The sequence below is a fragment of the Saccopteryx leptura genome, chromosome 1, assembly GCF_036850995.1.
Source record: "Saccopteryx leptura isolate mSacLep1 chromosome 1, mSacLep1_pri_phased_curated, whole genome shotgun sequence".
Classification (NCBI taxonomy): domain Eukaryota; kingdom Metazoa; phylum Chordata; class Mammalia; order Chiroptera; family Emballonuridae; genus Saccopteryx; species Saccopteryx leptura.
The window spans coordinates 244,185,764-244,256,335 of record NC_089503.1 but is presented as its reverse complement, the minus strand read 5'-3'; the positions used below and the strand labels follow the sequence as shown (position 1 = coordinate 244,256,335).

Here is a 70,572-nt window from a genome sequence, read left to right as displayed (position 1 = left end):
CAGCCAAGTCTAGCAGAGGGTGGACTCCAGCACTGGCACATGTATACAGCATCCTTTAGATACCAGGGGCATGTTGTCTGGAGAGTTGACTGGGAATAGCCTGAAAATGAGGACCCTGCAGAGAGGTCTGGCAGTACAGGTGCACACACATACAAATGTGGTATTAGTTACTTAATGCTGCTGCTGCTGTATTAGTCTGCCCTTGCTGTCATAACAAAACACCACTGACAGGGCAAACTAAACAACAGTTTACAGTCTCCAGAGCTGGGGGCTAGAAGTACAAGATCAAGGTGTTGGTGGGACTGACTCCTCCTGAGGTTCTACTCTCTTGGGTGTGTAGACAGCCGTCCTTTCATGGTCGACCTATGCATTTCTGTGTCCTTATCTCTTCTTATAAGGACACCGGTTTCATTGAATTAGGGCCCACTAGTGACTTCATTTTAACTTCATCACCTCTTTAAAGACACTATATCCAAATAAAGTCACATTTCTAGATCTTGGGGGTTAGGACTCTAATATATGGATTTTTTTTCTTTAACATGTGACAAAAAGAGAGAGGAACAGGCAGGAAGCAAGAGATGAGAAGCCTTAATTCTTTGTTGTGGCACCTTAGTTGTTCATTGATTGCATCTCCTATGTGCCTTGATGAGGGAGGCAGACTGTAGCTGAGCCAGTGATCCCTTGCTCAAGCCAGTGTGACCTTGGGCCTCAAGCCAGCAGAGACCATGGAGTCGTGTTTATGATCCCATGCTCAAGCCAGTGACCCCACACTCAAACCGATGAGCCTACACTCAAGCCAGTGACCTCAGGGTTTCAAACCTGGGTCCTCAGCATCCCAGGCTGATGCTCTATCCACTGCATCACCCCCTGGTCAGGTTCCAACATATGGATTTTTGAGGAGACACAAGTCAATCTGTAGTGGCTGCTGAAACAAATTACCATAGACTGGGTGATTAAAACAACCTAATCTAGCCATGGCTGGATAGTTTCTTTGTTTAGAAATTCATCTCCGATCAAGGCACATACTGGAACAGATCAATATTCCTTTCTCTCTCTCTTCCCCTCCCTTTCTCACTAAAATCAATAAATAAAAAATTTTAAAATAAAACAACCTAATTTATTTTCTCTTGGTTCTGGGGAAAAAGTGTTGTAGGGCCCTGTTCCATTCAAAGACTCCAGGGGGAGGGGGGTTCTTATTGCCTTTTCCAGCTTCAGATGACTCCCAGTGTCCCTGGGCTTGTGGCTGATCATCCCAGTCTCTGCCTCTGTCTTCATGTTGCTTCTCTTCTTCTGTGCCTCCCTCTTATAAGGACACTTGCCCTTATGGCATTTAGCACCTATTTAGAAAAATCCATGGTCATCTTTTATCTCTAAATCTTTAACTTAATCACACCCCCACATTCCTTTTTTTGCCAAATAAGAAAACACTCACATGTCCAGGGATTGGGATGTGGCTATACCTTGGGGCCGCCTACCATACCACACAGTGGAATATTACTCAGCCATGTAAAGAAGTGAAGCACTGACACTTGCTACGACATGGATGGACCTTGAATATATGATTCTCAGGGAGAGAAGCTAGACACAAAAGGCCACATTGTGTGTGATATGATTCCATTTATGTGAAATGTCCAAAACAGGCAAATCCACAGAGACAGGAAGCAAGTTCATGTTTGTCAGGGACTAGGGAGGGTGACTGCTGATGTGGATGAGGTTTTATTTTGGGTGATGTGAATGTCCTAATTTGATTGTAATGATCATTGTGACCCCTGACCTATGGCAGCACAATGAATGAAGTGTCAACTGGGAACACTGAGGTTGCTGGTTCAAAACCCTGGGTTTGCCTGGTCAAGGGACATATGGGAATTGATGCTTCCTGCTTCTCCCCTTTTTCTTCTCTCTCCCTCCCTCTGTCTCTCTCTCTCTCTCTCTCCTCTCTAAAATAAAGTCTAGCCTGACCAGGCAGTGGCGCAATGGATAGAGCATCAGACTGAAACACGGAGGTTCAAAACCCCGAGGTCTCCAGCTTGAGCGCAGGTCATCTGGTTTGAGTAAGGTCATCAGTTTGAACCCAAGGTCGCTGGCTTGAGCAAGGGGTCACTTGGTCTGCTGTAGCCCCCCGTCCCCCAGTCAAGGCACATATGAGAAAGCAGTCAATGAGCAACTAAGGTGCCACAACTGATGCTTCTCATCTCTCTCCCTTCCTGCCTGCCTGTCCCTACCTGTCCCTCTCTTTGTCTTTTTCTGTCTCTGATACACACAAATAAATAAATAAATAAATAAAGTCTAAGAAAAATGATAGTTGTGACTTTGTGAACATACTGTGAAGGCAGTGAATTGCACACTTTATTTTTAAATTTTTATTTATTGATTTTACAGAGAGAAAGAAACACTGATATGTTGTTCCACTTACTTATGCATTCATTGGTTGACTCTTGTATGTGCTCTGACCAGGGATTGAACCTGCAACCTTGGCATATCAGAAAAATGTTCTGATCAACTGAGCTACGCTGCCAGGGCTTGAATTGTACACTATAAATAGGTAAATTGTGTGGTATGTGAATTATAACAGCATGAGCCTACTTAACACTTGTCCAAGTTTCAATAGAATTAGTTTCAAGTGTTTGACAGAAAAAAATTAAAAAGGGCAGCCAATATCTGTTTTTAGAAAATATATCTCGTAACCAGTTTTCCTCAGTTTCCGGAAAACATACACACACACACACACACACACACACACACACACGTGCGCGCGCGCTTACACACACACTGTTGAAAACTTTCCTGTTTTTGACAAGACTCCTACTTTGGTTCCTGTCAAAGGTTCTTGCAGAAACAGAGAAATCAATGTTACACCTCCTCTTTGTAGAAAATATTCTATAAATCTAATTAATAAATAGGTTTGTCAGTTACCTTTAAAGTTTACAACATAACTATTTTTTTTAAGATTTTATTTATTTTAGAGAGTGGAGTGAGAGAGAGAAAGAGAGAGTGAGGGGAAGGCGGGGGGGGAGAGTGAGAAGCATCACTCATAAGTAGTTACTTTTTTTTTTAATACTTTTTTATTTTTTATTTATTCATTTTAGAGAGGAGAGGGAGAGATAGAGAGAGAGAGAGAGAGAGAGAGAGAAAGAGAGAGAGAGAGGAGAGACAGAGAGAGAGAAGGGGGAAGAGCTGGAAGCATCAATTCCCATATGTGCCTTGACCAGGCAAGCCCAGGGTTTCGAACCGGCGACCTCAGCATTTCCAGGTCGACGCTTTATCCACTGCGCCAGCACAGGTCAGGCCATAACTATTTTTTTAGAATGTAATAGTTAGGCCTGACCAGGCGGTGGCGTAGTAGTTAGAACGTCAGACTGGGATGCGGACCCCGAGGTTGCCAGCTTGAGCGCAGGGCTCATCTGGTTTGAGCAAAGCTCACCAGCTTGGACCCAAGGTTGCTGGCTCGAGCAAGGGGTTACTTGGTCTGCTGAAGGCCCGCAGTCAAGGCACATATGAGAAAGCAATCAATGAACAACTAAGGTGACACAATGAAAAACTGATGATTGATGCTTCTCATCTCTGTTCCTGTCTGTCTATCCCTCTCTCTGACTCTCTTTCTGTCTCTGTAAAAAAAAAAGTAATAGTTGGGATGTATTTACACTAAATTATTAATTATGAACCTAATGTATCTAATTTGTATATAATATATATAGTAATTTATAGGGAATTTGTGCTCCTTATGTATCTAATATGTAGCTGATAATTTTTATATAATATGTACCTAATAATTTAGTCCTGTATTTTATCTGGCAAACCTTAATCTATGAAGCTGTTGCTAATGACATTAGACTTGGGGTTACATATGAGGAACTGCCATAAGTCACTGCCATGTTGTTACAGGTTGAATGTGTCTCCTCTCAAATTATGCTGAAGTCCTAGCCCCCAGGAACCTATAAATATGACCTTATTATTATTATTATTATTATTATTTACAGAGACAGAGAGAGGGACAGACTGATAAGAACAGAGAGAGATGAGAAGCATCAATCATCAGTTTTTCATTGTGACACCTTAGTTGTTCATTGATTGCTTTCGCATATGTGCCCTGACCGTGGACCTTCAACATACTGAGTAACCCCTTGCTCAAGCCGGTGACCTTGGGTCCAAGCTTTGCTCAAACCAGATGAGCCTGCGCTCAAGCTGGTGACCTAGGGGTCTCGAACCTGGGTCCTCCGCATCCCAGTCCAATGCTCTATTCACTGTGCCACTGCCTGGTCAGGCTAAATATGACCTTATTTGAATGTAGGATTTAATTTAAATTATTTATTTATTTATTTATTTATTTATTTAAGAGAGAGGCAGGTAGAGAGAGACAGAGAGACAGGAACATTGAGCTATTCCTGTATGTGCCCTGACCGGGGATAGAACTGGCAACCTCTGCACCTCGGGACAAGGCTCCAACCAACCAAATAGGACTTAATTTTTTTTTATTTGATTGATTTTTTAGAGAGACAGAGAAGAAGGAAGAGAGAAGGGAAGCATTCATTTGTTGTTCCACTTAGTTGTGCATTCATTGGTTGCTTCTCATGTGTGTCCTCACCAGTAATTGAACCTGCAACCTTTCGTTTCAGGATGACGCTCTAACCGACAGAGCTAACTGGCCAGGGCCTGGATGTAGTTTTGTCAATGTAATTAGTTAAGATGAGGTCATATCCTGCAGTGGAGTGACCCTAATGAAATGACTGGTGTTCTCATAAAATAAGGAAAATTTGGACACGGACATGCAGGGATAAGACAGTTGTACAAAGACAAATCAGAGATTGGAGTGATATGGCCACAAGCAAGGGACACCAACGGACCTTGGAGCCATCAGAGGTTGGAAGAGGCAGGAAGTATACCATTCCCTTGAGCTGGGGAGGGAGCAAAACCCTGTCATATCTTGAGTTTGAACTTCTGGCCCCAGAACTAGGTGCCAATAAACTTATGTGTAGTATGTTATTATAGCAGCCCTAGGACAGTCACACAGAGGTCATCTGTGTTCTGTGCAGAACCTCGGGCCAGGAACTCCAAGCTGTCACCGTTAGTTAGCACAGGGGTCGGGAACCTATGGCTCGCGAGCCAGATGTGGCTCTTTTGATGGCTGCATCTGGCTCGCAGACAAATCTTTAATAAAAAAAAATAATAATGTTAAAAATATAAAACATTCTCATGTATTACAATCCATTCATTTCTACTGTTCATGTTCATGGTTGTGGGTGGCTGGAGCCAATCACAGCTGTCCTCCGGGACAACACCAAATTTTTATTGGATAATGCCTAACATACACAGGGCATTATCATAGTATGGCTCTCACGGAATTACATCTTTATTATATGTGGCTTAAGTGTCTGTTTGTCACCGATAGCTTATTGGTTGCTTGCGTAACTGTACTAGCCAATGGGGTGAAGTTGCCACAGCATTCAAATAGTCCCGCCTTCTGGCATGCCACCTCACAAATTGAGGTTAAAGATTGGAGCAATTATTATGCTGTTAAGAAATCTTAACACCAGAAGGGGTCTTTGCAATGATACAAGACTAGAGGTTCTCCAATTGAAAAATAATGTCATAATAGCTAAGTCTTTGACTGGCTCCTCTAAAGGTGAAATACATGTCATTCCAAGAATTGATTTGGTTCCATCTCAAACAGGGTTGCCGTTTCAATTGAGACGTAGACAATTTCCTGTAAAACTTGCCTTTGCTATGACCATCAATAAGTCTCAGGGCCAAACACTTAAGCGTGTTGGCATTTTTTACCTGAGCCTGCATTTGGACACAGTCAACTTTACGTTGCCTGTTCAAGAGTTCATGAAAGAATGGACGTAAAATTAAAAATAATTGATGGTCCTCTGCAAGGTGAGCTTAAAAATGATGGAAAGATCTACACAAGAAATGTTGTGTACAAAGAGATCTTTTATTTTTAAGTTTTTTTTTAAATGTATTCATTTTTAGAGAGGAGAGAGAGAGGGAGAGAGAGAGAGAGAGAGGGAGAGACAGGAGAGAGAGACAGAGAGAGAGAAGGGGGGAGGAGCTGGAAGCATCAACTCCCATATGTGCCTTGACCAGGCAAGCTCAGGGTTTCAAACCGGTGACCTCAGCATTTCCAGGTCGACGCTTTATCCACTGCGCCACCACAGGTCAGGCCAAAGAGATCTTTGACATGTGAATTAACATTTTATTATTTAAATCACCTTTATTTATTGAGCTAGCAGTGGCTCTTAAGAAATGTACCGCCAGTGGTTTCCTTCATTGCACTCTACTTTAAGCAATTAAGCAAGTAGAAAGGGGAAACCCTGTGGGGCAGTAAGCAAAGGGGCGTCCTCGCCGCCTGCCCTGGGTAATTCAGTTTGAATTAGCAGATCCTTTGCACAAATCATTTTAATTACAATTTATAATATCTATAACAGCAGTCATTTCGTATGACCGCCAGGCTTTCTAGTTTTAAAATATGTGGCGTTCGGACCTGGCCGGTTGGCTCAGTGGTAGAGCGTCGGCCTGGCGTGTGGGAGTCCCAGGTTCGATTCCCGCCCAGGGCACACAGGAGAAGCACCCATCTGCTTCTCCACCCCTCCCCCTCTCCTTCCTCTCTGTCTCTCTCTTCCCCTCCCGCAGCCAAGGCTCCATTGGAGCAGTGTTTGCCCGGGCGCTGAAGATGGCTCTGTGGCCTCTACCTCAGGCGCTAGAATGGCTCTGATTGTGGCAGAGCGATGCTCCAAGATGGGCAGAGCATCGCCCCCTGGTGGGCATGCCGGGTGGATCCCGGTCGGGCGCATGCGGGAGTCTGTCTGACTGCCTCCCCGTTTCCAACTTCAGAGAAATACACACACACAAAAATATATATGTGTGGCGTTCATGGTTCTCTCAGCCAAAAAGGTTCCTGATCCCTGCGTTAGCATATCATCTGAGACATGTTTGTCCATGTCAGGACAGCCATTGGGGATGGTACCAACTTGTGAGCACCAGCATAATGACCTCAGATAAGCAAATGGCTAATAACAGAGGTGTGTGGTTATGTCTATGATCCCATGTTCAAGCCAGTGACCCTGCACTCAAGCTGGTGACCTCAGGGCTCTGAACCCAGGTCCTCCACATCCCAGTCCAACATTCTATCTATTGCACCACCGCCTGGTCAGGCTGAAGTTTTGTTTTAATTAGAAGTTTGGTTCTTGGGTTTCTTGTGAATTGCAGGCATTTTCTGATAATCATGTTAATTTTCATCCGTTTGGTCAACACTGTCCGTCCACTGGATGCTGGCTGAAAACCTGGGTGCTTGGCTTCTCCTGGCTGGTGGGTTCAGGGCTGTGCAGGCTTGTTCTCTGCTTTGGCTGAGTGTGTCCAGCTCAGGGAGGGTTTGGCTGGGCCTGCTTCATGGCACAGAGGTGTTGAATGGAATGTTGATCGTCCCTGATTCCCACCTGTCTGCCTTTGCCCCCTTGGTTGTCTGTCTCTATCTTCTCAGCTCCCACCTCTAACAGCCTCTTTCCCTCTCCTCCCAAACAGCAGCTATGTTGACTGTAGGCCCTTTCATCTTGTGTCATCAGGGCCTCCCTTAACGTCCCCTTGTACTAATTAGTGTATTTTCCTAAACAAGCTCTAAAATGCTTCTCTAAAATGAGTTGTGGTGCCAGCTAGTCAAATTAATTTTTTCCATTCTCTATGATACAGTAATGAACAGCATACTATCTCTCTTCAGCGGGGTGGTCAGTATCTAGGAGAAGACAAGTGTATAGACAAATAATTACGTTACAGTGAAATTAGGCTGACTTTCTCAGGCAAAGCTGACCCCACCAGTCAGTGCCAAGAGGAAAGGAAATGCATGCTGGCCATGGTACTTTGGTCACATTGCATCTGTCCAAGCAAGTGGAAATAAAGTTACCACATATCACCCCTCCAGGAGAGAAAACCAAACAGTTTGGAACAGCACCAGTGGCCACCATGATTTCAGTGCAGACTGGCCAGAGGCTCAGAGGAAAGGTTTCACAAAAGTGCAAAAACTTAAGTTGGCTGACCAGTGGTGGCGCAGTGGATAGAGTGTTGACCTGGGACACTAATTCCCAAGTTCAAAACCCTGAGGTCGCCAGCTTGAGCACAGGCTCACCAGCTTGAGTGTGGGGTCGCCAGACTGAGTATGGGATCATCAACATGATCCCATGGTTGCTGGCTTGAGCCCAAATGTCGTTGGCTTGAGCAAAGGGTCACTGGCTTGACTGGAGCTCCCTCTCCCCCCAGCCCTTCGTCAAGGCACATATGAGAAGCAATCAATGAACAACTAAAGTGCCACAACTACGAATTGATGTTTCTCATCTCTCTCCCTTTCTGTTTTTGTCTCTCTCTTGCAGGCTAAAAACAAAACAAAACAAACACTTCCGTTGGGCCATGGAGAGCAAGGGGGCAGGCAAAGCACAAAATGGAAACTGAGGAAGGTGGGGGGCAGGAAACTGGTAATCCTGGCATGGTGGATAAAGGAGCTCCTATGTATTTGTGTCCTTCTGCGGGGCCAAGGCCTATGCTCAGCATCTCCAGGTTGATGATCCATGTATCAGCAGAGCTGTATCACCTCTGAGGCTAGGCTAGGGCCTCTCAGAAGATCACACATTGTTGGCAGAATTCCCTGCCTGTCAGTTGATGCCTCATGGCAATCTATTTCTTCACGGCCCACAGGAGAGCCTCTGTGACCTCAGGAGGAGCCCAGTCACTCTTCTAAATGGCTCCCCTGATTAGAACAGGCCCATTTTTTATTAATTAAAGGTCAACTCATTAGGGACTTTATTTTCATCTGGAAATCCCTTTGCTATTGCCATATAATATCATAATAATCAGGGCTGTGACCCCCATCACATCACAGGTTCTACCTATAGTGAACCGAGGGTGAGAGGAGTGAGTCAATGAAGTCCTAACCACACCTTTATTGTTGGATGTTCAGATGACTCCTCAGTTTTGTTTTGCTTTTTTTAGAGAGAAAAAGAGAGACAGATAGACAGAAACAGGAAGGGATAGAGATGAGAAGCATCAACTTGTAATTGCATCACTTTTAGTAGTAGTTTGTCGATTGCTTCTCATATGTGCCTTGACAGGAGGGAGGCTCCAGCTGAGCCAGTGACCCCTTGCTCAAGTCACTGCCTTTGGGCTCAAGCCATCAACCACGGGCTTATGTAGGTCATCCCATACTCAAGCTGGTGACCCCAAGCTCACGCTGATGAGCCTGCACTCAAGCCGGTCACCCTGGGTTTTCAAACCTGAGATCTTAGCATCCTAGGTCGACGCTCTATCCACTGCGCCACCACCGGTCAGGCCTGAGTTTTTCCACAATATAAGTCATGATGCAACCCTAGCCGGATAGCTCTGTTGGTTAGAACTCATCCCGAAGCACAGTGGTTGCTGGTTTGATTCCTTGGTCAGGGCACATATAGGAACAGAATGATGTTTCTCTCTCTCTCTCTCTCTCTCTCTCTCTCTCTCTCGCTCTTCTTCCCTTCCTCTGTCATTAAAATCAATCAATAAATTTTTTTTTAAATCATTAGTCCTGGCAGGCTGGCTGGCTGACTGGCTGACTGGCTCAGTGGTAAAGTGTTGGCCCAGCACGTGGAAGTCCTGGGTTTGATTCCTTGTCAGGGCACACAGGAGAAGCGACCATCTGCTTCTCCACTCCTCCCTCTCCTCCCTTCCTCTCTCTCTCTCTCTCTCTCTCTCTTCCTCTCCCACAGCCATGACTAGAATGCTTCAAGCAAGTTGGTCTCGAGCATGGAGGATGGTTCCATGGCCTTGCCTCAGGTGCTAAAATAGCTCAGTTGCTGAGCAACAGGGAAGTGGTCTCAGATGGGTAGAGCATCACCTGGTAGTGGCTTGTTGGGTGGATCCTGGTCGAGGTGCATGTGGGATTTGTCTCTCTGCCTCTCACTTAATTAAAAAAAACACAATCATGATGCAGAAAACCTGTTTCACAGACATTTTTGGTCACATTTATCTGTGTATCCTTATGATAAATCACTGCAAGTAGAAATGGCAGGGCTGGGGGGTATGAAACATTTTGAAGGCATTTGACAGATATGTTGCTTTTTTTTATATAAATAAATTATTATTTTAATGGGGTGACATCAATAAATCAGTGTACATATATCAAAGAAAACATTTCCAGGTTATCTTGTCATTTAGTTCTGTTGCATACCCATCACCCAAAGAGAGATCATCCTCCGTCACCCTCTATCCAGTTTTCTTTGTACCCCTCCCCCTCCCCCTCTCCCTCCTTCCCTCCCCCACCCCCCCGTAACCACCGCACTCCTGTCCATGTCTCTTAGTCTTGTTTTTATGTCCCACCAATGTATGGAATCCTGCAGTTCTTGTTTTTTTCTGATTCACTTATTTCACTCCGCATAATGTTATCAAGATTCCACCATTCTGCTGTAAGTGATCCGATGTCATCATTTCTTCTAGCTGAATAGTATACCATGGTGTATATGTGCCCCATCTTCTTTATCCAGTCTTCTATTTTTTTTTTACAGTGATTAAAAGCCTTTAAGCAAACGCTTGGCCAATACAGCAAGCATCCATAAAAGAGTAGTGTCCTTAACATGTTCACCAAGTCCAAGTTGGCCCCATCACCATGCCAAATCCCTGAAAAATACAACCCAACCACAGTTCAGTCTGTTAGGAGCTGTCACAGGGAGCAGGAGTCCAGGAAAAGTCCACATCCAGGAAAAGTCCGCATGGCACTGGAGTTGGCACCATTCTATACTTTGCAGCTCATGTCCAAGTCCCAATGACCGCTGCTTCTAGCTGGTAATGATTCAGGTAGACTGGAAAAGCCATTTGCAGCATGCGTGGATATGGAGCTTCTGTTCTCCTCTGCCTGGAGAGATGAGACCAGGTTGCTTTTCCCTGGAGCTCTGCAACTGTGGTATGGTAAAGAGAACCTTGGGATACACTAAGCTGGGTGGCAAAGGTAGATTCATAATAAAAATTGGCAAAAGGGGGAAAGAGAGCTCTAAATTAGGAGTAGGTCCCAGCCTGAGATATGAGTGGGGCATTGAGGTAGGAGGGATAAAGGAAACACTATATATTAAGCAAAGCAGCAGAAAATAGGACTATCAACACCCACAACAGAGATCTTCGAGGGAAGAACAAAAAACCTGACTATTCAGGCCCTGGCCGGTTGGCTCAGTAGTAGAGCGTCGGCCTGGCATGCAGGGGTCCTGGGTTCAATTCCCGGCCAGGGCACACAGGGGAAGCGCCCATCTGCTTCTCCACCCCTCCGCCTCTCCTTCCTCTCTGTCTCTCTCTTCCCCTCCCGCAGCCAAGGCTCCATTGGAGCAAAGATGGCCCGGGTGCTGGGGATGGCTCCTTGGCCTCTGCCCCAGGCGCTAGAGTGGCTCTGGTCGGGACAGAGCGATGCCCCAAAGGGGCAGAGCGTAGCCCCCTGGTGGGCGTGCCGGGTGGATCCCAGTTGGGCGCATGCGGGAGTCTGTCTGACTGTCTCTCCCCATTTCTAGCTTCAGAAAAATACAAAAAAAAAAAAAGAAAAAAAACCCTGACTATTCAGGCAAAACATAGTTAAGTGGGCCTTGTGCAAATGAGATCAGTTTACCTGCTTCTTGGAAGAAATACCCTAGGCTCATCCACAGTGTTGTAGATGGGGCTGACGGCCCTGGGCACCTTCAGCCTTCAGTGGCAAACCCCAGCTTTCTGGGCAAGGTTAGGTCATAGGTGGCTGGAGCAGGGCTGGAAGAGACTGAACCTTCCCTTAGAGGAGCGAGGGGGAAGCCTACCTTCCAGTGTCCCTGTTTCCTCACAGCAGAGGCTTGTAAGCCTGGCAGGCTTTAGCTCAATGACCTTCCTTTCCACTATTGAAGCAGGATCCAGATGGCATCCTATGAGACCCCTTTGGGGCATTGGAGCCTTTAAAGGTGTATTCTAAAAGCTGGTAGTTCCCCTGATCTCTATTGGGCTTTTTCTGCCTCTAGGTATCTTAAAAGCCATGCTCAGAAGATCTCGCTGAGGGGTTTGAGGATCCCCATCCGCCTATATAAATCTTTTCCATATATCTGGAGCTATTTGGAAAAAGACAAAACAGTGTTATTAGCTGGATCTAATAAAGAAGGTAGTAGTTTGCAGGCGAAAAAGATTTGGTGTCTCCTGTTCATCAGCATTCAAAAGAAATGTAAAAAATTTTTTTTTTAAGTAAAAGGTATGATATGGTAGACCCATAGGAGTTCCAGGATATGACTACCCCCTTTAAAAAAAATTTTTTTTTAATTGAACTTAAAATGTTTGCTGAGTACACTTTAATAATACCTTAATTTTAAAGATCGTAAGCATGACAAAATACAGTAAATGCTTTTGCTCCCTATGCAGGAGCATTTTCAGTTTAGCCAGTTTAGGAAATCCAATAATAGAACAATGCATACAGACAATGAGCTATAACATGCTTAGCAGCCTCTCCTGTTCTGACAGAGGTTACTATAGATCCGGAATATGTATCCACTGTAATGTGGACATACGACTGTTTGCCAAATGAAGGTATATGAGTAACATTCATCTGCCAAAGTTGTCCTGGTAGGGGTCCTTGAGGGTTAACTCTAAATGAAGGGGCAGTATAGGACCCCTTGGACAGGATTTCCCAATCTGCCGTGCTGTTTCCCGAGAAAGTTGAAACTGTTTATACCGGGCTGCAGCGTTCTGGTGATGAATAGTATGAGACTGACTTGCTCGGTCTGTCATGGTTGCTCTATATAATTTTCTTTTGGGTAGCTTGATCAACAAGGGCATTCCTAGGCCCTGCCCAGTTGGCTCAGTGGTAGAGCCTTGGCCTGGTGTGCAGGATTCCCGGGTTCAATTCCCAGTCCGAGCACACAGAAGAAGCGTCCATCTATTTCTCCACCCCTCCCCCTCTCCTTCCTCTCTGTCTCTCTCTTCCCCTCCTGCAGCCAAGGCTCCACCGGAGCAAAGCCACCCCGGGCACTAAGGATGGCCCCATGGCCTCTGCCTCAGTTGCTAGAATGGCTCTGGTTGCAACAGAGTAACACCCCAGATGGGCAGAGCATTTCCGCCTGGTAGGCATGCCAGGTGGATCCCAGTCAGGCACATGCGGGAATCTGACTGCCTCCCCATTTCCATCTTCAGAAAAATTCAAAAAATAAATAAATAAAATAAAAAATAAAAAAATAAAGAAAAGAAAAGAGTGAAAAAAAAAGAAAATAAAAAAGGAGGCGTTCCCTTGTGCTAAAGCTCCAGGGAGCATGAAGTGAGCTTGAGTATGTCCTATGAAACATGGAGCTCTATGTTGACATATAAGTCTTTGAAGAAGGAGGAACTGCTTTCATCAGCATTTGTCCCTAAGACAGCAGTCTTTATAGTGGAAACACCATAAGTAAATATTTGCTGTCTGTCTATACATTAAAGGGGGAATATGGCAAATGCTGAAAAGCTATGATCTTTGTGCCCCTCCCCTCCCCCAACCTCCTCCCTCTCCTCCCCTCACCCTGTAACCCCAACCCTGTTGTCCATGTCTCTGAGTCTCATCTTTATGTCCACCTATGTATGGAATCCTATAGTTCTTAGTTTTTTCTGATTTACTTCTTTTGCTCAGTATAATGTTATCAAGGCCCATCCATGTTGTTGTAAAAGATCCTATGTCATCATTTCTTATGGCTGAGTAGTATTCCATAGTATATATATACCAAAGCTTTTTAATCCACTCATCCTCTGATGGACACTTGGGCTGTTTCCAGATCTTTGCTATTGTGAACAATGCTGCCATAAACATGGGGGTGCATTTCTTCTTTTCAAACAGTGCTATGGTGTTCTTGGGGTATATTCCTAACAGTGGTATAGCTGGGTCAAAAGGCAGTTCGATTTTTATTTTCTTGAGGAATCTCCATACTGTTTTCCACAGTGGCTGCACCAGTCTGCATTCCCACCAGCAGTGCAGGAGGGTTCCCTTTTCTCCACATCCTCGCCAGCACTTATTCAGTGTTGTTTTATTGATGAGCGCCATTCTGACTGGTGTGAGGTGATATCTCATTGTGGTTTTAATTTGCATTTCTCTAATGATTAGTGATGTTGAGCATTTTTTCATGTGCCTATTGGCCATCTGTGTGTCCTCTTTGGAGAAGTGTCTATTCATTAATTTTGCCCATTTTTGGATTGAATTGTTTGTCTTTCTGGTATTAAGTTTTACAAGTTCTTTATAAATTTTGGTTATTAACCCCTTATCAGACGCATTGTCAAATATATTCTCCCATTGTGTAGTTTGTCTTTTTATTCTGTTCTTATTGTATTTAGCTGTGCAGAAGCTTTTTAGTTTGATAAAGTCCCATTTGTTTATCCTGTCTTTTGTTTCACTTGCCTGTGGAGACAAATTGGCAAATATTGATATATTGCTGCGAGAGATGTCAGAGAGATTACTGCCTATGTTTTCTTCTAAGATGCTTATGGTTTCACGGCTTATATTTAAGTCTTTTATCCATTTTGAGTTTATTTTTGTGAGTGGTGTAAGTTGGTGGTCTAGTTTCATTTTTTTACAGGTAGCTGTCCAATTTTCCCAACACCATTTGTTGAAGAGGCTGTCTTTACTCCATTGTATTTCCTTACCTCCTTTGTCAAATATCAGTTGTCCATAGAGCTGTGGGTTTATTTCTGGGTTCTCTGTTCTGTTCCATTGATCTATGTGCTTGTTCTTATGCCAATACCATGCTGTTTTGAGTACAATGGCCTTATAATATAACTTGATATCCGGAAGTGTGATACCTCCCGCTTTATTCTTCCTTTTCAAGATTGCTGAGGCTATTCGTGTTCTCTTTTGGTTCCATATAAATTTTTGGAATATGTGTTCTATATCTTTGAAGTAAGTCATTGGTATTTTAATCAGTATTGCATTGAATTTATAAATTGCTTTGGGTAATATAGACATTTTAATGATGTTTATTCTTCTTAACCATGAGCATGGTATATTCCTCCACTTATTCGTATCTTCCCTGATTTCTTTTATCAATGTTTTATAATTTTCCGAGTACAAGTCTTTAATCTCCTTGGTTAGATTTATTCCTAGGTACTTTATTTTTTTGGTTGCAATGGTAAAGGGGATTGATTCCTTGATTTCTCTTTCTGACAGTTCATTATTAGTGTATAAAAATGCCTCTTATTTCTGACTATTGATTTTATATCCTGTCACCTTGCTGAATTCATTTATCAGGTCTAGTAGTTTTTTGACTGAGATTATACAATATCATGTCATCTGCAAATAATGATAGTTTTACTTCTTCTTTTCCAATTTGGATGCCTTTTATTTCTTTTTCTTGTCTGATTGCTGTGGCTAGGACTTCTAGAACAATGTTGAATAGGAGTGGTGAAAGGGGGCACCCCTGCCTTGTTCCTGATCTTAAGGGGATTGCTTTTAATTTTTGCCCATTGAGTATGATGTTGGCTGTGGGTTTGTCATAGATGGCCTTTATCATGTTGAGGTATGTTCCCTGTATTCCCACTTTGCTGAGAGTTTTGATCAGGAATGGGTGCTGGATTTTATCAAATGCTTTTTCTGCATCTATTGAAATTATCATGTGGTTTTTCTCCTTCCTTTTGTTTATGTGATGAATCACATTGATTGATTTGCAAATATTGTACCAGCCTTGCCTCCCAAGAATAAATCCCACTTGATCATGGTGTATGATTTTTTTCATATATTGCTGGATCCAGTTTGCTAATATTTTGTTGAGGATTTTTGCATCTAAGTTCATCAGGGATATTGGCCTATAATTTTCTTTTTTTGTGTTGTCTTTGCCTGGTTTCGGAATCAGAATTATGCTCGCCTCATAAAAGGAGTTTGGAAGTCTTCCTTCCTCTTGAATTTTTTGAAATAGCTTGAGAAGGATAGGAGTTAGTTCTTCTTTGAATATTTGGTAGAATTCACTTGTGAAGCCATCAGGCCCAGGACTTTTCTTTTTTGGGAGTTTTTTGATAGCTGTTTCAATCTCATTTTTTGTAATTGGTCTGTTTAGGTTTTCTGATTCTTCCAGATTGATTTTTGGAAGATGATATGATTCAAGGAATTTGTCCATTTCATCTAGGTTGTCTAGTTTTTTGGCATACAGTTCTTCATAGTATTTTCTTACAATATTTTGTATTTCTGTTGTGTCAGTTGTTATTTCTCCACTCTCATTTCTTTTTTTTTTTTTTTTTTTTTACTTTTATTAATTTTTAGAGAGGAGAGAGAGAGAGAGAGAGAGAGAGAGAGAGAGAGAGAGAGAGAAGGGGGCGGGAGGAGCATCAACTCCCATATGTGCCTTGACCAGGCAAGCCCAGGGTTTTGAACCGGCGACCTCAGCGTTCCAGGTCGACGCTTTATCCACTGCGCCACCACAGGTTAGGCTTCCACTCTCATTTCTAATTTTATTTATTTGAGTCCTCTCTCTTTTCTTCTTGGTGAGTCTCATTAAAGGTTCATTGATCTTGTTTACCTTTTCAAAGAACCAGCTCCTGGTTTCATTGATCCTCTGTATTGTTTCTTTAGCCTCTATGTCATTTATTTCTGCTCTGATCTTTATTATTTCCTTCCTTCTACTAGCTCTGGGCTTTACTTGCTGTTCTTTTTCTAGTTCTTTTAGATGCAGGGTTAAGTTTTTTATTTGAGCTTTTTCTAGCTTCTTGAGGTATGCTTGTAATGCTATAAACTTCCCTCTCAGGACTGCTTTTGCTGTGTCCCATAAATTTTGAGTTGATGTATGCTCATTATCATTTGTTTCTAGGAATTTTTTAATTTCTTCTTTGATCTCAATGTTAACCCATTCATTATTTAATACATGCTATTTAGTTTCCAAGTGTTTGAATGTTTTTCAATTTTTCTATTGTGGTTGATTTTTTTTTTAAATAATTTTATTTTTTTAATGGGGTGGCATTAATAAATCAGGATACATATATTCAAAGATAACAAGTCCAGGTTATCTTGTCGTTCAATTATGTTGCATACCCATCACCCAAAGTCAGATTGTCCTCTGTCACCTTCTATCTAGTTTTCTTTGTGCCCCTCCCCCTCCCCCTTTCCCTCTCCCTTTTCCCCCTCCCCCCCGTAACCACCACACTCTTATCAATGTCTCTTAGTTTCACTTTTATGTCCCACTTACATATGGAATAATGCAGTTCCTGGTTTTTTCTGATTTACTTATTTCACTTTGTATCATGTTATCAAGATCCCATGTGGTTGATTTCTAGTTTAATGCCATTGTGATCAGAGAAAGTGCTTGATATGATTTCAATCTTCTTAAATTTGTTGAGACCGCTTTTGTGCCCTAACATGTGGTCTATTCTAGAGAATGTACCATGAGTGCTTGAAAAGAATGTATATTCTGCTGTTTTAGGGTGAAGGGTTCTAAAGATATCTATTAAATCGAGTTGATCTAATATGTCCTTTAAGTCTGTTGTTTCTTTGTTAATTTTCTTTCTTGGGGATCTATCTAATGATGTTAATGGGGTCTCGAAACCCCCTACTATTATAGTATTGCTGTTGATCTTGCCCTTTAAGTCCATCAATGTCTGCTTTATATATTTAGGTGCTCCTATATTAGGTGTGTAGATATTTATAATGGTTATATCTTCCTTTTGGATTGCTCCCTTTATCATTATGTAGTGACCTTCTTTATCTCTAACTATGGTCTTTGTTTTAAAGTCCATTTTGTCTGATATAAGTATTGCTACCCCAGCTTTTTTTTCATTTCCATTTGTGTGAAATATTTTTTTCCATCCTTTTATCTTCAGTCTGTGTGCATCTTTTGATTTAAGGTGTGTCTCCTGTAGACAGCATATGTATGGGTCCTGTTTTCTTATCCACACAGCTGCCCTATGTCTCTTGATCAGATCATTTAATCCATTAACATTTAAGGTTATTACCGATATGTAATTGTTTATTGCCATTTTTTTCTTTAAAACTGTTTTCCTCTTTTGCTATATTCTTTTTTTCCTTTGATCTGTTTACAACAGGTCCCTTAGCATTTCTTGCAGCCTTGGTTTGGTTGCAGTGAATTCCTTGAGTTGTTTTTTTTTGTCTGTAAAGCTTTTTATTTTTCCTTCAATTTTAAATGATAGCCTTGCTGGATAAAGTAGTCTTGGTTGTAGGTTCTTGTTCTGCATTACTTTGAATATTTCTTGCCATTCCCTTCTGGCCTCAAGTGTTTCTGTTGAGAAGTCAGAAGTCGGCCCTGGCCGGTTGGCTCAATGGTAGAGTGTCGGCCTGGTGTGCAGAAGTCCCGGGTTCGATTCCCAGCCAGGGCACACAGAAGAAGCGCCCATCTGCTTCTCCACCCCTCCCCCTCTCTTTCCTCTCTGTCTCTCTCTTCCCCTCCTGCAGCCAAGGCTCCATTGGAGCAAAGATGGCCCGGGCGCTGAGGATGGCTCTGTGGCCTCTGCCTCAGGCGCTAGAGTGGCTCTGGTCGCAACATAGCGACACCCCGGATGGGCAGAGCATCGCCCCCTGGTGGGCGTGCCAGGTGGATCCCGGTCGGGCGCATGCGGGAGTCTGTCTGACTGTCTCTCCCCTTTTCCAGCTTCAGAAAAAAAAAAAAGAAAAGAAAAAAAAAAGAAAAAAGATGAGAAGTCAGAAGTCAACCTTATGGGGGCTCCTTTGTAAGTGATAGTCTTTTTTTCTCTAGCAGCCTTTAATATCTTTTCTTTATCATTTAGCTTTGGTATTTTAATTATGATGTGTCTTGGTGTTGGTTTCTTTGGGTTTCTCCTTAATGGAGTTCTCTGTGCTTCCTGAACATGTGAAATGTTTTCCTGCCTTAATTGGGGGAAGTTTTCCGCTATGATATGTTTGAACAAAGTCTCTATCCCTTGTTCTTTCTCTTCTTCTTCAGGAACCCCTATGATGCGGATGTTATTTCTCTTCATGTTGTCACAGAGCTCTCTTAGAGTTTCCTCAGATTTTTTGAGTCTCTTTTCTTTTTTCTGCTCTGCTTCCGTGCCTTTATTTATCGTGTCCTCTAACTCACTGATTTGATTCTCTGCTTCATCCATCCTGCTTTTAATTCCTTCCATTGTATTCTTTATTTCAGATATTGTATTTGTCATATCTGACTGATTCTTTTTTATTATTTCAATGTCCTTTTTTATATTTGTTATCTCTTTATTTAGGTTTTCGTAATGGCCATCTATGGTTGTTCTAATATCTTTGAGCATCCTAACAATCGTTATTTTAAACCTGCATCTGGTAATTTGGTTATATCTGATTCACTTAGGTCCTTTTCTGGGGATTTCTCTTGGTTTATTTGTGTTGTATTTCTCTGCCTCCACATTTTCTCTTCGCAAGAGTGGCTGTGATCACGCGCTCGGGTTTACAAGCGTTGGTGGCCTTGGTCTTTGCCCTGCCCCCATGTGTGACGTTATGCTCAGTCCTGAGGGCACTGGCGAGCACCTTTGCTCAGCTGCGGGTCTCCGCCTGTTTCCAGGCTTTCTCCCTGCCCTTGCAGGAGGAGCCCGTTCGAGGGACGACTGCTAGCCTTGGCTCTACTGCCGAGCAGGACTGCGTGCCCAAGCTCAGCTCAGTAGCGGAACTCTGCCTCTTCTGGGCTTTTGGCTCCACCCCCATGGGAGGAGCCGGCTACCAAGTCAGACCGCAAGCCTGGTTTGCACGGGCGTGGCAAGGCTGTGCTCCTGGCCCTTGCTCAGGGGCTGGTCTCCACCCTTTCCAGGGTTCCCACCCTTCTCCCGCAGGCTGGATTACAGGCTGTGGGCAGCTGAGCTTGATCGCTTTTGCACGCCCCCTTCTCCCCAGCCGGGCAAGATTGAGCTCACACCTGAGCCCAGTGGTGGCCATCTGGCTTCCGCCCCTGCCAGCAGAACCGCGCTTTTGTCTCCCGCTGCCACCCGCCCTCCGGCGAGCCCTCAGCCGAGTGGGTGGGGGCATTGCAGCTCGGACCCTAAGACTCACTACTGTAGACCCAAAAGCTCCCTCCTTCTATGCGACTCTGCTCTGAGTGCCACGGGGGAACTTGTTTAGCTGCTCTCCTACTTCCCTTTGCTGGTATTGCTGTTTCTGGGGGAAATATTCACTTCAGCTTTGGGGAGTGACTCATCCCAGGGGTTAGGGTGACTATCTCCCAAAATGTTTCTCCCTATGCCTCCTAGATTACACTCTCTTCCTGTTACTCTGGTCCTCTCCTTTCTCCCCATCCCCAGGAGCCCCGGGTGAGTGGTTGTGAGAGAGTTCTGTGCGGTCCCTTTAAGAAGGATCCTGGGTCTGAGAAATCAGACTCTTTCTCACAAACAGTATCCTGACTTGTTTCCAGCTAAATACTGTCCTTACACCTCTTCTGGGCTCTGGGGCTGCAGGCTGGGGCTTTGTTCCTAGGGCTCAGGACCCTTCCCCCTCTGCTAAACTCACTTCCCGCCACGCAAGTCTCTCCCTGCTGCCGTTCCCTCCGGGGAGCTGGGCAGCCCTCTCCGCGTTTCCGCTTTTCCTACCGGTCTCGGTGTGGCTTCTTCAGTGTTCCTTGGTTGAAGAGTCCTCTTAGTTTAGTCCAAAGTTGGTTTTTCCAGATGCTAGTTCTTAAAATTCAGATATGTTGCTTTTCAGAAAGGTACCAATTCATTTCCTAGCTGCCCTATGTAACAAACAGCCTACCTAACCCTGTAAGAGGGCCAGGAGTGATTGATTGATTGATTACATATTCCTTTCCTCTTTGTTAATATGATAACGGGTAAAAAATGTGTAAGTTTGTTATTAAACTATGAACTAAATCAAAGATTAAAACCTACTCATCCACGCATACCTAGCAAGTCACCCTGGACCAGAACTGAATCTATATTTTCTAAAATGATTGAAGTATAACATCAAAATAGCCTCTGAACTGACTCATTCAGTGTTTCAATCTATTCAAATCCCTAATTAGGCCATACAGGGACCACCCTGGAAACTTTGACTATGCCTTGACCTTGTTAACACTGACTAAAATCGCTGGCATGAACAATGTTAGTCACAGCCCTATAGGAGTTTTACAGATGTGGATGAAAGTCCCTCTTAAACCACCTGAGTTTAACACAGGAAATTCAGAAAACAATTGACAGGTGTGACAGTCCAAAAGTCAGGTTTCTTGCCTCCTTCTTTCCTTCCAACCTCTCCTCCCCCACTCTATGCAGCCCTGGGTCCACGTTAGGACCTGAAAGGCCCTAAACCCTGAAAATATGTAAACTAAAGCCCCGCTCCCCAATTTTCATTTCCACCAGACATGATACTTCCACACTGGGCCCTTGTTGGAGCAGGATTAAAATGTCAAGAAGCAACAGAAAATATACACATATACCAAATTATTACATTGTATACCTGACACTAATATACAGAAAGCACCACTTATGAATAGTTTCAGTTACCCAAGGCTAACTGTGGTCTGAAAATACTAAATAGAAAATTCCAGAAATAAACAATTCATAAGTTTTAAATTGCACACTATTCTGAATAAGCAGGATGAACTTTCTTACTGCCTGCTCCACCCTAGTATCCCCTCCAGGTGAATCATTCTTTTGTTCTCTACACAGTCCTGCCCTTAGTCACTTAGCAGCCTTCTCAGTTGTCAGAGGGACTCAGTCACAGTACTTATATTCAAGTCACCCTTATTTACAAATACAGCCCCAAAGCCTCTCACATAACTTTTATTATAGCATATTGATATAATTGTTCAGTTTTATTTATTTATTTTTAAATTTTTATTTATTGATTTTAGAGAGAGAGGATGGGAGAGAGACACACACAGAAACATTGATCTGTTTCTGTCTGTGCCCTGACTGAGGATGCTACAGGCAACATCTGAAAATCAGAATAGTGCTCTAACCAACCAAGCTATCTAGCCAGGGCTTTTCCATTTTATTATTGTTGTTGTTAGTCTCTTACTGTACCTAATTTATAACTTAAACTTCATGTACCATTGTCTCTTGAACAAAATCAGTTTGAGCTGTACAGGTTCACTTAATCCAAGGTTTTCTTTCAATAAATACACTTGGCCCTTTGTGGGTTTCACATCCTCAGGTTTCTTCATTTTTCTGAAGCTGGAAACAGGGAGAGACAGTCAGACAGACTCCCGCATGCGCCTGACCGGGATCCACCCGGCACGCCCACCAGGGGCGGTGCTCTGCCCCCCAGGGGGCGATGCTCTGCCCATCCTGGGCGTCGCCATATTGCGACCAGAGCCACTCTAGCGCCTGAGGCAGAGGCCACAGAGCCATCCCCAGCGCCCGGGCCATCCTTGCTCCAATGGAGCCTTGGCTGCGGGAGGGGAAGAGAGAGACAGAGAGGAAAGCGCGGCGGAGGGGTGGAGAAGCAAATGGGCGCTTCTCCTATGTGCCCTGGCCGAGAATCGAACCCGGGTCCTCCGCACGCTAGGCCGACGCTCTACCGCTGAGCCAACCGGCCAGGGCCACATCCTCAGGTTTCAAATCAGCGAATTCAATCAACTGCAAATTGAAAACAGTATTTCCACATTACCAACTGCAGATATTTTATTTTCTTCTGGCTGGCCTGCCAAAAGTGTAGGGTAAAAAATATTATTTGTTATTATGAGCGTTTGCAGCTGTCCCGTCCTCCACCAGGTAAGTTCTTCTGGCTGGGCTAATACTCAAATTAACAGGGACAGATTAACAGGAGAAAATAAAATTTTATTTATTTTTTATTTTATTTTTAACATTGATTTTTAGAGAAAGGAGAGAGACAGAGAGGAGATAAAAGCAGGAAGCAGTAGTAGTTGTTTCCCTGCATGTGCCTTGACTGGGTAAGCCCAGGGTTTTGAAGCGGTGACCTCAGTGTTCCAGGTTAACACTTTATCCACTGCACCACCATAGCAAAGGCAGAAAATAAAATTTTAATACATAATATTGGGCCCTGGCCGGTTTGCTCCGTGGTAGAGCGTCGGCCTGGCATGCGGAAGTCCCGGGTTCGATTCCCGGCCAGGGCACACAGGAGAAGCACTCATCTGCTTCTCCACCCCTCCCCCTCTCCTTCCTCTATGTCTCTCTCTTCCCCTCCTGCAGCCAAGGCTCCATTGGAGCAAAAGATGGCCCGGGAGCTGGGGATGGCTCCTTGGCCTCTGCCCCAGGCGCTAGAGTGGCTCTGGTCACGACAGAGCGACGCCCCGGATGGGCAGAGCATCGCCCCCTGGTGGGCGTGCCGGGTGGATCTCGGTCGGGCGCATGCGGGAGTCTGTCTGACTGCCTCCCCGTTTCCAGCTTCAGAAAAATACAAAAAAAAAAAAAATACATAATACTGTAATACCAGTGGCCACCACCATGAACGTGCACATGCAGGTTCTCACTGGATTCAGGCAGACGGTAAAGGAACTGTGAAGACAGAAAATGGTGGGCATTTTGTTTATTAGAGAGTCTCCTAACGGCCGACAAGCAAAGAGGCAGGGCTCCGCAGCCCCTCAGCACTCTCTCTCTCCCTCTGGACTCTGCAGCTAAAACCAGCTGGGGGAGCCGACTAGGTGGTGGCGCAGTGGATAGAGTGTCAGACTGGGACACGGAGGACTCAGGTTCGAAACCCCGAGGTTGCCAGCTTGAGCGCAGGCTCACAGGCTTGAGCATGGGATCATAGACATGACCCCTGGTCGCTGGCTTGAAGCCCAAGGTCTCTGGCTTGAGCTAGGGGTCACGCACTCTGCTGTAGCCGCCCTCTCCACCCGTCAAGGCACATATGAGAAAGCAATCAAGGAACAACTAAGGAGCTGTGTTGGGCAGATAAAATGTATTATGCTCACTTTGTTAAAGATAACAGGAGGAGGCCGTCGCCCAGGTGATATTAATGTGTGTTGGGGTGGGCTAAAGGCAGGCAGAATCCTTTAGCCTGGGGCTTGGTTTTGGGATTAAGCCTTTCCTACCCTTTTTGATGTAGGGCGGTACAATCCTATCATGCCTCAGAGGGTGACTTTGTATTAGAGACTTCCCTGTTTTGTATATTGGATTAAGGGTTTGGATTTCTACACTATAAAATGGGGACGGAATGAGAGTTTGGGCTCTTGGTTCCTGAGATTAGCATGAGAGAGCAGAGAGAGTAGAGCCAGCAGCAGGAGGAGGCCACGTGGAGGAGGCCAGGAAAAGCAGCCAAGATGGCGGAGTGCTGAGTGAGATGCCAGTTTGTGTAGAGTTTGTATCTGGGAGAAGGAAGGAGATGGGGAACTGAGGAGAATAAGTCTGGTGAGCTAGAAACCTTTGATTCTAGGAAACTCAGATAAATCAGTAGCTTTGTGAGCACTGAATGTGATTGGGTTTTGGAGCCCAGTGTGTATTTTTACTTGCCCGCCGGGTGCAAACTAGGATTAAAGACTATGGCCCACCAGCTTTTGGCTCCACTGTTTCTTTACCGACTGTCCGAATCCAATGCGAACCTGCATGGACCAGGCTGCTCTGATGGTGGCTCTGGCCCTGGCTGCTGGCTTTACAAGCTGCAATGAGGAATTAATGTTTCTCATCTCTCTCCCTTCCTGGCTGTCCCTGGCTGTCCCTGTCTCTTGACTCTTTCTCTGTCTCTATAAAAACAACAGCAACAACAACAACAAACCGGCTGGGGGAAAAAAAAGACCCTTCTCCAGCCAACAGGGGCCCCTCCCAAGCAGTAAGGCAATCTGCAATTTGCAATCTGTTGCCCTGAGGGCAAGCACCAGCAGCCTTCCGTAGACTATACACACAGGGCGTGCTGCCCCAGTCCAAAAGAGCAAACCTAAAAAACACTTGTTACAAACTTATTTGCCTAACACATATGCATGGGGAATTCACATAAACATGAAAAGTCTAAAGACAGAAAGGCAGCATTTATTAATGACATTTTGGACAAAGGAGAAAAGGCAAGGACAAGGTCTTAGATTTTAGAAGTGAGAGCGATTTATAGGTAATTGAAGAAGGGCAAAACACACACAGCAGGTAAGTTCTTACTAAACAGCCAGAAACAATGGGACAGAGGTTATCTAGCAAACAGGTCCCCTTGTCTGACCAGGTGATGGCGCAGTGGATAGAGTGTTGGACTGGGACACAGAGGACCCAGGTTTGAAACCCCCGAGGTCACTGGCTTGAGCACCGAGTCGCTGGCTTGAGCGCGGATCATAGATATGATCTCATGGTCACTGGCTTGAGCAAGGGGTCACTACCTCTGCTGTAGCCTCCCCAACCTCCCTTCAAGGCACATATGAGAAAGCAGTCAATGAAGAACTAAGATGCCACAACAAAGAATTGATGCTTCTCATCTTTCCCCCTTCCTGTCTGTCTGTTCCTATCTGTCCTTCTCTCTCTGTCTCTGTAACCAAAATAAAAAAACAAAACAAGTCGCTGCCACAAACCAGTTCAGCTAGTAATTGCCCAGGTCCTGGATGAGAACGGTGCAGAATGGAGAAATAAATTCAGAGAGAAAAAGGATGAGATCAAGAGGTTTCTGCAATGCCCATAGCTTGCAAGAGCAAGTTTCCACTCCCAAACCTCTTTATTTATAGGGCAGAGTAGTCATTATTAGCAAATCAAAGAGATCTCTGATACAAAGTCACATTTTCAAAGCAACCCAAGAATTCTCCCAAGTGCGAAACCAAAACCCCGACCATACATAACATCTTAACTTCACAAAACAAAGGATAAAAAGAAAACTGCCTCCAGTCTCTCCCAGGACCTTGGGTGATAGGACTGGGTGATAGGACCAGTAGAAACACAGGTAACATGGAGGTGTGGAGAAAAACTTAGCCTTGAGCAACTTAATCAATCAAGTGAGGGGGGGAATGGGCAGCCTGTCAGCTTACTGCCAGTCCCCCACACCTCTGTCCCCCAAAACCCTAAACCGCAAGGACCCTGTCAGCTTGCAGTCTCCAACAGGTCCCCTTTGCAAATTAGACTGCTAAGGTGACCTTAGACTGCTAAGGTGACATTCTAAGATTTCCTTCCCAGAGCAGGTATTTCCCTCTGAATCTCTGGGGCAAGGGGGAGGGTCAAAGTTTCTTTCTGAGTCTTGTTTCTTAATAACTAGCTTCAAATCAATATCACAAAAGGCAGCTTCAGGGTGAAAGTTTTGGCCTCCACCAGTTCTAAGCCAGTTGGTTGAACCTACAAATGCAAAGGGCCAAAGGATTTTTCATGGCATGGGGTCTGTACACCTCACCCCAGCTGGGTCAAGGATTAACCATGTGGGAAAAGACTGTCTGTGTAGCCCTGGTGTTGAGAAAACCAATGTGTTTCAATTGTGAAACAAGAGTGTTTAGGTTTGTTCGCTCATATTTTGCATTGGCCTGGGCAGTGCCATGTGTGTATAGTCTATGAAAGGCTACAATGCTTGTCCTCATGGTGGCAAATCACAAATTTCTATTGCCTTTCTGCTTGGGAGGGCCTACTGTTTACTGGAGAAGGGGTTTCCCTCCCCTCCCCAGCCTGTTTTGCAGTAGTGCAGGGAGAGAGAGCTTGCTTGCTCTCTCCCGATGAAGAGCCCATCGGAGCTTTGGGAGCCCTGAGTGAGAGGGAAGCAGTCTTCCCTGACTGTTTGCTCGTCCGCCGTTATGAGACTTTAATAAACGGAATAACCCACCGTTTCTGGCTCCACAGTTCCTTTACCGTCTGCCCAAATCCAATGACAACCTGCATGGCCACCGCAGCGGCCACTGGCTTTAGATCTGGCCTGGGTAGTTCAGTTAGTCCTGAAGCACAGAGATGTCTGGTTCAATTCCTGGTCAGGGAACATACAGGAACAGATTGATGTTCCTGTCTCTCAAATTAATAAATAAAAAAAACACACACACAAAAACCCTATGTAGAGGTCTAGGCACTGCCAACAGTTTCAGGCCTCAGTGTGGGTCTTGGAACGCATTCCCCACAGATAAGGGGGGATGACTGTCATATTCCTTGTCTATTTTATCTCAATTTAAAAAACTAACATCAGCCTGACCAGGCGGTGGTGCAGTGGATAGAGCATTGGACTAGGATGCAGAGGACCCAGGTTCGAGACCCCAAGGTTGCCAGCTAGAGCGCAGGCTCATCTGGCTTGAGAAAAAAGCTCATCAGCTTGGACCCAAGTTCGCTGGCTCGAGCAAGGGGTTACTTGGTCTGCTGAAGGCCCGTGCTCAAGGCACATATTGTAAGGTCAGTGGATAATGGGGAAAGGTCAGACCCAGGAACTTTGGCTAGAACTGCCCACAACCAAGCACGCCAACTTCACAGGAACCCTTTGGAAAAAAGCAACCGTCTGCCAGCCAGTGAGATTTCACCACGTCATATTGGCTCAACCACCCTAGGGACCCTTTAAATATCTCCCACACGGGTCACCACTTGTGACTTCCCTGGCCTCCATCTTTCCTCAGGGCCAGGGAACCTCGCCGGGTGGGATGCGTGCTCTATACTCAATAAATTCCACACTTCATGGCTCTGGCCCCTTCCTTCCTTCTTGGCGGGGAAAAATACCTTACATTTTGGTGCCGAAACCCAGGAGGAGTTTGAAGTCTGCAAGGACCGCTCCTCTTCCCGTTCCCTCCGAGAAAGAACCAGAATCTCTGTCCTTCCACCCACTTCGGCGCACGGTGCGGTAAGTCCCCTGCCTCCAGCCACCCTTGAGTTCTTTCCTCCGAGACTCCCTGTCTGAAACCGTAGCTACATCAGGGAAGTCTTTCCATTCCGAGTGCGTGTGCTTCAGGAGACATCCCAAGCATATCCACTTTACCTTATTCGTCCATGACCAGACCTTGAGTTTTGGGACGCCGATACTCAATTCTGATCACTCCAAGGACTGAGGGCGGCCATGGGGGCACAGGAATCTCCCTCCCTAAAGAAGAAGAAACTGTTCTTCTTCTCCGCTGTGGCTAGGCCACAGAACCCACTGAATTAGCTTCCTGAAGGGACTTTTGGTGTTAACACCTTCACCAATTTAACTATCGCCAAAAAAGCTGGAAACTGATTGGAGATCTCTTACATAAATGGCTTCTAATTATTCGCGCACCCGTCCTTAATCTCTGTGACGCCTGTTCCACCGCGCAGGCCTTTTTCTGGCCAGAGAAACCTCGCTTAAAACCTCCACTCCTGATCTTTTCTTCTCCGCGAACTCCCAACTCTCTCTCCCTCCTTTCTGACCCCTGGGGGCACCCCTTCCTTGGGACTTCTCTGGTCCCTCTGTGGACCTCTTTTGTGCTCGGGTCTCTTCCCTCTGAGAGCCCCCTCCTCTCCCTTGGCAAAATCCTGGGTTTTTTTGTTTTTGTTTTTTTTGTATTTTTCTGAAGCTGGAAACGGGGGGAGACAGACAGACTCCCGCATGCGCCCGACCAGGATCCACCCGGCACGCCCACCAGGGGGCAACGCTCTGCCCACCAGGGGGTGATGCTCTGCCCCTCCGGGGCGTCGCTCTGTTATGACCAGAGCCACTCTAGCGCCTGGGGCAGAGGCCAAGGAGCCATCCTCAGCGCCCGGGCCATCTTTGCTCCAATGGAGCCTCAGCTGCGGGAGGGGAAGAGAGAGACAGAGAGGAAGGAGATGGGGAGGGGTGGAGAAGCAGATGGGCGCTTCTCCTGTGTGCGCTGGCCGGGAATCAAACCCGGGTTCTCTGCACGCCAGGCCGACGCTCTACCACTGAGCCAACCGGCCAGGGCAGTGCAAAATCCTGTTTCTTATTCACCACTACCATCTCTCTTTCTCCTCCCCTGCTGGTCAGGGGCCCTTATCTTCTCTACTGTGTTCTTAAACCCCTCCTCCGTCAGGCCATTCTCCATCTACTATTGGCTCTTAACACTGGTTTGCAGGAGCCCGACGCCCAACCCCAATTATCTTACAGGAAGTTCTGGCCCTGTCCTGCCTTTGGCTCCAGTGTTCCCTGCCAGATCTGGGTGCCAGGCTCCCCACAACCTCCCAAGCCCATATCTGGAACCTGTGAACATGGCATTTAAAGATTTTAATGGTCCCAACTAGTAGAAACAGGCCAAGGCTGTTCACCAGGCCCGCATGCAGCAGAAGGTAACGCTCCAAACCCAAACTCTTGTGGCAACCCTGAGACCAGCAGAGCCACCAGCAACTTGCTTTAAGTATGGCAAGCAGGTTCATTGGTCCAGGGTAGGGCCGCTGCCCACTGAGCCCTGCCCTGACTGCAAGCAGCCCAGTCACTGGCGGAGCAATTGCGCCTTTGGGCAACAGGCTTTTCCTCAGCGCCTCTACTTGGAGGACAAGCCGCCTGAATGGGAGGCCAATCCAGCCAGGTGAGAGCATCGCTCAAACTCCTAGGACGTGGCCTGGACTCGGAGAACCCAGGGTATGCTGCAACAGGTGGGTAAGTCCATCTCATTTCTTGCAGACACGGGGGCTACCTTCTCTGTTTTGCCATCACACTCTGGACCTCTAGTTCCATTATGGGTCTCAATTATGGTAATGGATGGGACCCCTGTTGGAATCCATGGGAGTCTGAAAGACTAGAGTAACAGGTTTATTGAAAGGAAGAGGCCCTGGCCAGTTGACTCAGTGGTAGAGCATCAGGCTGGCGTGCAGAAGTCGCGGGTTCGATTTCCGGCCAGGGCACACAGGAGAGGCGACCATCTGCTTCTCCACCCCTCCCCCTCTCCTTCCTCTCTGTCTCTCTCTTCCCCTCCCGCAGCCGAAGCTCCATTGGAGCAAAGATGGCCCAGGCGCTGGGGATGGCTCCTTGGCTTCTGCCCCAGGTGCTAGAGTGGCTCTGGTCGCAACAGAGCGACGCCATGGAGGGGCAGAGCGTCGCCCCTGGTGGGCATGCCGGGTGGATCCCGGTCGGGCGCATGAGGGAGTCTGTCTGACTGTCTCTCCCCATTTCCAGCTTCAGAAAAATACAAAAAAAAAAAAAAGAAAAGAAAGGAAGAAAGGAACCCTGCCGGGCACTTCTCCTGGGGGAAAAGAGCACTGGTTACAGACTAGGGGCGAGTTATATAGTGTTTGGGAGAGCCTGAGGGGATACTGAGGGAAAAGTCCTGGTATGTCCAGAATGCTCCTCCTTGGGGGGCTTCAAGCATGTGGGTGTTGAATCAAAAGTCCTGGTATGTCCGGAGCCCCTCCTTGGGGCGACTTGTCAGCTTTTTGGAATTCTTCTGTCTCAGGGGCGATAGTCCAGTAAGGGTGAGGTCTGACAGATAAACGGAACATCAAGAGGGCAATTTGGAATACACATATCTATCATTTCTCAACTCTGTGGTTATATATAAAAGAAAGGCAGTTATTAATTTTATAATATATGGTAAGGGGTGATGAGGAGAAAGGGGAGAAAAAATTGGAAAATTATTGCTTTTTCTGGAGAGAACTCAAGAAAAGAACCTTGCCAAGCCAAGTTCTTCATCCAGTTAAGGAGGTCGTCAATTTCCATGCTGTGAAGTCTGAACCAGGCGATGTCCTCAAAAACCTGAGGAAGTAAAAAAATTTTGCGAGGGGCCCTGGCTGGTTGGCTCAGTGGTAGAGCGTCAGCCTGGCGTGCAGAAGTCCAGGGTTCGATTCCTGGCCAAGGCACACAGGAGAAGCGCCCATCTGCTTCTCCACCCCTCCCTCTCTCCTTCCTCTCTGTCTCTTCCCCTCCCGCAGCCGAGGCTCCATTGGAGCAAAGATGGCCCGGGCGCTGGGGATGGCTCCTTGGCCTCTGCCCCAGGCGCTAGAGTGGCTCTGGTCATGACAGAGCGATGCCCCGGAGGGGCAGAGCATCGCCCTCTGGTGGGTAGAGCGTCCCCCCTGGTGGGCGTGCCGGGTGGATCCCGGTCGGGTGCATGCGAGAGTCTGTCTGACTGTCTCTCCCCGTTTCCAGTTTCAGAAAAATACAAAAAAAAAAAATTTTTGAGAGGAAATAATTATGAATTCCTTGCTGTGAGTGCTGAGTAGACAGAGTGACATGGTGATACATGGTCTCCTCGATGAGTCTCATGAGACGTGCTGGTCTGGTTCCTCTCAAATGGGAGGACATGTGGAGATTTTTAGAGACAAGGAACCTGTTGGTGTAAGTTTTTAGAAGGAATAGGAGTGTAGGAGCATTTGATTGTAGGTAATCCTAGAGATTTTTCTCATCCTGGCCTGTAGGAACTTGATAAAGAAGGGGGCAATGCCTGACCAGGCGGTGGCGCAGTGGATAGAGCATCAGACTGGGATGCCAAGGACCCAGGTTTGAGACCCCGAGGTCACCAGCTTGAGCGCGGGCTCATCTGGTTTGAGCAAAAGCTCACCAGCGTGGACTCAAAGTCGCTGGCTCGAGCAAAGAGCAAAGGGTTACTCGGTCTGCTGAAGGCCCGCGGTCAAGGCACATATGAGAAAGCAATCAATGAACAACTAAGGTGTCACAACAAAAAACTAATGATTGATGCTTCTCATCTCTCTGTTCCTGTCTGTCTGTCCCTGTCTATCCCTCTCTCTGTCTCTGTAAAAATAAATAAATAAATAAATAAATAAATAAATAAATAAATTAGTAAAATTATAAAAATAAAAAAAAAGAAGGGGGCAAGTATTTGGAGATCAGGAATGCAGAGATAAGGAGGGTTGTATAGCTGGGGGTGAAAGTTCTTCCATGGTAAAGTTAGAGATATATTTTTCCTGGCAGCCCTGGAGAGAGCAGTTAGCTTGAGCTAAAAGAAATGTTTAATGTCCATTTGTAGGCTCTTCTTCGGCCAAGAAGACCCATCGGTTTTGTCCTCTTACTATGTAAAGGATAAAAGCCTAAGAAGCATTAAGAGGTGTTGCTGTTCATTCTCCTAGTTCTTCAGGGATATGGGAGAGCTTTAGGGTTAGGGGACCTATAGGGGTTGAAAGATAGGATTTAGGAGGTTTGCTGATATAGGGTTTCAGATTTTTTTGTTTCGCGAGGGCAAGTTTCAAGGTTGGTGTGTAGGTTAGGTAGATTTTTCCAATTTTCTGATTGGCGAAGGTCTGCATGCGGTTCTGTAAGAAACTAGTGAACAAACGTAAGAGGCAGAGTCTAAAAATTAGAAAAATAAATAGGAGAGTGAGTGGACTAATGAAAGGCAACTGTCAAGATACCCAGGTTGTGCGAAACCACTGACTCCATGTTTATGAATCCGCTGGGCTTCAGAGAGAGGGAGAGAGAGTAGGAATAAGACAGGGCAGTAGCCAGTCCCCCGTCCCTAGATCTACTTTTATAGAAATTTTTAAAGCAACAAGAAGAGAAATTACCTGCATAGCTCGTTTGGTCCTTAGATTGATGGATAGTGTATTAGGAACTGGAAGAGGCTCAGGGGGTGGGATTAGGTTGATATTTGGGGTGAGACAGATTAGGGTACAGGTTTCTGTACAACTAGTAAGGAGACACATATAGGTGTTGGTCTCATATGAGTAGAAAGCCCCTGATTGGGTGAGGTTGGCTGAGAGGTGAATAGAGAATAGAAGGACAAGGGGTCGGTTTCATTTCTCTGTTTCTGAGCTCCAGATGGTCAGGGTAGAGGAAAGAGTCATCCCAATAAGTGGGGAGAGTAGAGGATTGTTAGCTAGGGTGACTGATTAAACATTCTTTGAAAACCAGTTTTCTGACTTTACAAATTCTTTTTTCTCAGTACAAACCTCCTATAACCTGCACAAACCTTCTACAACTTACATAAACCTTCAGCTTTCATGCACTTTCTTATCCAGAAATAACTGGCCTTCATAACAACTTGCTTTTCCTTTTCCTTTCAAAAGTATTTCCATACCTTATACTTTCTATTATCAAAACCATACAACTCCTTTCTAGTCAGAACTCTTGATTTAAAAATTTTTAACCTTTAGTGAAAATTAAGTTGACTTTTTTTTTTACCCTAGTTTCCCTTTTCCCAAAGTTTGATTAAAAGAGTCCTTATTTTTTTTTTTTACATATTTGCCATACGTAGACCAACCAGCTTCAGGTTTGTGATTGGAGTAAGGCATGCCATTTTTCTATTTTAGCAGCAGTGGGAGTTGTCAGGATCATGGTGTGTGGACCTGTCCATGTGAAAGTCTGTCCTTGGGTGATGTAATGCTGGAAGCGCTTCTTGGACAGTCTTTGAACAGTTTGCTGAGTAACCTATAAATCCTGCAAGTACTTAGGGAAAGGGTAGTTACATTTCTATACTTTGCAGTTAGAGTTTAAGTCCTATTGACCACTTCTTCTAGCTGGAATTAGCAGCAGGTATCAGTCTATAATAGGCATGGGGGCATTGAGATAAGAGGAATAAAGGAGATACTATACATTAAATAAAGTAACAAGCCTGACCTGTGGTGGCACAGTGGATAAAGCATCGACCTGGAATGCTGAGGTCACCAGTTTGGAACCCTGGCTTCCCTGGTCAAGGCACATATGGAAGTTGATGCTTCCTGCTCTACCCTGCCTTCTCTCTCTCTTCCTCTCTCTCTCTCTCTCTCTCTCTCTCTCTTCCTCTCTCTCTCTCTCTCTCCTCTAAAATGAATAAATAAAATCTAAAAAATAAAAAATAAAAAAATAAAAAAATAAAGTAACAAAATAAGACTGTCAATACCCACAGTAGAGATCTTTGAAGGATAAATAAAACTCAAATATTCAAGCGAGGCATAGTAGATGGCCCTTGTGTTTACAAGAAACGAGATTAGCTTATCTGCTATTTAGAAGAAATACCTTAGGCTCATGAACGATGTCCTTGGGCCTTCAGTGGCAATTCCCAGCATCCTGGGCAAGGTCAGGTCACAGGTAGCTGGAGCAAGGCTAGAAGAGACTGAACCCTCCCTCCATTGAGCAAGAGGGCAGCTTACCTTCTCATGTCCCTCTTTCCACAGCACAGGTGTGTCAACCGGTGGGGCTGGGAAGCCTGGCAGGCTTCAGATCAATGACCTTTCTTTCCACTCTTGAAGTAGGCCCTGATGGAATTCTATGAAGCCCTTTAGGGCGCTGGAGCCAAAAGCTGGTATTTCCTGACTTCTTTTTGGGCCTTATTTGCCTTTTCTGTTACTTCCGTGGTCATTATAGACCTTAAAAGCCATGCTCAGCCTGACCAGGCGGTGGAGCAGTGGATAGAGCGTCGGACTAGGATGCTGAGGACCCAGGTTTGAGACCCCTAGATCGACAGCTTGAGCGTGGGCTCATCTGGTTTGAGCAAAAAGCTCACCAGCTTGGACCAAGGGTCGCTGGCTCAAGCAAGGGGTTGCTCGGTCTGCTGAAGGCTAGTGGTCAGGGCACATATGAGAAAGCAGTCAATGAACAACTAAGGTGTCAATGCGCAACAAAAAACTAATGATTGATGCTTCTCATCTCTCTGTTCTTGTCTGTCCCTGTCTGTCCCTCTCTCTGTCTCTGTAAAAAAAAGAGAAAAAAAAGCCATGCTCAGAAGATCTAACTGAGGGGCTTGACTAAGAGCAAAATTGGGAATTCAGTGTTTAAAGAAGCCTATTTGACCAAGGAAAGAAAAGATTTGATCTGTGGTGGTAGGTGGTTGGAGACTGTGGAGGGTCTGAGTTTGATCTAGAGTGAGACTTCAGGTGGTTGGGGTTAAGACGATGCCTAGATAGACTAGGGACTGAGAATAAAGTTGAGCCTTAGCAGAGAGGACACGATATCACTTCATAGCGAGGAGGTTAAGAAGGGTGGCGGTGTGTCTCCTTGAGGCAGGCAGGAGCTGCAGAGGAGTAGGTTATTTACATATTGTAAGAGAGAACTAGTTTTGAGATTGCATGCTGCTAAATCCTGAGCTAGTGCCTGCTGAGACATGTGTGGGCTGTTTCTGATCCCCTGGGGTAAAATAGTCCATGTAAGTTGCTGGGCTGTATTAGTGTCTGGGTCAGTTTAAATAAAGGTAAACAGAAAGTAAGAGTCAGGTTGTAGAGGAATGGTAAAGAAGGCATTCTTGAGGTCTAGGATTGTGAATAAGTGGTGTTTGAGGGAATGTGTGACAATAACTTGTAGAGATTAGGGACTACTGGATGGAGGGGAATTACTGCTTCATTGACTAGGTGTAAGGCTTGTATAAGGCGATAAGCCCCTGAAGGTTTTCGAACAGGAAAGGTGAGGGTATTGCAGGGAGAGTCCGTGGGGAAGTGTAAGCCTGGTTTAAGAGGTGGGTAATTATTGGTTTAAGGTCTTAGAAACAGACACAGTTATACATTAAACAAAGACTTTACATAAAAATTATGAATTAAGGAATTTAAATGAGTGTGCTTTACTTGTTTCAATTCAAATTATACTAGAGATATTTTCTGACAAACAGAGACAAGACGGATTATTCACTCACACAGTTCAATAGACGATTTTGGGTTTTTTAAGCTTTTCAAGATGGCAGGGAGTTGCCAGCAAAGAGGGGAGGAAAAGAGAAAGCAGATGGATGGACAGTGTGAGCAGCTGGATGAAAAAGAAAGAGGGTCAGAATCTGCAGGAGGAGGAGGAGGAGGGTAAAGTACTGGTGTGGTGCCACATGGTCAGAGGAGTCAAAAAAGATTTAGAGCTCTGAGGAGAGGGGAGAGGGGGCAAGGAGGAAAGAGGCACAGTCACAGTTTGTAAGGAAGGAGGAGAGGTCGGAGAGACAGACAGAACTGCAGTTTGTAAGGAGGGAACAGAGGTCAGAGATGAGACAGGTACCACAGCCAGAGCCACAGCTTCTAAGGAGGGGGGAGGGGATGAAGAACACAGTGGAGAAGGGAGAGGCCCCCAGCCAGCAAGAGAGTTGAAAGAGAGACCGGTGAATGACAAAACAGGATTTAGTGAAGGGAGGGGGCTTTCTGGAGGGAAGAGACTCCAGCAAAAAAGATTTGCTGAGGGACTAGAGAGGGGTCCTGAAAGAGGGGTGCCCCTAGGGGTCAGGCAGGAGAGAGAGAGTTGGGAGTCCACGGAGAAGGAAAGATTAGGAGCAGAGGTTTTAGGTGAGCTTTCTTTGGCCAAAAACGGCCTGCATGTAGAACAGAAGGCACAGAAATTAAGGACAGGAGAGAAGGGAGAAGAAAGTCTGCCCGTAAGGAATTTCTGATGTCCTCCCCGTCCGGTGGCAGAAATTGTCAAGATCTCTTAGGATATTGTAATAGAATGTCCCGTTTTCAGGCCAATGGGAGTCATTGTCTAGTTTGTATTGAGGCCACGCCGTGTTAGAGAAGATTAATTTCTTCGGTTTGAGGTCTGAGAAATCGAGTTTGGTGAGGTTTTTTTTTTTTATGAGACATCCTAGAGGGGTCTGATCGGAAGGCTTAGACTCTGAAGAGCCCATAGTGGAGACAGGTGAGCAAGAGGGGGTGTCCCCACCTTTTGTCACTGTCCCAAGAGGAGAGAATCTTCATGTGGGGGAGTCGTCCCTGATAGAGGTCATCACCACCTGTCAGGGAGCTCCGAGGACAAGAAGTCCGAGAGAGTGGAGAGGTTTGGTTAGGCGCCTAGTCTTCCATTCAGTCCACTGAGACTAAAAGTCAAACCCCTCAAAACATGAGGTGTGTCAGAGAAAACCATCCGACCAGGAAGGGGTGTTTTTAGAGAGAAATTTAGAGGCCAACCGGGGGAGGGGAAGGGAGAAACTCCTTACCTTTCTGGTCCAGTAGGGGTTCAGGACAGGGTTAGACTGCTGGCCAATCGACCTACAATTACACATCCAAACAGAATCAGGGAGTAAGCCCGGGACGAGCTGCCACTGCCCATTGCTTCCCTGGTTGTAAGTTTGGACGGCAAAGAGGGATCATCCAGGCAGTTAGTACCCTGTCCTGGGTTTCGGCACCAGATGTTGGAATCCATGGGAGTCTGAAAGACCAGAGTAACAGGCTTTATTGAAAGGAAGAAAGGAACCCTGCCAGGCGCTTCTCCTGGGGGAAAAGAGCGCAGGTTACAGATTAGGGGCGAGTTATATAGTGTTTGGGAGAGCCTGAGGGGATACTGAGGGAAAAGTCCTGATATGTCCAGAATGCTCCTCCTTGGGGGGCTTCGAGCATGTGGGTGTTGAATCAAAAGTCCTGGTATGTCCAGAGCCCCTCCTTGGGGCGGCTTGTCAGCTTTTTGGAATTCCTCTGTCTCAGGGGCGACAGTCCAGTAAGGGTGAGGTCTGAAAGAAAAACAGAACATCAAGAGGGCAGTTTGGAATACATGTATCTATCAACGCTTTCCTTTCCCCTTTTTATGCCACTCCTGCCATGCATTTTTGCCTCAAGCTTGCCTCCTTACAGGACCACTGGCAGTCGGAACCACTGGACTCCATCCATTTCTAGCTCACCAAAAGGCTGGACCCTACAAATCCCCTATTACTCCTCTTTTTTTTAAATCCTTACAGGACCGCATCCACAAAGTTTCTCAACTCACAGCCACACAGATGTTCCTCCTGACATCCCTCAAAGCCACCACCTTCCGATCTCCCCCTCCCCACGACACCTCTAATCAGCAGGAAGTAGCCAGATGAATAAACGGCGCCCCTTTTCTTTTTTTTTTTTGTATTTTTCTGAAGCTGGAAACGGGAGGCAGTCAGACTCCCGCATGCGCCTGACCGGGATCCACCCGGCATGCCCACCAGGGGGCGATGCTCTGCCCATCCGGGGCATCACTGTGTCGCAACCAGAGCCACTCTAGCGCCTGAGGCGGAGGCCACAGAGCCATCCTCAGCGCCCGGGCCATCTTTTGCTCCAGTGGAACCTCGGCTGCGGGAGGGGAAGAGAGAGACAGAGAGAAAGAAGAGGGGGAGGGGTGGAGAAGCAGATGGGCGCCTCTCCTGTGTGCCCTGGCCAGGAATCGAACCCGGGACTCCTGCATGACGGGCCGACGCTCTACCACTGAGCCAACCGGCCAGGGCCCCCTTTTCTATTTAACACAAAAGGTCAGAATGTAAGGTCGGTGGATAATGGGGAAAGGTCAGGCCCCAGAACTTTGGCTAGGACCACCCACAACCAAGCGCACCAAAAGAAACTTCGTGGGAACCCTTTGGAGAAAAGCGACCATCTGCCAGCCAGTGAGATTTCACCACATCATATTAGCTCGACCACCCTAGAGACCCTTTAAATATCTCCCACACGGGTCACCACTTGCGACTTCCCTGGCCTCCATCTTTCCTCGGAGCCAGGGAACCTTGCCGGGCGGGATGCATGCTCTGTACTCAATAAAGCCTTTTACTATTCCACACTTCGTGGCTCCGGCCCCTTCTCGGCGGGGAAAAATACCTGACACATATGAGAAAGCAATCAATGAACAACTAAGGTGTCACAACGAAAAACTGATGATTGGATGCTTCTCATCTCTCTCCGCTCCTGTCTGTCCCTATCTATCCCTATCTCTGACTCTCTGTCCCTGTAAAAAAAAAAACAAATAAAAAATAAACAACAAAAAATAAGCCTGACCTGTGGTGGTGCAGTGGATAAAGCATCCAACAGGAACGTGAAGCTCACAGGTGGGAAACCCTGGGCTAGCAGGGTCAAGGCACATAGAGAATCAACCATGAGTTGATGCTTCCCGCTCCCCCCCCCCCACCTTCCTCTCTCTCTCTCTCTCTCTCTCCCTTCTCTCTAAAATCAATAAATAAAATCTTCAAAAGCAAAAACTAACACCATAGTAATAATATTAAAGAGAGAGAGAGAGAGAGAGAGACTCTTTAGGCTGTACAGTGCGCACCCGGCTTTCAGGGTCCATGCCAGAGCCCCGCTTCCCCAAGTACTGGACAAAGTAAACCGGTTATTTGCAACACGCACAGCCAACTTTTGTGGGTGTGTGCAGGGAATGTGAAATTCAATGGCTTAAGCAGAGGCTCTTCAGGAACAAGAAGGCTCTGTAAGGTTCTACAAGGTTCTCTCAGGGTCTGCGCCAAGCCTCGCGAGTCTGACTGGAGACAACAGGCCCCCAAAGCAAGTTTACAGAGTCTTGGGCCAAAGCCCCTCACAAACTAGCGCCGGGTAGATGGAAGCTGCCCATCCGCCACTAAGCCTCGCGTGCTACCACCACGGTCTGCATCGGCCGCACACTGATCTCTAAGCATCCGGCCCAAAGGTCAGTTTCTCCGCCCCCCTCCCATGCCCGTCAGTCAGTCGGCGCCCGCCCACCTCGCACCCGTCAATCAGTCTGACCCCTCCCCGCGCCCTTCGGTCAGTTGCGCCCACCCATACTGCGTACACCTGTCAGTCTTCCAGCTTCGCGCGCGACCCGGCGGAAGGGGCGGAGCCACGACAGGGTCTCATGTGCCCTATTGGTCGGCTGTAGGGGCAACTTGGCTGCGCCACGAGACTGGCCCCACCCCCGGCCCCAGGGGAACGGCGGAGGTGGCTGCGGTAGAGGTGGTGAGCGCGGACGTGGGCGGCAGGGTTTGAGACGGCTATTGGGTCGCGGCGGGCTCCTCGCTCTCCAAGCTGGGCTCGGAGACTCCGCGCTGGGGTGGTGAGAAGGGCGAACCCTGAAAGAGACTCCTGGAGGTGTTGACCCGCCTGCCCGGGAACCCTCGCCCCCGTAGCGTGAGCTCCTCCTCCTCTGTTCACTAACTCTGCTCTCCAACTCCCCCCCCCTTCGTCCTCTGTAGCCCGAACTCCCCCTCTGCTGCGTGATCCCCTGTGTTGACTAAACCCCTCACTCGGCTGCATGAGCTCCCCTCTGTTGCTGCCCAAACCTCTTTCTCTTTCTCCTATAACTCCTCCTCTCTGAACCCTTCTGCTGTTTCTGTCTCGTTTTTTATTGCCTGAATCTTCTCTGCTGCCTTAACCCTCATCTTTACCAGAACCCCACTTCTGCTGGCTAACCGCCCTTCGCTACTGTAGTGAACCCCTCCTTTGCAGAAACGACCCCCCTCCACCACCTTCTCCTCTTCGTTTGTGCTGACAGCCCAACCAGCTTTCTCACTGATGTAAGGAGCGTCTGCAAATGTCCCGTCCTCCAGGGACATGGCGGTCTGAAGAGCAGGCATTTCTCTTCGATTTTATTTTTTTGCTCTGCGGTCAACTGTTAGCCCCCGAAATGGGAGAGGGTTGTGAGTTTTATTTGTTTAAAATGCTTCCCTTGCGGATTTTCGAGGTGGCCTTCAGCATAGAGATTAGTTATTCAGGAGCCTTTAAAAAATAATATAGATAGCCTTTGGCGAGGGAATTTGGCTGTTTTATTTATTTAAAAAACAAACAGGTGCCTTTTGGGATATCAGGGCCAGTCATCTCTTGGTTATCAAGCATTTTCATGCAGGGTTACAACTTGAGGATAAGTCCCCATAACCTTTGGCCTTAAGGTTTACATTTGTGTTAAAATCATCACCAAACCATGTTAGAAATCACCCTGCAAATTTTGTTGCAGGGTCCATCACACCAGACCTTCAAGCATTTTGTGCCAAATCCTTACCACTTGCTACATGAATCCAAATCATAATGGATGCCGACTATGTCCTCTGCAGATGGAAAGAGCGGTTATGGCCTGCAAAGGTGACAGCTTTATTGTCCAATTTCAGGAATAGAAATGACTTTCTGGTTACAGGTAAAATCTTTTTTAAGAGAGACCTAGGAGTTGCTTCTGTGGAGTAATTGAGCCTAAACGCTTAGCTGCTGTTTCTGCTGGCACTGAATCTCATTCCCCATTTGATGGGGTTTGGGGTTAAACTGCTGGTAGTGTTTTTCTTTTTTTCCACACTAAAAAAAAAAAAAATTAACAGAATCAGCTTTTAATAGGCATGTATATCTGTAACTCAAGGAAAGTTCTGACAGGGAACCTTGTTATATAGTAAAGAATGCGAGGACCTAGGAATAAAGTCAAACCGCAAAGCAGAAACCCAGCCTTGTCAGGGTCTGCTACTGACTCCTTGTGCCACAGTTTTCCTTGCCTGCAAAATAAGATTAGACAGTCTCTGAAGTTCTGTGCTTGTATATTTAATAATTTTTCTCCTACATTTGTATTTGTTGTCACTGTTTCTTATTCTTTCAACTGTTTGTTGTGTCTTAATAACAAGGATTTTTTTTTAAACATAGGTTTTGGCCAGAACTGAGATGTCAAAAACCAAGAGAAAAAAGGAATATTTTCTAAATGTTCAAATACTCTCCGTAGACAAAAAGTTAAGTGTTACGTTTCTTTTCTTTTTTTTTTTTAAAGTGTGAAGAGGGGAGATAAACTCCCCACATGTGCCCCGACCAGGATCCACCTGGCTGGGGCTGATGCTCGAGTCAACGAAGCCATCAGCATTGAGGCTTGAACCAGTGAACCAGTGGAGTCTCTTTGACTATGAGAGGGGAAGAGAAGCAGGTAGTTGCTTCTCATGTGTGCCCTGATGTGGTATTGAACCCAGGTTGTCTGCACGCTAGGCGGCTGACACTCTATCCACTGAGCCAACTGGCCAGGGCCACGATTTTTATCAGTACTATTTTTTCCTTATGGGATTTCTGATACCACTCCCCTCTAAAAGTGAAGTCATTGCCATGCCTAAGGGCTTATTAAATTAACTCGTTAGTTATTGTAACTGATTAGTGCTCAGAATAACCTTGAGGGAAAACAACTGGTTTTATTTTACATCAGCTTGGAAATTGAAGACTTATACAAGGCATTGTTTGCAATCTCCCTAGAGACAAGTGCAAAAATGGAAGAAATATAAATTACAACAGGGTAAATTCTCATCATTGGTATTCAAATAGGGCAGAGGTTGGGAACCTATGTCTCGCAAGCCAGATGTGGCTCTTTTGATGGCTGCATCTGGCTCGCAGACAAATCTTTAATAAAAATAATAATAACATTAAAGATATAAAACATTCTTGTGTATTACAATCCATTCACTTCCTGCCGCTCAGTTCATGGTTGTGGGTGGCTGGCGCCAATCACAGCTGTCCTCCGGGACAACACCAAATTTTTATTTGATAATGCATAAGATAACATGGGTCGTTGTATGGCTCTCATGGAATTACATTTTAAAATATGTGGTGTTCATGGCTCTCTCAGCCAAAAAGGTTCCTGACCCCTGAAATAGAGCTATTTCCTTCACACAGATTTGTTTGTCTTTTTTTTCCCCATAAACTTGTGTGATAGGCCTATCAGTTTTGAAATATTTGATGTTTGACCCTGACACTCAAACTATTATTTAGCATTTAGAAGGCACACCTATGATTCTGGCAGCACACTTCTCTTGATTATCTGGGATAGAAGGATGTAAGATCATCTATAATGAAGGTTAAAATGCTCGGATTCTATAAGACTGGTATCTTGTGTCTGGTGGAAGAGTTCCCAATTCTAAATAGAGAATTAAATCCCAGTGGGCTCTCCATGTAGGTCCCCACCCCTCTTTCTTCAGAGCCTCTTCCTAAGCTTCCTTAGTCCCCAGTTTACACTTTCGCTGCAGCTGGGGAATACGTGAATACTTGAATTTGAAAAGATAGCACATTTTGTTTTTAATTAATTTTTTGGTATTTTTCCAAAATGAGAAGCAGTGGGGAGGCAGACAAAGAGACTCCCACATGGCATGCCCACCAGGGGGCGATGTTCAGCTCCTATGGGTCATCGCTCCGCTGCAATCAGAACCATTCAAGTGCCGGAGGTGGAGGTCATGGAGCTGTCCTCAGCGACAGGGCCAACTTTGCTCCAATGGAGAGGGAAGGGAAGAGAGAAGCAGAGAGAAAGGAGAGGGGGAAGGGTGGAGAAGCAGATGGGTGCTTCTCCAGCAACCCTGGCTGGAGTTGAACCCGGGACTCCAACACGCCAGGCCGACGCTCTACCACTGAGCCAACTGGCCAGGGATAAGAGCACATTCTTTTAAACTAAGGCATCTGCTTGGCTGTAAATAGCTTTTAGTGACATTATCTTTACTCTGAAAATCTAATAAAGGGGTTATTTTTGCAGTTGAAAGTATGATTTGCCTTATAAAAGTCACAATTTGGCCTGGCCTTTGGTGATGCAGTGGATAAACCTTCAGCCTGGAATGCCAAGGTTGCCGGTTTGAAACCCTGGGCTTCCCTGGTCAAGGCACATACAACAAGCAAGCAATGAACAACTAAAATGAAGCAACTATGAGTTGATACTTACTATTCCATGCTCCCCTTTCTGTCCTGTCTCTGTAAAATCAATAAAGTATTTAAAAAAAAAGTCACAATTTGAATTCCTTTTTACTCTTCAACCAACCTTTTCTGACTTAAAAGAGAAAAAAAAATCATTCACCAGGGTCCTTGCAGCCTCTTAACTTCAGGCACATGGATTCCTAGTTGTCTGTAACTTGGTTTAAGTGGAAAGTTAAGAAGGAAGAAAACGGCCCTGGCCGGTTGGCTCAGCGGTAGAGCGTCGGCCTAGCGTGCGGAGGACCCGGGTTCAATTCCCGGCCAGGGCACACAGGAGAAGCGCCCATCTGCTTCTCCACCCCTCCGCCGCGCTTTCCTCTCTGTCTCTTCCCCTCCCGCAGCCAAGGCTCCATTGGAGCAAAGATGGCCCGGGCGCTGAGGATGGCTCTGTGGCCTCTGCCTCAGGCGCTAGAGTGGCTCTGGTCGCAACATGGCGACACCCAGGATGGGCAGAGCATCGCCCCCTGGTGGGCAGAGCGTCGCCCCATGGTGGGCGTGCCGGGTGGATCCCAGTCGGGCGCATGCGGGAGTCTGTCTGACTGTCTCTCTCTGTTTCCAGCTTCAGAAAAATGAAAATAATAATAATAAATTTAAAAAAAGGAAGAAAACAAGCCTAATTCTTTTGTCTAAAGAAAAACAGGTTTAAAAATGTCTTCACAACCCATCGTTTCTGTCAATGCAGAATGAGAGTGAAAAGCACAGAAGCCGAGATTCTGAGGAAGTCCCACATCGAGGACATAGCTGCTTTATTAGGTAAGGAACCTGTTGGTCAAATAAGTTTGTAAATATGATGTATATGTTTGCACACTTATAGTTTGCATTGGTTGTGGGGGATAGGCTGTAAGCTGGCAAAGTCCTTATATCCTAAGGCTGTTTTAAGACTAAGCCTTTCCCATCCTTTTAATACTAAGATCTTTTCAACATCCTTCTAATACTAAGATCCTCTCAAAATTAAGCTTTTCCCCACACCCTTGACTGTTGCGAGATGGGGGGTGGTACACTCTTTATGAGGAATCCCATTATGCCTCAGATAAGTGGCTTTGTATCAGAGACTTCCTTATTTGTATATTGGTTTAAAAGGCTTTAATTTTCTACACTATAAAATAAAGCAGACCGGGGGCTCTCTCTCTCTCAGTTCCTGCCATCAGCATTGCAGAGTCCTCCCTAATCCCTTGCCTTCCATGGGAAAAGCAGGTTTTCCGCTTTTCCCTTGGCTTTTCTTGTGGCTTGCCTGTCTTGGTGAGACACCAATAAACAGAATGGCCCACCATCCTCCAACTCTGCCGTTTCTTTACCGTCTGCCGGAATTGAGTGAGAACCTGCATTAGCCAGGCAGCTATAATGATAGCCATGGCTACTGGCTGTACAGAACCCTAAAGCCATAACAAAGGGAACGTTTAAGGACAGGTAGGGACACAGCTCTTTAGGTCAAAATGACCTGACTTAACAGTCTTGTCAAGGGATCATGAATTCACTTTAAGGAGAGAAAGAAAATAGGTGTACTTTCTTAAACCTTTCTAGAATTTGCCCCTAGGACTGATCTGTGCTTGACTTCCAGAATGGCTGCAGCTGAGCGATCCTCAGGAACTTTCTGGTCATATCCATGGCCCCCAGGGTACAGAGGACCTAGAATGTGTTTGTTTCCTGAGGAGAGGTGGAAATAACTCCCACCTCCACCCCCGTCCTCATCCCATAGTAAGACCATAAAATGGTGCTCTTGCTGGTTTGGTCTACACCCCAAATTTCAGAGACAGTAGTTTATGTATAGTATTTAAATTCTGAAGCTAAGCCCAGTGAAGAGAGCACTGTGTAGCCTCCCTGACCTGGCATCAGCATTACTGACTACCCATTGTCTATGGGAAAGGCAAAGGGAGATTGGTGACCTCTACTTCCTTTGCATATTGCATAGGTGGGAGACTGCCTGGGCCTAGCCCCACTACAGACTGCTGAGGCACTCCCACTCCCCAGGAAACCCTGACCTCAGGCAGCCCTAAGCTTTCTCCTCAAAGTGGGAGTGCTTGTCCCATGTGCAAGGAACTGTATCTTGTGAAAAGGTTGTCCAGAATTCCTTTCCATGGTGTTTATAAAATAGGGTGTATATTCTTATGTCTTTGGAAAAACAGCTGTATATTGTTCAAAGCAGATTTCACCCTTGCACACCCTTGGCATGTCAGCCATCACCTCTCAGTTACTGCTGTCTGTTCGCTAAGATCATGTTAGGGGCTGGTTATTTGTGGGTACCTTTATATGAAACGTGGAAAGTTCTGTGTTGATGGAGGTTTATACTCACTGAGCTGCAAGATTGTATCTGTCACCTGGTTCCTATGAATCAGGTCCATGTGTTGGAATGAATAAATGACACTGTTGTGGCTGAGAGGCCAGGCTGAACTTCAAGCCTGGAGTGCTCTTTCCTGCCTTTGCGATGGTCTTTGTAAGAAAAGTATGGAAAATTGACCTGCCTAAGAAGGAGTTGGGTTTTTTTTGTGTGTGGCATAGACAGAGTCAGAGAGAGGGACAGACAGACAGGAAGGGAGAGAGATGAGAAACATCAATTCTTCATTGCAGCTCCTTAGTTGTTCATTGATTGATTTCTCATATGTGCCTTGACTGGGGGCTGCAGCAGATTGAGTGACCCCTTGCTCGAGCCAGCGACCTTGGGCTCAAGCTGGTGAGCCTGGCCCAAACCAATGAGCCCACGCTCAAGCTGGTGACCTCGGGGTCTCGAACCTTGGTTCTCCACATCCCAGTCCAACGCTCTATCCACTGCGCCACCGCCTGGTCAGGCTATAAGGAGTCTTTTCAATCTGTTCTTTCCCATCCTACCCTCCATCCCAGAATACATTGCCTCCCAGTTCTTTATTTCCTTGGCATGGATTCCCATTGACCCTGATTGAATTGGAAGTTGTCAGGCTGCAAGAGGATTTGTGAAACATCTGAATATGTTTTGCTGGCAGGATTGTTTTGTAATCTGGAGGAATTTATTTTTTATTTACTTTTTTTTTTTGGAGAAATTTATTTTTGTAACCAACTCAAGTTAGGGTCACTAAGTTTGTTTTTCTAAAAAAAAATGGAGCCCCACAGCCCTGAATGCAGCCCCTGCAACCAGCTGTGGTTTTGTAACCTTGTCCTCCTTTGGGAAGAGGAGGGGAGAAGTGTCAGTCTTACTTTAGGTGGAAAACTACTTACAGAAAGAGATTGAGCTTGTAAAGTGATGCTCTCTTTGTTTATTTACTATCCTTCAGCCTCACAGGTCAAGGCTTCAGCCAAACCCGTGGAAGAGTTGACCTACAGACGGTCGCTTCGGGTGGCTCTGGATGTTTTGAACAAGATAACCTGTTCTCATCAAGAAAGCTCTTCAAGAGGAGAAGGAACTGCTATTTCTACACTTTGTAATCCCAACTCTTTATCTCTTCTCCATGAGGAGGGGGTATTGGGCGGTTCCAGACCTGAGAGTAGGGAACATGAGCTGTCAGGCTCATCCAGTAGTGAAAATGACCTCAAGTGCCAAGTAGACCATAAGAAGGGGGTTGGGGTTAGTGAAAGTCCACTTGCCCTGGTTGTCTCAGCCAGAGGTGGTTCTCAGGACCGAAATAGATCAAGAATACACCTTCAAAATGGGACAATCATGAGTAAAAGGAGAAGAAGTTTGGCACAGGAGTCCAGCGGATGTCAAAATGGCCCTCCACTTCCAGTGGGAGATTGGGAAAGAAAGAACAAGGAAGAAGCAGGCAGCTCAGCAGCCCTGAGCTCACCTTCTGCAGTCAGGAAACAGGGTCTGTGTACCAAAGGGTGCTACCCAGGTTTGCCATCAGGAAGACCCACTATGCACCCAGCCTGCCCAGATGCTCAAGGCTCACCTTCTAAGCAGCTGTGCTGCAGTGGCAGCCAGAGGTCAGGGCCAAGTAGGTGCATGACTCTGCACAGTGCCAGTAGGCTTGGCCCACCCACCCCCAGCACTCTCTCAGAGGACACAAGTCTTCATATCCTGGAAGAAGGTAGGTCTGTCCCAGTATTAGGACAGGGTGGCATTCTAGTTCTCCCTCAGCCAGATCCAGAGCCAGGCCCCATGTATTTTTAACCAGATGTTAATGAGATCAGTACCAGAATAGATCCAGAACAGAAATTTCCCAATTTCTTTTGTCTGTCTTTCCCACTGGGCTGTTGTGACTCCCACTTCTCCCCATATTTGTGTCATTATTTTTGTTTTGAGAGGGAGGCAGGGGACAGAGCAGGGCCTGGTATAGCTTGCACTATTTTTTTTTTTTTTTTTTTTTTTGTATTTTTCTGAAGCTGGAAACGGGGAGAGACAGTCAGACAGACTCCCGCATGCGCCTGACCGGGATCCACCCGGCACGCCCACCAGGGGCAACGCTCTGCCCCTCTGGGGCGTCGCTCTGCTGCGGCCAGAGCCACTCTAGCGCCTGGGGCAGAGGCCAAGGAGCCATCCCCAGCGCCTGGGCCATCTTTGCTCCAATGGAGCCTCGGCTGCAGGAGGGGAAGAGAGAGACAGAGGAAGGGGGGGGTGGAGAAGCAAATGGGCACTTCTCCTATGTGCCCTGGCCGGGAATCAAACCCGGCTCCCCCGCACGCCAGGCCAACGCTCTACTGCTGAGCCAACCGGCCAGGGCCCAGCTTGCACTATTGTTGAAGGCACTATGGCTGTGGAAATGCTCCCTCCACTCCAGGATTAACTCCTACTTTAAAAAAAATTTTTTTAATTGATTTTAAAGGGCGTGGGGCAGAGAAGCATTTATTTATTGTTCCATTTAGTTGTGCATTCATCGGTTGCTTCATATGTACCCTGACCCATGATAGAACCTGCAACTTTGGTGTTTTAGAATGAAGCCCTAACAGCTGAACAATCAGCCAAGCCCTTAACTCTTCTTAAACTGTTGGAGGCAGGAGAACAAAGGAACCTCAAAGCGATGAACTAACTTCCAGGCTCCTGACTTCTCAGGAATTCCTATGTAGACATATTTCTGTGTGGCCACAATCAGGCTCTGTGATTTTTTTTCCATTTTCACATTGTGGCATCCCAATTACTTTTGAAATGCTAATTGAGAAATCTTTGTTTCTGCTTGCTGAGGTATCTCTAGTTCTGCTTGCTACCCACCTACCACTTAGGGGTCTGCCCTTAGTCCAAACTTCCTTCATTAGGCCCGTGCCCTGGAATGTTCACAGGCCTTAGGGAACTAGTTTGTACCTCCCTGTATTCTTACTACAGCCTTGCCTTGTACCCCAGTTGTACTGTGTTCCTGTACATCCACTGAGTGCTTCACACTGGATAGGAATAAGTCCCACAAAATGAATCCTGCCCAGAATTGAGTCAACAACCTGTGACTACCATTACTTCTTGTGCCTTCCAGCCTCGGCATGAATGGCATCCCCCTCTCTGTCTCTCCCTTTGTCTCATTTATTTGTCTTTTAAATGCCTTCTAATGGAAGTGTGCCCCACTTGAATTGGGCAGCATGGAAGTCTGTAACTTGGGATCTGTTCTCACTGATAGTCACGGATCACAGTGTTTTTCTTGAGATACGTCACTGTCCATGAAAGTCTAATTTGACATTATTGGCAGACCATCAGTCTTCTGAAGAGTCCATGGAGTTTGATCCCGTTAATTCCATCCTGGAGGAGGAGGAGGAGGAGGAACCCCCCCAAATCCTTTTATATCACGGTAAGGCATGAGAATGACATGGGAGGGGGTTGGGGGTGTACACAACTCTCAAGTGTCTTGATCTTCTGGAAGGAAGTGTACATTCCTGAATCACTGTAACACCTTGACCTGAAGAGCTCTTGCTTTTTCATTTTTATCCTGCTGAGCCAAGACCTTGGAAAGTGCTGGGTTTTCAGTTCTCTGCCTTAAGCTTAGCCACACGGCAGAAGGAGGGACACTTTTTCCCTTGTTCTGCTGTCCCCTCGTGGGCTCCATGGCTACTGTGAGTGTGGTCTGGTACTCCTCACAGGTCTGTGGAGATGACATCTGTATATCTTTCTGAGGCAGGAGTTTGTACCCTTTCACACCTGCTGCCTGCTCTGGACAGATCAGAGCTAGGGACCCAGATTGTGAACTGATGACAAAGTCCATTTGCTTCATGAAGTAAATGATCGAGAACCACTTCCCTTATTAAACTAGGCTAGCCCATTAACTCTCAGGTTAACAATTGTCTGTTGTTTTGTGTTTTTAGCGAGCAAGAGAGAGACAGGAAGGGAGAGAGATAGGAAGCATCAACTCATAGTTGCAGCACCTTAGTTGTTCAATGATTGCTTTCTCATATGTGCCTTGACTGGGGGGCTCTAGCTGACCCAGTGACCCCTTGTCAAGCCAGCACCTTGTCATTCTATACTCCCATGCTCAAGTCTGAGACCCTGTGTTCGAGCTGGTGAGTCAGCACTCAAACTGGATGAGCCTGAGTTCAAGCCAGCAACCTCGGGATTTTGAACCTTGGTTCTCAGTATGTTAGGCTGATGCTCTAGCCACTATGGCACTGCCTAGTCAGGCTTGTTTTATTTTAACCATTTGATTTTGAAAGAAAGTCACAGGATGCTGCAGAAGTAGCACAGGAGGGGATGGTGACCTATCCGCTAGCCTCTCAATGACAACAGTCTGCAAGGCCAGGAAGTCATATGAGTATAGCACTAGGGTGCCCTCACATCTCCCATGCCACCCAAGCATCCTTGTCACATGGTCTTTTCCCCCAGACCACCGATGCTTTTCTCTCACTAGCACTTAGGTGTTTTCCTTTTTTTTGTAAACTTAGTGATTTATTAATTTTTTTGAGAGAGAGCGAGAGGGGAGAGAGAGAAAACGGGGGGGGGGGGGGGGGGAGACGCAGGAGCATCTACTCGTAGTAATTGCTTGCTTCCTTTATGCACCTTGACCGGGCAAACCCAGGGATTTGAACTGGCAACCTCAGTGTTCCAGGTCTACACTTGATCCATTGTGCCACCATAGGTCAGGCTAAACTTAGTGATAATTCAGGTACTTTTTACATTTCCACAAGGTCTTCTGATTATTCTCAGTGGCAACTAGTTACTATTTACTAGGAGTGATGGATAATTATGTACTGAGCCTCCCCATCTGCCAGTTGGCTAGATTGTCCCACTACCATGGGGCCACAGTGCTCATGGCATGTGCTTCTGGGAAATAACTAGCATCAGCTCCTGGAGCAAGACTCCTTCCAAAGGAACATTTTCATCCTCAGTGCCACCAGCTGAGGGTCAGATTGCCTTGACCCCCAAAACCTGGATGTTTGTTATTTTCCTGGTTTCTGCTTCCATTTGGTTTGAGTTTTTCCTGTCAGCCTGGGTGTCTGTCTGGGTATTTATTTTTGGTCCCTGCCTAGCCACCTGTGCCCTGACCCACTGTCCTCTGAGAAAGGGAGGCTTGTCACGGGGGGAAAAACCCCTCACAGACCTGTGGAAGGCAGATTCCCAGTTTGCCTCTGTCTTCCCTTGGTTTCACTTCTCTCTGTAGACTTTTAACTGTTAAGTAGTTGGACAGCACAGCCTCCCATCTCCCACAGTAGCGTCACAGAGGATCCTGGCTCTTGTTTCAAACACCAGCCTCCACCCTCTCTTCTCCAAGGTTTTGTTACCTGGTTTTTCTTTTTAAGTTTTCCATTGATTTGAGGTGGGGTGAAGGGGGGAGAAAGAGAAGTATTAACTCGCTGTTCTATTTAGTTGTGCACTCATTGGTTGCTTCTCATACGTGCCCTGACTGGTGATTGAAGCCTGCGACCTCAGCATGCCAAGCCAATGCTTAATCCCTAAATACCAGCCACGGCCTTGTTGCCTGAATTTTTAACCATTAAAATTACTTACCTGGGAGGTTTTGGTGGGAAACAGTTTGATTTTATCCGGAGATAATTTATGTTTTTTGGGGTTTTTTTTTTTTTTGTATTTTTCTGAAGCTGGAAACGGGGAGGCAGTCAGACAGACTCCCACATGCACCCGACCGGGATCCACCTAGCACGCCCACCAGGGGGCAATGCTCTGCCCATCTGGGGCGTCGCTCTGTTGCAACCAGAGCCATTCTGGTGCCTGGGGCAGAGGCCATGGAGCCATCCTCAGGGCCCGGGAAAACCTTGCTCCAATGGAGCCTTGGCAGCGGGAAGGGAAGAGAGAGACAGAGAGGAAGGAGAGGGGCAGGGGTGGAGAAGCAGTTGGGCACTTCTCCTGTGTGCCCTGGTTGGGAATCGAACCCAGGACTCCTGCACGCCAGGCTGATGCTCTACCACTGAGCCAACCAGCCAGGGCTATCCAGAGATAATTTAGTACTTCCTTTATGACTGTTGAAATAAGTCTCTTTTTCCCCTAAAATACCCAAGTTTCTCAGACAGGTGAGCTTCTCAGAAATTAAGTTCTCTATTGGTCTTTATTGTGTGGCATTGGTTTTCTACCAACACTTTAAAAAATGTTTATTTTGGAATAATTTGAGGTTTATAGAGACATTTGCTAAAGTGGTACAGAGTCCCTGCTACCAGCTTCCCATTTTGCCACCTACATGACCATGGCATGTTGTCGCCATTAGGAAACAAGCGTGTTGCCTGGCTCTTAACCATTCAGCATGCTTGTAATCGGCCCTGAGGTTCCAGGATGGGAATTAAAGACCTTTCTAGTCTTCATAATCTTTTAAGTGATCCATATTAACATTGTGATTTTTCTTCTTGTTTGTTTCCAAGTGAGAGGAGGGAAGATAGTGAGACAGACTCCCACATGCTACCCATCCAGGATCCACCTGACAGCCCCTGTGTGGGGCCGATGCTCTGCCCATCTGGGACCACTGCTCTGTTGCTTGGCAACCAAGCTGTTTTAGTACCTGAGGCGAGGTCATCAGTGCCTGGGGCCTGGGGCCAACTTGGGAGAACCATTTGAGCCATGGCTGTGGGACGTAGAGGGAGAGAGAGAGAGAGAGAGGGAGGGAGAGAGAGGAGGAGTAGAAGTAGATGGGTGCTTCTGTGTGCCCTGACCAGGAATCAAACCCGGGACTTCCACATACCAATCTGATGGTCTACTGCTGAGCCAACCAGCCAGGGCCTATGTTTTCTCAAGCTGATGCATTTGCTGCTTGATGTGGATCTGATTTGTCTGTTCTGTCTTTTTTGTTTTTCTTTTTTAATTCTAGAACCACGTTCATTTGAAGTAGGAATGCTGGTCTGGCTTAAATACCAAAAATACCCCTTCTGGCCTGCAGTGGTAAGAATAACTGTATGTCCTACAAGGAATTACTCAACTCCCTCAACATTTAGACCTAGGCAAATGTTTTTACCACTTCATTATTACTAGAAAAGTAATGAGTTTATAAGCAGGATTTCTAGAGACATGTTTCTAAAGGGAGTTTAGTCATTGTGGCACCATTGAGGGTAGAGTTTACAGGTCAAATTTTTACCAACCAAGCTTAGAGAAACCTGCCTGAAAAAAATATTCACATATTCACAGTTGGCTCCTTTTAAATGTTGATGTTTCAGACTTTTTCACTTGTGGAACTTTTTTTTTAATGATATAAAAGAGCTCACAGATATTTTTTATTTTATTTTTTTTCTGAAGTAAGAAGTGGGTAAGCAGAGAGACTCCCGCATGCGCCAGACCGGGATCCACCCGGCATGCTCACTAAGGGGCGGTGATCTGCCCATCTGTGGCATTGCTCCATTGCAACCTGAGCCGTTCTAGTGCCTGAGGCGGAAGCCATGGAGCCATCCTCAGCGCCTGGGCCAACCTTGCTCCAATGGAGCCTTGGTTGTGGGAGGGGAAGAGAGAGCTAGAGAGAAATGAGAGGGGAAAAGTGGAGAAGCAAATGGGCGTTTCTCCTTTGTGCCCTGGCCAGGAATCAAACCCAGGACATCCACACGTCAGGCTGATGCTATACCACTAAGCCAACTGGCCAGGGCCATGTGGAACTTTTTAATCTTTTAGATTTGGGTAGGGGGCCATTGTATGTGTAAATCAAGCATTTGCGATTCTGCCCAGTGTCCCAATGTGGTGAATGAGCTTAAATGAAGCCAAGTTCATGGCTTTGCTTTCTCTATAGTCCAGATGTTGCAAAGAATCAGTTTATTTTTTAGGCAAAAGCACTATCTTGGCTACTTTCACCCCTTCATTTCCTTCTTTATTGTCCTCCAACTGAGACAGAATCTAGATAATTCTAGTTGGAGTTCTTTAATTTTTAGTGAGAGACAGTGGCATTTAAGTTGGAAAGGTATCATTGGCCGTCAGGAGCAGCTGTGTTGTCTGAATGTGTCTGACCAGCATTCAGCAGGGCCTCCTTGCACAGGGCGGCATAGCTATGGGAAGGGCAGAACCATACCCTACAATGGGTTTTTTGTTTTTGTTTTTGTTTGTTTTGACAGAAGGAGAGATAGGGACAGAGACAGGAAGGGAGAAAGATGAGAAATCAATTCTTCATTGGGGCACATTAGTTGTTTACTGATTGCTTTCTCATATGTGCCTTGATTGGGGGGAGCTACAGCAGAACAAGTGACCCCATGCTCAAACCAGCGACCTTGGGCTTCAAGCCAGTGACCTTTGGGCTTGAGCTAGTGACCATGGGGTCACGTCTATGATCCCACACTCAAGCTGGCAACATTTCGAACCTGGGTCCTCTGCATCCCAGTTAAACATTCTATCCACTGTACCACCGCCTGGTCAGGCTTTTTTCTTTTTTTTTTAAGTAAGAGGAGGGGAGATGGACTCCTGCATGCATTCTGACTGGAATCCACTTGGCAACCCTTGTCTGGGCCCGATGCTTGAGTCACCCAAGCTATCCTCAGCACCTGGAATGGGTGCTCGGGCCAACCAAGCCACTGGCTGCGAGAGGGGGAGAGGGGGAGAGAAGCAGATGGTCACGTCTCTTGTGTGCCCTGACTGGGAATCGAATCTGGGATGTCTGCATGATAGGTCCATGCTCTGTCCACTGAGCCAGCTGGCCAGGGCCATCTCCTCAGTTGTTTATGCTTTGTTTTCTTGGTTTTACCCATAGGTCAAGAGTGTCAAGCAGAGAGACAAGAAAGCAAGTGTGCTTTTCATCGAAGGACACATGGACCCAAAAGGGCGAGGGTGAGCCCACCCATCCCTGGCTTTTTATGGATGCTTCCAACCTTTATTTGCCAACTTTGAAAGTCCACCCAACCAAATGTGCATTAAAGCCCTTTTTCCTGTGAACTAACAAAGGTTGCTCCCTCTGTGTAGGTCGTGAGCAGCAACTCTGCCTCAGTCTGAGTTTTGCTATGTGTGTAGTTGCCTGTCTTTTTCTACTTGCTTGTCGTCATGGGATAAGAGTGCACACAATGTGTCACTGCTCCCAGTGGACTGAACGCACCGCACCACTCATCTGAGGTATGGAGCTGCTCCTCTCTGACCCTCTGGCACTTAGGTGCTGCCACTGGCAGGGTGAAGATCAGGCCCTGGCATCTGCCTGTCCTGCACAGCCGTGTCCTCCTGGGGACTCACTCAAGGGTACCAGCACTCTGGGGCCTGGCTCCGAGGGGCTTCTTTAGGCAGCTGGGGATAGCAGTAGCCTTGAGTGACCTGGTCTGGCAGAGATCCCAGCATGGCCCCTACTAACTTGTCAGAGGAAGAGAATTTCTTTTAAGTCACACGATGCCTTCTGTCCATGTAACCTTGCCTTTGCTTTCTGCAGCATCACAGTGCCTCTCAGGAGGCTGAAGCACTTCGACTGTAAAGAGAAGCAGGCACTTCTGGTATGTGGCTTATTATCTGTACTTTACTAAATAGTTCCATTGTGACTGATGACAGTGTCCTTCATGTAGCTTTTTTTGTTTGTTTTGAGAGGCAGGGAGAGAGAGACAGAAACATTGAGCTGCTCCTGTATGTGCCCTGATTGAGGAATCAAACCAGCAACCTCCCCACTCTGGGATAACACTCCAACCAACTGAGCTATCTGGCCAGGGCTTAATTTTTGTTGATTTTTAGAGAGACAGAGAGAGGAAGGGAGAGAGGGGAGAGGCAAGGGAAGCATTTGTTGTTCCACTCAGTTATGCATTTTTTCATTGCATCCTGTGTCTGTCCTGACTAGGACTTGAACCCGCACATTGTTTCTGTACATTGCTCTTAACCAACTGAGTTAACTGGCCAGGGCCTTTTAAAACCACTATTGTGGCCTGACCAGGCAGTGGCGCAGTGGATAGAGCGTCGGACTGGGATGCGGAAGACCCAGGTTCGAGACCCCGAGGTTACCAGCTTGAGCGCGAGCTCATCTGGTTTGAGCAAAAGCCCACCAGCTTGAACCCAAGGTCTCTGGCTCCAGCAAGGGGTTACTCGGTCTGCTGAAGGCCCACGGTCAAGGCACATATGAGAAAGCAATCAATGAACAACTAAGGTGTCACAACGAAAAACTAATGATTGATGCTTCTCATCTCTCTCCGTTCCTGTCTGTCTGTCCCTGTCTATCCCTCTCTCTGACTCACTCTCTGTCTCTGTAAAAAATAAATTAATTAATTTAAAAAAAAATGAAAACCACTGTTGTGGGGTGCCTGCTGTGTTGCTTCTGGCCACTGCCCTCAAGGGTCCTTGTACTGGACTGTCAGCCACCCAGGAGCTTGCCACCTGTCTGCTCTGTTCCAGGTTGGAAGCTGAGGCTATGCCATTGTCCCAGGCTGGGAGAGAAGGTGGCAGAAAGTCCAAGTTTAAGGCCTGCTTCTTCTGAGGTCTCCCCACAGGATGAGATGCTGAAACCCCTTAGAGTAGAGACCCCATCCTACCCGGTATCTGAGTACAGCATGGGTTAGGGTCAGGACTTCCCCCAGGATACCTGCTCTATTTCCAGTTGCCGCTTTCTTAAAATTATATGATCAGCTTTGTTATACAGTGTGTCCATAAAGTCATGGTGCACTTTTGACCGGTCATAGGAAAACAACAAAAGATGATAGAAATGTGAAATCTGCACCAAATAAAAGGAAAACCCTCCCAGTTTCTGTAGGATAATGTGGCATCATGTGCACATGTGCAGATGATGACGTAACACCGTGTATACAGTGGAGCAGCCCACGGCCATGCCAGTAGAGATGTGGACGGTACAGAGGAAAGTTCAGTGTGTTCTGTGGCTCGCTAAATTCAAATCTGTGACCAAAGTGCAACGTGAATATCGGCACATTTATAACAAAGCGCCACCACATAGGAATAACATTACTCGGTGGGATAAACAGTTGAAGGAAACCGGCAGTTTGGTGGAGAAACCCCGTTCTGGTAGGCCATCAATCAGTGACAAGTCTGTAGAGGCTATACGGGATAGCTACCTAAGGAACCCTAAAAAAATCTGTGCGTGAGCCCACATCGAACTGCACTAAATAGGTATGAAATTGGGAGAGTTTTCCTTTTATTTGGTGCAGATTTCACATTTCTATCGTCTTTTGTTGCTTTCCTGTGACCGGTCAAAAGTACACCATGACTTTATGGACACACTGTATATGAACGTCTGTGAGCCATGAGGTGCTGTTTCATTCAAAATGCTGTCTGGAAAAAAAAATGCTGTCTGTTCAGCCTTGAAGCAGTGCTTTTTTGTTTCACCTTTCAAAAATGCAAACCAAAACTGGGGTGGTGGAGCAGAGTTGCCTGCCTACACCCTGCTGTAGGGGTTCCCATGGTCATTGCTAGGTTGGGAAGTAGTATATATCTGAGCTGTCCTCTGAATCTTGGAAACTCATTGTCCACACCTGTGCTATTTTCTGAGGATACAGACCCTGGGCTACAGGTGTGAGTATATGTTTGGAAGATTGACACCCATATTAGACCCCAGCCCTTACTTTATTTTTCCTGATTTTCCCAGGTCCCCAACATGATCCTCACTCCATCTGTCTTATCTGTTAGAGCTTGTTCACTGCACCGTCTAACTCACAATCGGTGTCAGGCACCAGGTCCCCATCAAGAGTGCCTGTTAGCAGTGGCTGGTTCTGATTCTGGAAAGGGCCTGGTTCTAGTCTTAGAGGGTTCCATGCTCCCTGAATGCCAGTCTGTGAGTTCTGGGAGCTGCTCACCCAGCCTTCCAGGCCAGGAGCTGTCTGACTCCTCTAAGTGCTACGTGCACTCTTAGGGTCCTAGTAGCTTTCCCTTGGAGTTTGCAGAAAAGAGAGTGGAAATTTTGCTTTGAGATCTGTCATGAGAAGATAGCATGTGGGCCTTGTGTGGTCCAGATGCCTGGAGGGCATTCATGGCCAACTTCCTGTTACCCAAATTCACTTGTGAGGTGGGTGTATAGGGAAACAAGAGGCGCTGGTTCATCTGAGTAGCAGTGAGACGAATCTCCAAAGAGCAAATTTGTCTCCTGTTCTGGGTTATTGATGGATTGATTCTCATGGCCTCCACTGGCCCTTGTGTGACTGTCTCTGCTTTGTAACATCTATAGGGCCCTATGTTTCTCATTCCCTGAGGAGTCTTACTGCCTGCCATCCCAGGTGCCAGTCAGTGAGGCCTTCTTACCCTGGAGCTGCTCACTCTGCTTGCATCCCTTGCCTGCTTCATTCGCCAACCATGGGATGGAGAGCAGGCCAAAGCAGCAGTAATGCAAGACATGGGTCTCAGATTTATCTCGAGCCTATGGACATTTCCTGGGAACTCATCCCAGCTCAGGGAGCCTTGCTGATTATATTGTCTTTGGTTTGCTGGTGGCTAAGTGTCCCTCCTGCTAGGCTTATGCTGCCCTGTTCTACATGCTGGTCACAAAGACATCTCTTGGAAGGATTTACTTTATATGACTTTAAGTTAGGACCACTACAATTTGGGATATTTATCCACCCTTCTTTGTAGAGCTTAAGGTCTCTGACCCAGAGCCAGGCTTATAAGGATCCATGTTCTGAGCAGCTTGGCCGCAGACCTGGGCCTTGCTGGGCATTCTCTGCCAGCCTTGGGAGGCTGGCCCAGGGTACCTTCCCTGGGCAAGGGCACTGAGACAGCTGGCAATGGGGCAGAACCCCAGTGGGCTCCCAATGACACCTGCTGTCTCTCTCATTGCAGAACAAGGCCAAGGAGGACTTCGACCAGGCCATTGGCTGGTGTGTCTCCCTGATAACTGACTACAGGGTTCGGCTCGGTATGTGGAACCTCCACAGCCTCAGATAGTGGTGGGGACATCAGCATGGGGCCTCCTTTGCGGACCCTCTGGTGGTGAGGGCTGAGTGCAACCTCTTTCCTGTGGTAGTCTGGCCCAGCCTCTGACAGTTGTGTCCCCAGCACAGGAAGGTGAGCAGGCACCCAGGCAGAGGCAGGGATGTTGGGCATGGACAAAAGACAGGGCCTCCTTTGAATCAGAGCTGGTTTCTGTCCACCCCATGTGAGGCAGTTGGGAATCTGAATCAGGCTTGTTAGCAGAAATGTCCAGCCTTTTGGGGACCCCAGGCTCCATGCAGCACCAGCCCTCCCACTGAAAGAGGTCTGCTTGGGGCTGAGACATGTGGTCGGGCATCTTGGAAGAGATTTCTAGAGCATTACTCATGTGTGTTTTGCCTTCTTCACTCCTCCCTCCTCTGCAGGCTGTGGTTCCTTCTCCGGCTCTTTCCTGGAATATTATGCAGCCAATATAAGTAAGTCCACTGGTTCCACTGCCTACTTTGTAGTCTAAAAGTAACAGGGGCCCTGGCCGGTTGGCTCAGTGGTAGAGCATCAGCCTGGCGTACAGAAGTCCCGGGTTCGATTCCCGGCCAGGGCACACAGGAGAAGCGCCCATCTGCTTCTCCACCCCTCCCCCTCTCCTTCCTCTCTGTCTCTCTCTTCCCCTCCCGCAGCCAAGGCTCCATTGGAGCAAAGATGGCCCGGGCGCTGGGGATGGCTCCTTGGCCTCTGCCCCAGGCACTAGAGTGGCTCTGGTCGCAACAGAGCGACGCACCGGAGGGGCAGAGCGTCGCCCCCTGGTGGGCGTGCCAGGTGGATCCCGGTCGGGCACATGTGGGAGTCTGTCAGACTGTCTCTCCCCGTTTCCAGCTTCAGAAAAATACAAAAAAATAAATAAATAAATAAATAAATAAAAGTAACAGGTGCCCTTATCCTGCTGCTGGACTGTGGGACCGTGCAACCCCAGGCCCTGGGGACACTGGGGCAGCCATATTCCTAAAGGGCTCTCCTCTGGCAGGAGCCTGCCAGAGGTAGGCTTGCAGTAGGGTTATTGCTGGGGCGAGCGGGAGGGTAATTGTTGACAAAATGATAAGTACTGGAAGGCATTTTATTTGCTTTTATTATTAAATTGTCATTTGATTTTTATGTTATTTATGGTAGGGAATATTGTTAGGGAGGTGGCGTCCCCCCAGGTCTCTCACTGTCATGGGGTCTTGGACAGCAGATCTGCATCCAAATTTGCCCTGTAAATGATAACACCCAAATGTTAAAATGTGATTAGGCGGTAGCACAGTGGATAGAGTATTGACCTGGGACGCCAAGGACCCAGGTTTGAAACCCTGAGGTTACTGGCCTGAGCATGGGCTTACCAGCTTGAGTACAAGGTCACCAGCTTGAGTTTGGGATCATAGACATAACCTCATGGCCACTGGCTTGAAGCTGAAGGTTACTTGCTTAAAGCCTAAGCTCGGCCCTGGCTGGTTGGCTCAGTGGTAGAGCATCGGCCTGGCGTGCAGAAGTCCCAGGTTTGATTCCCGGCCAGGGCGCACAGGAGAGGCGCCCGTCTGCTTCTCCACCCCTCTCCCTCTCCTTCCTCTCTGTCTCTCTCTTCCCCTCCCGCAGCCAAGGCTCCATTGGAGCAAAGATGGCCCGGGCGCTGGGGATGGCTCCTTGGCCTCTACCCCAGGCGCTAGAGTGGCTCTGGTCGTGGCAGAGCGACGCCCTGGAGGGGCAGAGTGTCGCCCCCCTGGTGGGCGTGCCGGGTGGATCCCGGTCGGGCGCATGTGGGAGTCTGTCTGTCTCTCCCTGTTTCTAGCTTCAGAAAAATACAAAAAAAAAAAAAAAAGCCTAAGCTCACTGGCTTGTGCAAGGGATCACTGGCTTTGCTGGATGCCCTCACCGCCACCCCCAAGGCACATATGAGAAAGCACACAATGAAGAGCTAAGGCACCGCAACTATAAGTTGATACCTCTCATCTCTCTCCCTTCCTGTCTGTCCCTCCCTCCCTCTCTCTCTCTCTCTCTCTCTCTCTCTCTCTCTCTCTCAAAAAAAAGCATAAATAGCACTTTTCCATCTGCCTTCCTTGTCTCTGTGCTTTCAATCAGTGACAGCCATACACTGTCCTATTCATTCTGTCTTTAAAGAGAGAGACAGATAAATTAATCCTTTTGGGGGGAGGGAGGATGGGCCTTGTCTTTCAGGTTAAATTTAGCTAAAAGGGCCCTGGCCGGTTGGCTCAGCGGTAGAGCGTCGGCCTGGCGTGCGGGGGACCCGGGTTCAATTCGCAGCCAGGGCACATAGGGGAAGCGCCCATTTGCTTCTCCACACCCCTCCCCTCCTTCCTCTCTGTCTCTCTCTTCCCCTCCCGCAGCCAAGGCTCCATTGGAGCAAAGATGGCCCAGGCGCTGGGGATGGCTCCTTGGCCTCTGCCCCAGGCGCTAAAGTGGCTCTGGTCGTGGCAGAGCGACGCCCCGGAGGGGCAGAGCATCGCCCCCTGGTGGGCAGAGCGTTGCCCCTGGTGGGCGTGCCGGGTGGATCCCGGTCGGGCGCATGCGGGAGTCTGTCTGACTGTCTTTCCCTGTTTACAGCTTCAGAAAAAAAAAATACAAAAAAAAAAAAATTTTTAGCTAAAAGGCTGAGTTGGGAAAGAGATGAGGGCTCCTGCCAGAGGAGAGCCCTTTAGGAATATGGCTGCCCCAGTGTCCCCAGGGCCTGGGGTTGCTCTATCCCCGTCTGCCAGTGATCCCATGGACACTTGCCTCTGCAGGCTATCCTGTCCGCAAGTCCATCCAGCAGGATGTCTTGGGAACCCAGTTTCCTCAGCTCTGTCAGGAGGACCCCGAGATACCTGTGGCCGGGAGCCCTTGGGGCAGGAGGCAGCCCTGCAGAAAAGTCCTGCCCGACCGGTCTCGAGCTGCCCGAGACCGAGCCAATCAGAAGCTGGTAGAGTACATCGTGAAGGCGAGGGGCGCTGAGAGCCACCTGCAGGCCATTTTGAAGAACAGGAAGCCATCCAGGTGGCTGAAGACGTTTCTGAACTCGGGGCAATATATGACATGCGTGGAGACGTACCTGGAGGACGAGGAACAGCTGGACCGGGTGGTGAAATACTTGCAGGGGGTCTACCAGGAAACAGGCAGCAGGATGCTGACGCAGATCAATGGCGACAGAATCCGCTTCATCCTGGATGTTCTTCTTCCTGAAGTGAGTGGCCAGCAGGGCATCCTGTGTGAGGGAGGTGGGGGTCTCTGGTGCAAGCCCAACCAGAGCCCCAGTCTAGGCTTACCCAGGCATGGTCTGTACTGGGCATAGGGCATGGGGTGGTTTGGTGCTGGGATGTCACCCTTTCAAAATCTATCTGGAGGCTCATGCATCATGGAGCCCAGCACTCACCTGGCCACTCCGGGGACAGTAGCACAGGCCAGGTAATCCGATTTCATTACCAGGCCTGGGGGAATGAGATGTGGGCTTCATCTGGGTGCAAAGGTAGTGACTCCCAGAACTTATTTGTGAAAAGAGAGATTTAACTTTTCTCAGTGCTGGAGCAGGGCTGGAAGAGGAGCAGATATGGTTCTTAAGTTACTGTGAAAGTTTAGAGAGGACACTGCTGGGTGTGTATGTACAGTGTGGACAAGACATTAAATGTAAAAATGTTGACTTTATAATTGTGGAAAGTTTCAAATAACAGTAACACAAGAACATCGTGAACCATTTGTGCTCATTAGCTGGCTGGACTAGTGACCTCAGTCCCTATGTGCCACTAGTCCTCCTCCCAGATTAGTTTTTTTTTAGGGGGGTGGGAAATTTCAAGATTTTTATTCATAAGTACTTCCTTGTGTATCTCTAAAAAGAGGTGATCCTGCATCGTGGGGATATCTGGGGTTGTCACAGGAGGGGTACTCCTGGCATTGAGGGTTGGGGTCAGGGATGTTGTTTAGCACCTCATAGTGCCTAGGCTGCCCCACAGAGAGTGACCTGGCCCTAGGGTCTTTTGCTATAACCACAGTATTATTATTTCACCTAAGAAAATTGACAGTGATTTTTTGGTATGCAATATCTATTATACATTCAAATCACCACTTTGTACTTTTTTTTTTAAGAATTTTAAAAAATGCACCTTTTGGTTTGGGTGTTGCTTTTGATGATGGGAACTCTCATCTCTAGTCCAAAAGGTAACATTACTTATTTACTTCAGAAACTTTTTGTTTGTTTTATTCAGTAAGAGGAGAGGAAGCAGAGAGACAGACTCCTGAATGGGTCCCCACCAGGATACACCTGGCAAGCCCACTAGGTGGCAATGCTCTGGCCAGGGGCCAGTTTGCTCCAATTGAGCCATGGCTGCAGGAAGAGGAGGAGGAGGAGAGAGAGAGAGAGAGAGAGAGAGAGAGAGAAGCAAGAGGGGGAGGGGTGGAGAGGGGTGGAGAAGCAGATAAATGCTTCTCCTGTGTGCCCTGACCGGGAATCAAACCCTGGTCTTCCAAATACCAGCCAACTCTACCTCTGAGCTAACTGGCCCCAGGGCCTAACTCAGAAACTTTGTTACAGAGATGTCACAGGTTCTCGAGGTATCTTTTGAGCCATAAAAACTGGTTTTAGGGCCCTGGCCAGTTGGCTCAGTGGTAGAGCGTCAGCCTGGCGTGCGGAAGTCCCGGGTTCGATTCCCTGCCAAGGCACACAGGAGAAGCGCCCATCTGCTTCTCCACCCTTCCCCCACTCCTTTCTCTCTGTCTCTCTCTTCCCCTCCTGCAGCCAAGGCTCCATTGGAGCATAGATGGCCCCGGCGCTGGGGATGGCTCTATGGCCTCTGCCTCAGGCGCTAGAATGGCTGTGGTTGCAACAGAGCGATGCCCCAGATGGGCAGAGCATCGCCCCCTGGTGGGCATGCCGAGTGGATCCCGGTCGGGTGCATGCGGGAGTCTGTCTGACTGCCTCCCCGTTTCCAGTTTCAGAAAAATACAAAAAAACAAACAAACAAACAAAAACTGGTTTTAGGCATATTCCTCAAGAGATCAAGTGCCACAAGTGGCCTGGCTTGGGGTTGACCTGTTCCCTCTTACAGGCCATCATCTGTGCGATCTCCGCAGTGGATGCAGTAGATTACAAGACGGCCGAGGAGAAGTACATCAAAGGACCTTCGCTGAGCTACCGGTAGGCTACATAGAGCCCTGCCCCAACCATTTTGCAGCTTTTTTTTTTTTTTTTAATTTTATTCATTTGGGAGAGGAAAGAGAAAGAGAAGGGAGGGACAGAGCAGGAAGCATCTATTCCTATATGTTCCTTGACCTGGCAAGCCCACGGTTTTAAACCAGTGACCTTAGCATTCCAGGTCAACACTTTATCCACTGAGCCACTACAGATTAGGCTCAGCTTATCTTCTAAGGCTAGTATTTTCTCACATGCCAGTAACTGGGAACTGAGGCCACTCTTTTTGACATGTTGGACGAGATGCCCACTTGATAAATGAATCACATACACTTGAAATATACACGTTAGTACTGGCTGATAAATTGCTAGACAATCTCAGTGAAGTCAGCAGTGGACGTTTCTGTCCTCTGGCAAGTTTGGGCCGTGGCCCTGAGCCCTGAACTGGACACAGTCCCAGGGTCTACATAGTGGCCTACAGGGTCAGCCAGGGTGACTGTTGGATACACATTCGGACCTCTGCCTAATCTCCTGTTGTTGGGGGCTGCTGTTTCTATTTCCAACTCTCTTCCTTATTGCTGCAATTCCATGGCTGTTGGAGAACAGACAGCACTTGGCCTGATGAGTCTTCACTGGTCAGAGAAGGCTCTGATCAAGATGTTCTCTTACATTGGTATAGTTAGCTGCCCATGAAGTTCTGGCCCTAAAGCCCCTAATCCCATCTGGGCGTGCTACCAGGCCCTGCTGGGAACAGGCATGGCTATTGCCACTGACAGTCTGAAGACTCAACTAGAGTCATAGGCCAGGGTGCTGTCCCAGGCTGACTGGGCACTTCATAGGACACTCTGGGGTAAAGATGCTCGGCATTCTTCCTTGGTGGAGTACCATTGTGTGCAAGGAGAATAGAAGGGCTGCTTGCTTGCCATGATGGATAACAGGTCTCCTGCGTAGCTGCCCACAGAAAGGCCACTTGGCTCTGCATACAGCCTGACTTAATAAGACAGAGCCTTTGGAAACAGAAACTTAGCATCTCTCTACCCGGATCTCAGGAATCTGGCCTGGGGCAATTCATCCATGAGTCAAGATAGTGGTCCTAATCCCTGATTGGGTAGTTCAGTTTGATAGAGGGTTGTTCCAGTATGTCAAGGTAGTGGTGGGTTTCATCCCTGGTCAGGGCACATTACAAGAATCAACCAATGGCCTGACCAGGCGGTGGCACAGTGGATAGAGCGTCGGACTGGGAAGTGGAGGACCCAGGTTCAAGACCCCGAGGTTGCCAGCTTGAGCGCGGACTCATCTGGCTTGAGCAAAAAGCTCACCAGCTTGGACCCAAGGTCGCTGGCTCCAGCAAGGGGTTACTCGGTCTGCTGAAGGCCCGCAGTCAAGGCACATATGAGAAACCAATCAATGAACAACTAAGGTGTCCCAACGAAAAACTGATTGATGCTTCTCATCTCTCTCTGTTCCTGTCTGTCCCTATCTATCTCTCTCTCTGACTCTCTCTCTGTCCCTGTAAAATAAATAAATAAACAAACAAACAAACAAAAAAAGAATCAACCAATGAACGCATAAAGGGGTGGAACAGCAAATTGATGTTTCTCTCTTTCCCTTCCTCTTACTCTTTCTCTAAAATCAATTAAAGGAGAAAAAAATGCCCTGGCCAGATTGCTTGGTTAGTATTTTTGTTGTTGTTTGTGACAGAGACAGAGTCAGAGAGAGGGACAGATAGGGACAGACAGGAAGGGAAAGAGATGAGAAGCATTAATTCTTCATTGCGGCATCCTAGTTGTTCATTGATTGCGTTCTCATACATATGTGCCTTGACCAGGGAACTACAGCAGACTGAGTGACTCCTTGCCTAAGCCAGCGACCTTGGGCTCAAGCTGGTGAGCCTTGCTCAAACCAGATAAGCCTGCGCTCAAGCTGGCGACCTCAGAGTCTCATACCTGGGTCTTCCGTGTCCTGGTTCGATGCTCTATCCACTGCGCCACCAGCTAGTCAGGCATAGCTTGGTTAGTTAAAGCATCATTCTGAAGTGCAGAAGTTGCCAGTTTGATCCCTGGTCAGGACACATACAGGAACAGATTGATGTTCCTGTCTCTCCCTTCCTCTCTCTCACTCTCTTGCTAAAATCAATTTTAAAAAAAAGACTGGTCCTGCCCTGGCCTGTTGGCTCAGTGGTAGAGCGTCGGCCTGGCGTGCAGGAGTCCCGGGTTCAATTCCCAGCCAGGGCACACAGGAGAAGTGCCCATCTGCTTCTCCACCCCTCCCCATCTCCTTCCTCTCTGTCTCTCTCTTCCCCTCCTGCAGCCGAGGCTCCATTGGAGCAAAGTTGGCCCCGGGCGCTGAGGATGGCTCTATGGCCTCTGCCTCAGGCGCCAGAATGGCTCTGGTTGCAACAGAGCGACGCCCCAGATGGGCAGAGCATTGCCCCCTGGTGGGCATGCTGGGTGGATCCCGGTAGGGCGCATGTGGGAGTCTGTCTGACTGCCTCCCCGTTTCCAGCTTCAGAAAAATACAAAAAAAAAAAAAAAAAAAAAAGACGGGTCCTGGGAAGAGGAGGGCAGAAAGCAACGACATCTGGGAGCTCAGCCTTATGCTCACATGAACATGTCTTCATCTTTACCCTCTTCCTCTGCTTGGTTGCCAGCATTAAGAGTGTTAGGAGCCTGCCCTGGCCGTTTGGTTCAGTGGTAGAGCGTCGGCCTGGCGTGCAGAAGTCCCAGGTTCGATTCCCGGCCAGAGCACACAGGAGAAGTGCCCATCTGCTTCTCCACCCTTCCCCCTCTCCTTCCTCTCTGTCTCTCTCTTCCCCTCCCACAGCCGAGGCTCCATTGGAGCAAAGATGGCCCGGGCGCTGGGGATGGCTCCTTGGCCTCTGCCCCAGGTGCTAGAGTGGCTCTGGTCACAACAGAGGGATGCCCCGGAGGGGCAGGGCATCACCCCCTGGTGGGAAGAGCGTCGCCCCCTGGTGGGCGTGCCGGGTGCATCCCGGTCGGGCGCATGCAGGAGTCTGTCTGACTGTCTTTCCCTGTTTCCAGCTTTCGAAAAATACAAAAAAAAAAAGAGTGTTAGGAGCCTGACCAGGAGGTACAGTGGATAGAGTGTGGGACTGGGATGCAGGGGACCCAGGTTTGAAACCCTGAGGTTGCTGGCTTTGAGCCCAAAGGTCGCTAGCTGGAACCCAAGGTCTCTGGCTTGAGCAAGGGGTCACTTGCTCTGCTGGAGTCCCTCAGTCAAGGCACATGTAATAAAACAATAAATAAACAACTAATGTGCTGCAACGAAGAATAGATGCTTTTCACCTCTCTCTCCCTTCCTGTCTGTCCCTATCTGTCCCTTTCTCTGTTTCTTTCATACACACACACACAAAAAAAAAAGTGTTAGGAAAAAAGAAAACGAGTTCTTTGCTGCCTTTGCCTACTGTGAACATGTTAAATGCCTCCTGTAAATGAGGTTCACTAGCTAACATGAATAAATTAGGTTGGTAAAAACCCCAACCCTGTTTTATTCCCTCAGGGACATAGTCTAAGGCACTGTTTTTCTCTGTAATCTTCATAGCTGTAACTTCAGGAAAGGAAGTGGGTAACTGTTTTGAGAACTGGCAGTTGAAAACCATTGGTCTAAGAAACACAGTTGCTGTTGTTGGCCTCTGCTTCTATCCTTTGGTTCCAGTTTTCAGCCACATGGTTGGTCTGTCATAGAGTTCATCCACCTGTGTCTCTCTCATCTTATTAGTTAAGAGGTTGTGCACACGCCCAACAAACTGTACTGAAAGATGAGTATGCTCTGAGCAGTGTGTGCTGTTTCCATCATGCTCGTTTTCAGGCTGCCCATGTCTCTTATTTTGAACTGACCCACACATTTACCTTATTGATGTTACCTAGCGCCTGAGGCAGAGGCCATAGAGCCATCCCCAGCACCCATCTGGGGCATAGCTCTGCTGCAACCAGAGCCATTCTAGCGCCTGAGGCAGAGGCCATAGAGCCATCCCCAGCGCCCGGGCCAACTTTGCTCCAGTGGAGCCCCTTGTTTCTCTGGGCCACCTCAGAGTCAATGTTCCTTTCCTGGCCTGTGGTGACACAGTGGATAGGGCATTGAGATCACTGGTTCGAAATCTTGGGCTCGCAAGGTCAAGGCATATACAACAAGCAGCCAATGAACAACTAAAGTGAAGGAACAATGAGTTAATACATCTTGCTCCCATCCACCCTTGTAAAATTAATATTTTTTTTAATTAAGTGAGAGGCAGGGAGGCAGAGAGAGATTCCCGATGCACCCTGACCAGATCCACCCGGTAAGCTGCCTGTGGGGTGATGCTCTGCCCATCTGGGGTTGCTGCTCTGTTGCTCACAACTAAGCTATTTTAGAGCCTGAGGCGAGGCTGTGGAGCCATCCGTGATACTCAAGGCCAACTTCTTCAAAGCATTCTAGCTGTGGCTGTGGGAGGGGAACAGAGGTGGGGTTGAGAAGCAGATGGTCGCTTCTCCTGTGTGCCCTGACTGGAATTTTTTTTTTTTTTTTACAGGGACAGAGAGAGAGTCAGAGAGAGGGATAGATAGGGACAGACAGACAGGAACAGAGAGAGATGAGAAGCATCAATTATCAGTTTTCATTGTAACACCTTAGTTGTTCATTGATTGCTTTCTCATATGTGCCTTGACTGCGGGCCTTCAGCAGACCGAGTAACCCCTTGCTCGAGCCAGCGACCTTGGGTCCAAGCTGGTGAGCTTTTTGCTTAAGCCAGATGAGCCCATGCTCAAGCTGGCGACCTCAGGGTCTCGAACCTGGGTCCTCTGCATCCCAGTCCGACGCTCTATCCACTGCGCCACTGCCTGGTCAGGCCTGACTGTAAATTGAACCCAGAACTTCCACACCCCGGGCTGATGCTCTACCGCTGAGCCAACTGGCCAGGGCAAATCTTTAAAAAAAGAAAAGAAATGAAAGCCCTGGTGAAAAACAGAAAAAAAAAAAAAAACTATGAACAAATCCCTATGCACACTGCACATACTTTATTTAAATTTTTTTTCTAAAATACAAAAAAAAACACAAAACTATGAACAAATCCCTATGCACACTGCACATATTTTATTTATTTAAATTTTTTTTCTATTTTTCTGAAGTTGGAAACGGGGAGAGACAGTCAGACAGACTCCCGCATGCGCCCGACCAGGATCCACCCGGCACGCCCACCAGGGGGCGATGCTCCGCCCAACCGGGGCGTAGCTCTGTTGCAACCAGAGCCACTCCAGTGCCTGGGGCAGAGGCCAAGGAGCCATCCCCAGCGCCCAGGCCATCTTTGCTCCTATGGAGCCTCGCTGCAGGAGGGGAAGAGAGAGACAGAGAGCAAGGAGAGGGGGAGGGGTGGAGAAGCACATGGGCGCCTCTCCTGTGTGCCCTGGCCGGGAATCGAACCCGGGACCTCTGCACGCCAGGCCGATGCTCTACCACTGAGCCAACCGGCCATGGCCTGCACATATCTTATTTTAAAGTAAAAAAACAAAATGGGAACAAATAACAATATTTAAAATAAAGAACAAGTAAATTTAAATCAACAAACTGACCAGTATTTCAATGGGAACTATGCTCCTCTCACTGACCACCAATGAAAGAGGTGCCCCTTCCGGAAGTGCGGCGGGGGCCGGATAAATGGCCTCAAGGGGCCACAGTTTGGAGACCCCTGGCTCAGAGTGTCATCCTTAAATGACAAGGTTGCAGGTTCAATCCCTAGTTAGGGCACACACGGGAAGCAACCAATGAATGCATGACTGAGTGGAACAACAAATTGCCTGACCTGTGGTGGCGTAGTGGATAAAGCGTCGACCTGGAATGCTGAGGTCGCCGGTTCGAAACCTGCACTTGTCTGGTCAAGGCACATATGGGAGTTAATGCTTCCTGCTCCTCCTCCCTTTCTCTCTCTCTCTCTCTCTCCTCTCTAAAATGAATAAATAAATTTAAAAAATTTTTTTCAAAAAAAAAAGAAAACACACAAATGAATGCTTCCCTTTCCTCTCCCTGTCTCTCCCTCCCTCTCTCTGTGCCTCTAAAAGTCAATAAATAAAAAAGCCTTGGCTGGGTAGTTCGGTTGATTGGAGCATCATCCTGAAGCACAGGGCACATACATATGTTCCTGTGTCTCTCTCTCTTTCTGCCTCTCTCTAAAATAAAAAGAATTGATGTTCCTTGTTTATCTCTATCCTGAATGTGGTGGCTACCCAAGTGATTGTTAGCACAATTTTTCTTAACAGTTACTTAAGGACAATTAGGACAATTTGGTATTTCATACTTCTAAGATTTATTTTTATTTAATTGTGATAAAATATACATAACACTTTATCATCTTAACTATTTTATTTATTTTATTTATTTTCTGAAGCAAGAAGTGGGGAGGCAGAGAGACAGATCTCTGCATGCGCCTGACCGGGATCCACTTGGCAAGCCCACTAGAGGGCAATGCTGTGCCCATCTGGGGCATTACTCCACCCATCTGGGGCATTGCTCCTATGCAGCCAGAGCCATTCTAGTGCCTGAGGCGGAGGCCATGGAGCCATCTTCAGTGCCTGGGCCAACTTTGTTCCAGTGGTACCTTGGCTGCAGGAGAGGAAAAGAGAGATGGAGATAAAGGAGAAGGGGAGGGGTGGTGAAGCAGGTGGGCGATTCTCCTGTGTGCCCTGGCTGGGAATTGAACCTGGGACATTCACATGCCAGGCTAATGCTCTACCAGTGAGCCAACAGGCCAGAGTTGTCTTAACCTTTTTTTTTTTTTTTTTTACAGAGACAGTCAGAGAGGGATAGACAGGGACAGACAGACAGGAAAGAAGAGATGAGAAACATCAATCATTAGTTTTTTGTTGAGCATTGCAACACCTTAGTTGTTTGTCTTAACCATTTTTAAGTGCACAGTTCAGCATAAAATTCATTCACATTGTTGTACAACCATCTCCACCATCGTCTCTAGGACTTTCATCTTCCCAAACTGAAACTCTGTCCCCATCATACACTAACTCCTGTGTTCCATACTATTTAAAACACAAGTAATTAATAAAATGAAATTGTCACCTTTTATTTTCTGAAGGGAAAAAGAAATATTTGACAACCAGCTTCTAGAAGAAAGGAACCAGCGATGCTGACATGGGAAGGCGCCATCATGTATAGTGAGAGTTAGCAGAGGTCCCTGTTCGGTCACATGTTTTCTGAAGACAGAACTGGGGATATGTGTACATCAGATCTGTTTGTGGATTCTCTTCTTGTGATTTTTTGAGGAAGGTACAGTTCCTGAAGGGTCTTTAAGAGGACAAAAATGACTTCTTTTCTTTATATTATTACTTGTGACTGTATGGAATAGTTTAATACTAAGGTACACATTTGTCTTTTTATGTTAAAAAGCATTGTATCCAATATTAAACAGGAATTTAAAAAAAAAGTCTGATATGATTGTATCACTCCAGAAATGTATATTTTTCCATTTTTTCTCCTCTGTATGGTTTCTTAAGATGGTTTCTGAGTTTGC

The 70,572-nt window shown here is 47.0% G+C and overlaps 1 protein-coding gene and 1 non-coding gene across 5 annotated transcripts; one reads left to right on the top strand and one right to left on the bottom strand.

Annotated features, from left to right (window-relative positions):
- Positions 1–37,591: 37,591 nt before the first annotated feature.
- On the bottom strand, positions 37,592–37,667 carry TRNAD-GUC (transfer RNA aspartic acid (anticodon GUC)). Its single transcript has one exon. It is a non-coding gene; the product is annotated as a tRNA-Asp (tRNA).
- Positions 37,668–39,004: 1,337 nt separating this feature from the next.
- PWWP3A (PWWP domain containing 3A, DNA repair factor) lies at positions 39,005–70,354 on the top strand. 4 transcript variants are annotated; one of them, XM_066342368.1, is made up of 14 exons: positions 39,005–39,138; positions 40,133–40,257; positions 40,798–40,880; positions 43,544–43,614; positions 46,104–46,856; positions 48,438–48,536; positions 51,987–52,057; positions 53,838–53,914; positions 54,498–54,558; positions 57,827–57,902; positions 58,342–58,392; positions 60,688–61,124; positions 62,980–63,068; positions 70,138–70,354. In XM_066342368.1, exons 2-14 carry the CDS (start codon positions 40,204–40,206, stop codon positions 70,190–70,192), a joined length of 1,977 nt encoding a protein of 658 aa, XP_066198465.1. In that variant the 5' UTR covers positions 39,005–39,138; positions 40,133–40,203; the 3' UTR covers positions 70,193–70,354. The 4 variants fall into 4 exon arrangements, with proteins under 4 accessions (XP_066198465.1, XP_066198480.1, XP_066198488.1 ...); XM_066342383.1 differs by having other exon boundaries at positions 39,024–39,135; XM_066342391.1 differs by having other exon boundaries at positions 39,098–39,235; positions 40,133–40,309.
- The last annotated feature ends 218 nt before the right edge of the window (positions 70,355–70,572 follow it).

What these genes read in the sequence shown, in the direction of transcription:
- PWWP3A (XM_066342368.1), top strand. Translation starts at nt 40,204, where the DNA reads ATGGATGCCGACTATGTCCTCTGCAGATGGAAAGAGCGGTTATGGCCT. An exon ending in AAGAGAAGCAGGCACTTCTG is followed by an intron (nt 54,559 to 57,826) that starts GTATGTGGCTTA and finishes CTCTCATTGCAG; the next exon opens with AACAAGGCCAAGGAGGACTT. An exon ending in TGGATGTTCTTCTTCCTGAA is followed by an intron (nt 61,125 to 62,979) that starts GTGAGTGGCCAG and finishes TCCCTCTTACAG; the next exon opens with GCCATCATCTGTGCGATCTC.